Raw genomic sequence first — 72,089 nt, forward strand, 5'->3', positions numbered from 1 at the left:
ATATATTTAAACAGTGATGATGCAAAACAAAAAGAAGTTGATGAGAAAAGCGAGTCAAGCATCACATACTTCTATCTCGATAAGAAAGAATTACAATATTCTGAAGTGACAAGCTCTTCAACTCCACAGAAAACTGGCAATTAGTATTTATAAGAAAGAATTTTTTTTTTTGAATGAATATATATATGCAAATCAATAGAACCTTTAGAAATAAAATCTTCATCTCCACAGATGGAGAATTTATATTTTATTGTATATTTTAAGATACTATTATTAAAATAAAATCAATACAATATTCACATATCATTTTCATTGTGGAATAAAAATTTAGAAAAAGCATGAAAATTAGATTACAACTTTAGCAGCAGCATGTGATTATGATAAAAAATTTCGACATCCTGTAATTTGTCTACAGAAAAACTTTCATTTCCATACTCTCTTTCTTTATTACTTGGATTATATAATCTTAAGGCTCTTGGTATGAATAAGATATCAGTTATATTTTCCTTAAGATTTTCAGATGATGTCTGAGTTGTCATTCTGCTCACTGGAATAGTGGTAACGTCCGTAGTTGCAATGTTGGTAGGAATTGTGGAAATGTGTGTAGTTCTGATGGTGGATCTTTCTACAGAAAAACTTTCATTTCCATATTCTCTTTCTTCATTATTCGGATTATATAATCTTGAGGTTGTTGGTACAAATGGGATATTAGTTATATTTTCCTTAAGATTTTCAGATGATGGAAGAGTTGTGATTCCACTTGCTAGAATGATGGTATCGAGTGTAGTTGTGGTGGTAGTAGGAATTGTACTAGCGAGTGTAGTTGTGGTGGTGGATAGGAATTCTGGATGTGTGTGTAGTTCTGATGGTGGATCGAGTAGTGGAAGTATTAATTGGTGCTGTAAATCTACCATTATTTTCTTCGAAAAGTGGATGATGACAAACAAACTTAATAGGCAATGCTCTCCTTCCACAAAACCTTGAACGAGCTGAGTTGCCTACACAATATCTCGCTAACCGTGAAGATGGATTAGCCCATTGAACAAGTCGTTCAGTAATTCCCAACCTTTGAATAATTTCATAACTAGCTATACCATAAGTACAATCCGAGGGGTTATGTTCTAATTGAATTATATTTCGTAAAAATTCACCGTTAACCGAAAAAAATCCAAAACTAATAAATAGTATTGGAGAAATTTGAATTATATCATCTAGTTTTCTATAAAGACTTTTCATGTCTTCTCAAAAGAATTTTTTCATAATGAATAAATCATTCGACTTTCCCCTTTCTTATTACTCATCTTTAAAGAGTTTTATAACGAAGGGAGACTTAACCGATTCCACGAATAGACACGCCCGAACTCGTCCAACATCAGCGTTCATTCAACCGAAACGACATAACACCGTTCACCCCACCGGTCGCCAACCCAACCCCAACCATTCGACGATCGATCGCTCAACTCGTCGACACCCGAACCCCAAACCCATCGCATCGAAACCCGAAACCATCGCCCTCTTCACCTCATCCTTCCCACAATTCCTCTCGACCAGCACCGCATCCTTCCCACAATTCCTCTCAAACTTCATAACCTTAGCTCCCAACACTCACACACCTACCCCCCCCCCCAAACTTTCCATCAGACAACACCATTCTCCGAGGTTCTCGGGCTAAAATGTACCCAAAATCTCACTTTAAGTGCAAACGTGTGTAGATCTGCTCTCTACATACTACTGCTATTTTATTTTATGTCATGCCGTATTCTGAAAATAACATGTTTTTTTAGTTTAATGATTGGCCTGGATAACATACTTCATCTTAAATGAAGTTCATAGCAAGCGGACAACAAAGTCTACAAAATGCTCTCTACAAAACCTCGTCTCGAGCGGTGTCAACATTTCACAGGTGACCTGTCACAGCAATCTTCTAGATCTACAAAACTTTACAAAACTTTTGTATAAAACGATGTCAACTCTCACAGATTACAAGTCTCTCTACGATTACAGCAATCTTCTGCATCTACAAAACTTTGTAACAAGCGGTGCCAACATCTCACAGGTGTCCTGTCAGAGCAATTTACTAGATCTTCTCTTTTGATAATTCTGTTTTAATCAAGACCATAATATGTTCTCAATATCTTAACCGGCATTATATTTTGTAGTAGTTAAGTAGATCAACAGGCATTTAAAAAGTCCATCTGTCTCATTTCACTTTCAGTTAGAAAGCTGAAAGCTCATTTACGTGAGAAAACATCGCAAACAGCTGTTCAAAATATTTCTGATTATCCAAATATGCTCAACTAAATCAATAGATTAAACCTAACCTCTTGGTTATATCAATATGGTCAATTTATAAAGTTTAGGTAATATCAGTTGGTGGTTGACAAGTTGACTCTATGATAACTGCCCAAGGTTTATAGCTGTTCAAGGTTGTAGGAAGGTCATAAGAGTTAGTAACTAACAACTATATGATATTATTATGGGTGTAAACTAATGACAGTATAAGAATGTTTATATATATAAACTTTATCATCTCAATCAAAAGGAATAATGTTTAATACTTTAAAAAAATATTTTAAAGTAGATTTTCTTCAACCTTATATTTTATCATTTATTATTTTAACTTTTAATAACTGACAAATCACTTGATAGTTGGTTTTTTGCCTTTTTTATATTATTAATTCTATTAAAGTTGTATTTTATACTAGTGTAGTTATATGAAATAAATTACTCAAGAATTGTATTCTAATGTCGGTTGTCATGTTGTAATAAATGCTGTTTTTATATTTAGTTTTAATTGCTCCATCAATTCGAAATGTATCATTCTTGCGTGTTTCATGTCACCTTTTAAAAGAGATTAAAAGTAAAAATATTTTAATCGTAATCATGAGGAATTTTGCTATAGCATGAGTAATCATTTCCTTTCAAACAAGCTAAATAAAAGTAGTGAATTTGAAAGCATTGTTGTTCAGCAAAAAATAAGAACATTTTATTACCACAAACTTGTAGTTGCTTGTTTATACCTTATAGTTGTTCAACAGCTCTACTGTTTCGATGGTAGTTTGTTCACTTTCAAGTGGTTTCTCATGCGTAGTTTGAGGTGGTTAGTATTTTAATGGCTGCAGAATAGTTTTGCCTCATAAGTTGTTAAAATACATGTGGGTGCCAACATTTTTAAAGAAAGCATTTGCTGAGCTTGATCAGTAGTACCTGCCACTTAGACCTTCAGCCCTTAAAACCATGTGAGAGTTAGCAGTGTCTAATCAGCAAACATGTTCAACCAACAAATCTGTCATTTAGTTAGCGTAACAATTCACTCTTATTAAAGCTGGTAACTTGAGAGAAATACTATTATTATTGTTGGACTAATTACATGTACATGTATATATAGTATTCACAGACAAGGCTAGCTCAAACGTTGGTGGTAGTTGTGCTACCTCGGTTTGGTAAGGCAAGTCACGCAACATGTTGCTAGGCTCATCCAACTTCAGTTAGGTTTTTGCCGTAAGTTTTTATATTCAAGGCTACAAACAGCGAGTCGTGTAATACTTTGTTTTGGTAATTTCACAGACGAGGAAGCTCTGTTTGTAGAGAGAAGTTGCCCGTAAGGAATAAAAACTTTCACCGTTCAGCGATGTTGTCGCATTCAATTATGTGAGCTTTCGCAGTTATTGCGAAATCGTGGAGAGGTAAAGTTGCATGTTTTCATTGCGTATTTGCAAAACATCATAAAGCTCTCCTTGTGGGTCGGATCATGTAACGTCTACTGTTTAGAGTGACATTAATACAGCTGCGTGATGTTTTTTTTTGTGGCGGGAGAAAGTAATTGTATTTTATGGCGTTTAAAAAACTATCGTAGGTATAGTCAGTTGAGTTTTTAAACAATCTGCAATGTTTATAACAATAAATTTTAACGCCAATTTTCTCGAATAAATCGCTTCAAATTGTTGTTTTTTTTTGTTACTCTGCCTTGCACCTATTTCAATTGTCTCGTAGATATTAACTGTTTTAACAAGTAACAACAAAATGACACTTTTTAGTTCAATGTAATAGCTGTGATAGCAAACTGGTAAATCCTTTTTTGTTCAGCACTAGTGATTTTTGCAGTAATAAACGTACCTTAGATCTCTAAACAAATGTATATAATGTACAATCATTTAGGAGTTTGTGCATTGACCAGTTTTTTACAATTCTGGCTTGGTCTCAGTTGTTTTATACCCTATGATAAATATTTACTAGTTCTACCATTGTAGCTGGCTGCAGCTGGCTGTAGTAATCAAGCATCAGTAATTGTAGCTGTAGTAATCAAAGTTTCCTCAGTATTCCCGTATTACTAAGCGCAGGAAAGTTAGTGCAAACCTGTTATAACTTCTAATCCAATAGTTAATATATTTGTTTTTAATGGTTATAAACCTATTCAAATGGTATTTGGTGAGTTAAAATACATACAAGCAGTTCCTATGAAAACTTTATTTTATGTGATAACAATGATATTAACCTTGAGAAACTAGTGCTATTTCTCATTCTGGTCAAGATTGCTAAGAATTATTTCTAGCTAATTTTAAAGTTTTAACTATATATTATGGAAAATAAAATCTGTTCAATAGTCTTTAAATGTGAGAAATTGGTTCTTGGATTCGTGTGTTAATTATCTAGTTTTGTGTTTGTTGTATGCATATAGACAAAACAATTCAAATTTTGTATCATTTTTCCAAAATAATTTCTTTAAATCATATCAGCTGTGTTTACTCACTTCTTTTACGATTATTATAGCTGTTAAAGCAGCGTACATCTTATTTCATTGTAGCAATATTGTTTGCTTGCTTTTTTGCAGAATAAGTAAAGTATTACCAGTAAAATATAAAACACCTTTAAGAGCTAAAATTTCACAGAATTTTAATTAATTCTATCAGAAAGTATTTTACTGTTTTGCTTCCTCTTCCTGTCATGCATGTGATTTCTGTATCTGTGAGCTCAGTGATGTCAAACTCTGAGTCTCCAATCATCACACTCACCTGCAAGTCATGTCACTTTTACAAGAGTGACATACTGAACAAAGGCATTAAACATAAATCGTATGTTTTACAGATATAAAAGTAGGTTATAAACGAATACATATGACTTGAACTAAATAATAAAATAAAGCTGCTATTTAATAAACTCAGTGGTGCGGCTTTAATCAGTAATAAAAATGTATCCCAATTGTGGTTTTCATAACCAATTTACATAAATCAAAGTTATAAGATGCTGCTATCCTTAAAAATGAACTTACAAATTATTTCATAAAAAATATCGGTATTTTTCTATCATTTGCAATCATTTTTGATGTTAGAGGTGATCAGACTGCCAGGATGTTTCAAGACTAAAATCGACATAGCTCGATCGCAGTTCAACCACTCGGAAGAAAAACATGTGCAAAATGACATCACTAGTTGTTTTCATACCGATAGTTAATATCGGCTATTACGTTCAAGCTGCAGCGTTACGCGCCTCTATTCTTTCAACTGGTCTCTTTGCAACTACAGACGTCACAACCGTTCGCTTGATCTGAGCGCTTTAATCGCAATTAAGTTATATCGATTTTCTTCTTGAAACATCCTGCTAATCAGATCACCTCAAACATCAAAAACAATCACATAATAAAAAAATATCGATACTTTCTGATAAAATCTACCAAAAATGTTGTGTAAGTTCATCTTCAAGTGTAGCAATTCTCTGAGAGCAGCTCAATAGTTAAAAGTCCTTAATAAACATGTCATACATCTCTATGCTCATAGAGCAGTCAGTTACTGTTTTGAGCTGTGATTGGTTAAACAATCTATGAACTTCTAGTTTAGACTAAGTCCAGTATCAACTCTAGCGTAGGTTCTAAGTGATCAGTTTCTAATCCAAACTGTAATCGAACCAACTGAACTAAGTTGTGCACTCCTTATCTGTTCAGTTTTACTGAATTTGTCATAATCGGATGATAAAATAAACTGCTTATAAGTTGTTATAAAGGGCAATCTTTGGTGGATTGTTGAGTTCATGCTGTGTCAAAATATAATAAATATGCATATGTGCAAGTCTTCAGAGAATTCAGTTTTTATTGAAGTTAGTTTTATGTAGTGTTTGTTATAATATCCCCCAACTTACAATCGACTGGAGAGTAAGTAAAAGGAGCGAAATTGTTTCGGTTTCTATATTTCATAAGATCGTACCGAAACCTTATTATCTGAATTTAGATGCTGTTTGAAGTAGATTAACTTTTTATTAAAATTGTTTACGCTGACAAAATATTGTATGAGTGGTGCATAAACTTCTGAATATTTCATTGTTTATACTTAGTGTTTAATTATATTCTCCTTTTTACAAAAATTTAGCTGTTACCTATATTTATATGTAAATTCCTAAGTCTATCGTCGTTTGGTCTGTTCAGCTATAGCTATTAAAATCTAAGAATGAAAAATTCGCTTAGTTCTGGATTTAATCTTGAAACCTCATGTTCACCAAGTAATCACTTAACCAATTAAGCTACGCGAAATGCAATGGATTCCTTTTGGTGATATGAGTTGTTATCTCGGTTAAAATACGCATAGTGCTCTGCGTTACGCATTGTCACTAAAGCTTGCTTTCATGGCTTTTAATAGTAAGTGTGGCAATGCGGGTAGGAGCTTACTCAAATTAGTCATTCGCAATGTGCCAGGCTAATGGCAGCTGGTAGGCAACTGCATTACCCGTCACTGTTTATAAGCTGGTTTTTAATACCCAAACAACAGGCATTCAGCTAGTTAATTGATATGCCTATAATGGGGTCATCCACAAGTTTAGAATTTGAATAAATAGTTTATGAGCCCTTGGATCTTAGTTTCTAATATTTCATTCTGTTAATAAAGTATTAAATTGGTTCATTAAAATCCCATTTATCTTCACTTTTCTACTTCTCAATAAACAAATTATTTATAATTCTTTTAATTAAAGAGGTCTTTTGAAGCAAAGCTGCTACAAACAAGCAGCAACAATTTTAAGGAACCATGAGGCTACATGTATAATTATTGTTATAATAGTATACATGAACTGTTTTTAGAACAGCAATAACTTCTGCAAGTCATGTGATATGTATACTTTCATTGTTTAGTCAGATCATGCCCCTCTTAACAGGTAATCGCTGATGAACCGTCTATGGTCTATTGAACCAAAGTCATGGAGCTGTTACAGCGTTCTCCTGGATTCAATTGCATTCTTATCCTCTCAGCAATAGTTTACATAAATGGTTAGTTGATTTATTGTTTCACATAGGTTCGGTTTGAAGTATTTGTTTTGTTGATTTCTATATAACTTCTACCATGTAGACACAGATAAAGTGGCAAAGTTGGGGTCATTGATATATCTGTAAAATATTGATCAATTTATAGATAAATAATACAGAGTTCTGTTTCATGAAACCTCTCGAGAATTACAGCGCTTAGTCACTAAAATAAGGAACATGTATAACAATAGTTCTGTTAATGATGTCATCAACTGTCATTAAAGTTGAAGGCTGGTATATATGGTAATAAAGTGCTTAATATTCTAGCAGGAACTTTACAGCTAATTTAGATTCAGGTTTGTGAGACTGTATGATATGTTTATAAAAATGTTTGACAATTATTAACGCATGGTAAAGTTTAGCTGTTTTCACTTTGCATACTAACAGATGGTTAAGTTAAAATAGTTATTTTGCATTTATCAACTTTAATTATAATATAACACATCCAAACTGAAAGGAGCAAACTATCAAGTATTTAGTCAGTTATCAAATGATAGCAGATGAAGCGGTAGAAATTATCAAAGAGACCTGATGAAACATTAATTATCGTCAGTGTCAAATGTAAGGTTAAAGTGAGGTAATTTTTTTGAAATATTTTCGGTAACAAACAATTTCGTTGGAAATTTAGTAGCGATTTTGTCACTATTTCAGTGCCAGAAATTATATAGTTTCATAAGGCAGCCATTATGTGTTTGTAAAGTGCCGTCATGTTAAAGCAATCAGATAAAAGAGCTATGCTTATACCGAGTAATATCGATACAGTGATTGTGTTTTGATATAAATTAGAATATAGAGTTTACTCAGAGTAGTAGTATAGATACAGCGATTTTGTTTTGATATAAATTGTTGTGATTATACAGGCTTAACCTATTTTCTTTACATTTATTTGCATGACTTCGTTTAAGCAGGAATCTATCAATTTTGTTGTTTAAATAGTTCTTTTGCTTGAACAGCTTTGTTGTTTGAAAAGTTCTGTTCAAGTACATACTGTAGCATCAAGTTCAAAAGTACATCTTCAAAGTACACCTGTTCAAGTACATCTTCTAGCAGAGGACTGCAAGTCCTTTTATCAGCATCTGTTGCTGCTTATTAATATATTTTATAAAAATTAACAGAGCCAAGCATTCTATGTTTTATTGCAGCTGATACACCATATACAATGTTACCTGACGAGGACAAGAGAGTAGTCAGTGGGAGTATATCATGTAATCAAACATATAGAATCATCATCAGCTCTCTCAACTACTATACCCAGACTAGTACCCCTTGCAACATTAGTTGTCCTCCTGTTAGTGGTGGTTATCTTGATGGATCTAACACAGTCTGTCAGAATGAGAATGTTATAAGGTCATCATGTTATGCAAGGAATAGCTGTCAACTGAGTAACTTACCTCTGCCAGAGGACAGATGTGGATCGTCTGACACAGTTGGAAAAGTAAAGGTTTATTATCACTGCGTTCATAAAGGTTAGTAGACTTAAATCTTTCTATGTAGTAAAGTATGCCTTAAAAATCACCTTGAAATAGAATCACCTTGATTCAATCACAAATTCAATCAACTTGATTGAAATAACCTTGACGTAAGAAAATGACTTGTAAGCTCTTCTCTTTAATAAATGTATTATGTGGCATGTCATATATTAAAAATAAACTTGAATGTCAAGACAAATATTTGATCAACGTTTGTGTCTCATGTTGAGTAAGTTGTGGAATCCTTTGTTGTAACTCTGTACAGCTAATATAATTTGGCTGAGTCAAGGCAGCACCTAACTTTGAATCAGCAACTTGTTTTGATGATTGTCACTGATAGTCGCACAGAGCAGTACACTCACTCATTTAAATATGTATATATCATACATCACAGTTCTATCTGTATCCATGCAACACGGAAAGTTAATGGACCAATACAAAGAAAGTATTTTAGTGTCCCCACATCCACGCTTTTATAATACCAAACTATTGACTCAACAATTTCATTTTTGTACAATCCTTAACATAATTTGTTTCTATATGATTTAGATTTAGTATTCAACTTATGTGAAAGGAGGGCTCTTATAGTAGAGGAAGAAGCTCAAATCATATTCACCACTCCTCTATCATCTCAACAGACTATGTCAAAGTCACGATGTGAATGTAGCATTAGATCTAGGTACCCTAATTGGCTGATTGGCTCAGCAGTAAATATCACTCGTCAGAGAATGGCTCAGCTGCTAGATGAACACTCTCTCGTTTTTATGTACGCAACTACGAAGATAACGGTCGCTACTAGTTATTCTAGGCTGTATCTATCACCTAAGAGAGTATTTCCAGTTGGTGTTTATACTTCTCCAGAAGTAATTATAAAGTATGATAACAGAGAAAACCAAGATATATACTCCAAAGTATTCCTCACAATAGAACCAGGTGAGTCCATATCATAAGTTGATTTAAGTAAATATAGATGTATAGGCTTTATCAACTGTGTCAATGATCTGGATGATAATATTTATCTAATGTATATCTTTTATGGCTCTCACATCATTTCCTGTCAGTAGCTAGCGTTGTGGTTCATCCTTTTCATGGATTCCTTCATATTCTAATATGGACATGAGTATTTGCACTCACTTTGTGCCACATTGTTAGCTGTTTATAAAAATTCCTTTTGTTGTCCACATTTTTATGTCAAGTCTGAGCTCTTAGGTGCTACAATGCATGTTCAAATATTATTTGAAGAGGTTATTATAATCAATGTAAGGTTGCTCGAATGTCTCTTGTCTTTTTTATGTCTTCCTGTTTAATCTTATTTTCCTGCTATCTGTCTCTATTAGTCCATCCCATATGATGTCTATATTTGTGCCATACAAACTCTCTTAATCACAGTGACCTTATTAAAGATGCACTTACACAAAACTTTAGTAGATTTTATCTGAAAGTATCGGCTTTTTTTATCGTTTGTGATTGTTTCTCATGTTTGAAATGATCTGACTGTCAGGATGTTTCTAGAGTAAAATTGACAAAACTTGATCGCGACTAAAATGCTCGGAAGAGTAATAAGTTTTTATATCAAAAACAATCGCGAACAATAGAAAAATGTCTAGACTTTCCGATTAAACCTTTTAAAAAATTGTACAAGGTGATCTTTAAGTAATTCATTGATGTCCTGATAGATATATACATATAAACACATAAATTAAATGAGTTTTACGCATATAAAAATCTTACAAAGAAGTGGTAGTCAATAGTAAGGAGAAATGTGACTCGGAAAGCCCATAATTGCCAATTTATAAACAGTAATACAACATAAATATGGAAATTTATAAGTCGCTCAACAAATCTTTTGTTTCTTCCTTTATTTGGGGAAAAAATTATTGTATGCTGGCTCTCATGTTTTCGGCACCCATTAAAAGCGTAAAAAAATAGTAATGCCAGACAGATAAGTATATGTTTTGTAGCACCTCGAATGTTTGTTTCAAAGAGTTTTTCTGATTTATTTTGTTAAAATAGATGGATCTTAAAATCACTATAAAAAGAACAACTTAGTAAACAAGTTTTACAAATAAGCTAAATCAAGCTTTTGTTCACGATATATCGCGAATGATAGATAAGATATTGAATTAAGATATCATCAATTAGTCATTTCTACTCATTTCTAAGCGATACACTACCGCTACAATATAATGGTTACCAAAAATTAACTTGTATAATGAGATACATTTTCACGTAATTGGAATTAATTTTTAAAAAACTAGCAAATTAGAACTGTTGTTTAATCTTACTTAAATCAAGGTATACCACAACATGAAGAATAATTTCTAAACAGGTTTTTGGTCTGCAGGTGAATGGCCAAGCAGTTCTGCTGAGTGGTTTGAAAGGCTAAATAACAAAAGTGATAAATACATGCGCACCAAGGCGTATCGCTTTTTATGTAATGTTTGATTAATACAGAGCAGATCTCAGTGAGTGAGACATATGTAATTAGGATTAGTGTTTTAACTCTCAAACACTACAGCATCACAAAAAGAGTATATTTTAGTGATTAAAATGATATATGACTTTGTTATACATATGTTAATTATATTGGGCTTATTGATTCCTTCCGTACATAAGATACAAAAGTTATAAGGCGGCTCCATACTTTTGCACATGACTGTATATATAGACTAGCTGTGCTGCCCAGCGTTGCCCGGGTATTAAAAATCAGCTTATAAACAGTGAGAGGTAATGAGAGTTGCCTGCCAGTTGTTATTAGCCTGGCACATTGCCAATGGAAAATTTGAGTAAGTTTACTAATAACACATCACATCGTGACGAAGAGCGGTAGCATATTTGCTCCCATATAACGTCATATATCACCTAATGAATACATCAAGCTCACATTGGTGAATTGATAAGGCGTTGGAGTGGTGAACCGGAGGGTTCAAGATCAAATCTTCTGCGGTACGGATTCTTTATTCCAAGATTTTAATAGCTATAGCTGGAACTACACACATGCACACGACCAACTTCAAGAAATATATATATATATTGTTGTTCTCGGTCTAAACAAGTTTGCAAACGTGCGCATACAAATTGCTATAGTATTTTTGCAAGCTTTTCTTTGTGGTAGAAGGTTTGATGATGTTATAAAAATCAATAATTAAAAGAATAAATACTAGGAAGTACAAATGATCAGTGTGTTAAGTATTTATATCTGGGTATAAAATTTTCTGAACCAGTTAACGTGTGATGCTTTCTTGTTCATGTAAACATTTAGTATGTCCTTTTAGTTTATTCATTTTACATGTATTTTCTTATTGTTAAACTTTCAGTTTTTAATTATTCATTATAGTTACTATTTATATATGATGAATTTGTAAACTTTTTTAATTAAATGATACATTCATTTTTACAATTATATAAAAGGTTTTTTATAATGACGGTGAAAGGGGAGAAAAAGCACCAACTGCTGCTACGGCCACTCCACCCGATGCTAATTTTTACTTGTGCATTGTTACTGTTACCTCTGACATATTACCAATTATCTACTTGATATTAACAAAAAAAATAGTTTCTGTCACACTCTTTTGGTTTTATAATAAAAGAGGATACAATTTTGTTAATTGTTCTAAAATGTTCACAAAAATTCATTATGAATGATGTTATAAAAAAGGTAATAATTATAAGAACAAATACTAGGAAGTACAAATGATCAGTGTGTTACGTGTTTACATCTGGGTATAAAGTTCAGATTTTCTAAACCAATTAGCCTGTGATGCTTTCATGTTCAAGTAACATTTACTATTCATTTTTGTTTGTTCGCTCTGTTTTTATTGTTAAAGTTTTTGTTTATAATTCGGTACATTTGTTATTATTTATAAATCATGGCATTGTAAACTCACAGTAAATGATACATTTATTTTTATTACTCTGTAAAAGTTTTTTATAATTACTATGAAATCGGAAAAAAAGCACCAGCTGCCGCTACAGCTATTCTACCCGACGCCAATTATTTACATGTGTGTAGTTGATGCTGCTTCTGGCATATTACCAATTTTCTACTTGATATTATCAGAAAAATTGATTTCTATCATACTCTTTTGGTTTTAAAAGTAAAAAAGATACCATTTGTATAATTGTTTGAAAATATTCAAAAAAAGTGTATTAGTTTTATCTTTTTTCATTTTAGGTGGTACAGCAAACTTTAACATTAAATGAAAATGTGTATAATGTTAATAAATATTATTAATTGTTATGGCTGTATTTACATAATATGTTAGAACCTTTTTATTATTTTCGTTTTTATTCTAGCTAAAAACCTGATGATTAGCTGTAATGAAGCAGAAGTCAGCAAATCAGTAGCTAGTACCCCTCAGATGACAACGCAACAGACGAGTAAGAAAAGTCAGCATGGTGAGAGCTCCGCTGCATCTAGCATCATTTCCAGAACCACTGTTTCTCCAGCTACAACTAATATTGAGTGCCACCCAGGTTTGCTTCAACTTGACCTCTGTCTGATAATCCAACACAACTTATTATTAACAATATTGAGTGGTAGCGCAGGCCGGCTCACTCTTCTAATAATCTCAGAAATATTGGCTGGCTAGATGAATGCTCGGCATTGCACGGGTAATAACATAATTACCTAGCGAATTTGAGTAACTTAAGCTAGTCTAAATCTTTACTTTAATCAGAGCCATGTGTGAAGCCAGCTTAATAATCATTACATTACAAGCGATGATCTCTAAGGCCTCTAGTAGCTACTAAGCTAAGCTAGTAGTAACCGATAGTATTTTCCCAAGCGCTTGAAGCATGAGTATTTTAATCAATGTAATAAGTATGTGTACAATTATTCCATTGTGTAGCAAGTAGGCTGTGTGAGTTAGTGGGTTAGCTCGCCTGTCTGGAGAACTGGAGTTTCCGAGTTCAAATCCAGTACAAAGCAGATTTTTCATTTTCAAAGGTTTATCGTTAAAACTGGACATCCAGACGACAAACATTGAGATTTTTATACAGTGAGACATGGATAACTCGCCGACGGATAGCTCGAACACAAGGTTAACTCGAACGTTTTTTTTTGTCCGTTTCCACGCAATGATAAATTGCTTTAGATAACTCAACCTCAACTTTGTTAACTCGAACAGTTTTTTTGCCCAACCGCTACCGAGACGGTTGTTATCGCTTTAGAATATCACTTTCTGCCAAGCCATAGAGATAACCAACAACTTTTAGTAGTTCTTTGGCGTCATTATTACCACTATCGGCAAAATATTTTTGTTAACGACTTTTCTAAAGGTTTGCAAAAAATCAAATTTTACCAAACATCCACTTGGGGATAGCTCTCCGCAAGCAAGGAGAAGCAAAGTAACCTTCAGATAAACTTAAAGAAAAATCCGCAAAACTGGTTTTTGTTAAAACGCTCAAAAGAAAAATATGTCTTTTTTTTCTGAGTTTCAACTGCAATCAGGTTTTGCCTATTTTAATCTGAAAACGTCCTGGCAGTCACATCACCTAAAACAAACAAACCTCAAGTAACAAAAGGAAAATATTTATACTTTCTGATAAAAATTGTTAAAACATTACATGAGAGGTCCCTTAACTTGCAACAAGCAATCAATGCTTTTGATTAATATATGGTTTGTATATGTACTGATAAATACATTAATACATGCACTTGTGACAGTGTTCTCATAACTTGAACGCTCTGTTAACTCGAACACTTTCTCTCGGTCCCGTGAAGGTCGAGTTAGCCGAGTTTCACTGTATATTGATTACCGTTTGGTATTTAACAAGTTTTTCATAAATCAAAAAGGTATTGTTTGTTTGCTTTTAAATCAAGTTCACAAATGTTATGACTCACACTAGCGTGTGAGTCATAACATAACACATTAACACTAACACAACTTAGTGCCAATTTATTTTTCTTACAGTTTTGTAAATATTTACCAGATTACCATCTGGTATCACTGTCTTACTAGAGTACCTTAATTGACAAGGACGCGTTGTAATGTTTCGACTATTCTATTGAGGCAGCCAATATTAAAGGAAGTCTCACAACGGCAAAGATGAAGTTTACGGCTAAAACTGTAAGAAGAACAGATAACTCAGTTTTGATCAGGAGTAATTGTCTCACGGAAACAATATATAGCCACATCGCAAGTTTTCATTTATTTAAGATTTTCTAGAATGTGGTAATTTTTATCAGAAAAACAAATTGTGAGTTTGTATTAATCTAAATATTTCCAGACCATCTGCATTGTTTATCATTAGCAGTATCGTGTTATATCGAAGGTCAGCAAAGTTTATTACTGCTTTATTTTCATGTTCTTTCTATTAAAATTGTTGAAATGGTCTAAGAGCAGTAGGCCTACATTCGAAATCTTTCATTTTTTGCTGCTATACTAATATCAAATTGCCCACATTTTAATTTTTCACTATGAAGTATTGTATTGTCAGCGGTTGAAACACATGGTTCACAACATAGTAATAAACCATGTTGTGGGGAAGCCAAGACAGGCAAATCCAAAATTCAAAACTGGAAATTTAGAAATTGTGTGGGTAAATTCTAAAATCCTGATATCACACATTTTTACAGCGTGCATCATCCTAATAATTTATGTGTAACGTCAGTTTGTACCTCCTGTTAGTAAGAGTTCACGGTATTGTGATTCTATTCGCCGATTGGCCAGCACGATTCACCAGGTCTTCTCAGCACTTTAATGAATCTTATATCTGCTGCTGCATCAGCGTTTAATAACATATTGCTTTAAATGCTTTTGGCTAGCAACTAAAGGCTTGCTTTAGTGTAAAGAAGTTTTTTGACCTCGCAACATCTACTGACCCTGAACTTGAGACATCTAATGACCCTGAGCCTGAGACAATGCATGCAATTTTACTAGTTTGAAAAATTGGATAAGAAAGCTTTATACTTTGTCCCTGATTTTAGCCATTGCTTCATATATCAAGTGCTGTGTACATAGCTCGAAGATTGGAAAGTTATCAGTCATATTTAGTGAATGTCCATGTGTTGTCAATCTGTTTGTGAAAATGTTGTTAATATTCATAAGTGTCTTTTATTGAAATAACTTAACTTTACAATTTTGAGAAAGTATCGATATTTTCCTATCATTTGTAATTGTTTTTTTATGTTAGATGTTATCTGATTGCCAGAATGTTTTAAGAATCGATAAAACTTGAAAACTATTGAAACAATCAGAAAAAACCATGTGCGAAATGATGTCACTAGTTGTTATCGTAGTTATAGTTGATATCGACTATTACATTCAAGTTGCAGTGTTATACGTCTCTATTCTGTCAGTCTCTTTGCAACAATAGATGTCATAATCACACTTTCACTTGATCTGAGCCTTTTAATCGCGGTCAAGGTTTATCGATCCATTTATCGATCTGAAACACCCTGACACTCGGATCACCTCAAACATCCAGAACAATCACAAATGATAGAAAAATACTGAAACTTTCTGATAAAATCTACAAAGAATTGTGTGAGTACATCTTTCAGATGTGAAAGTTTTCAAGAACTACAAGCTAGTATCAAATATTACAAACTCTTCTCATAGTACTCTAAGAACAGAGGTAAACGTTATATGTTGGTCCCTTGATAAGGTTCAACTCTTAATTCATCATGTTTCAGACAGCTCACCAACAAAACCAGCTGGTAAAACATCTGATTCTGATTCCCCTGGTAAAGCATCTGAAGGTGACAAGAAGCCTTTAAATACTATAGTGGCAGTGGTAGTTTCTGTGGCTATCATCTTCATCCTCTGTATAATTGTGGTGGCAGTCATTTATATATTGAAAAGGTATGTATTGCTGTTTTAACAGCTCTTTGCTGGTATAAATTTCATTGCTTTAGGTAGAGTTTAATATACTTACAACCACTGCTCATGTACAGATCAGTCATCATTTTAATATGCCTTAGCTAACTGTTAAACATAACATGCTCGTATGTAGGTATATAGCAGCTAGATATAATTTTATAGATATAGCTATATCGTAGATATAGTTATATCTATAGATATAGATTAGATATAGCTTTATACATCTATATATACAGCTTATACATTTATACATCTATATCTACAGCTTTATAGATATATCGTAAAACCTCTATTTGAGCGCCATGGCTTTGTATTTTTCAACCCTTCCATCATAGTGGCATTCTATTAAAAGTGACATTCAAATAGAGGGTGGCGCTTTATTTTGTGCATAGTTGGTCAGATTTCTCGGAAGGTAAATTTATTGGGGATTTGTGCTAATGTCGCCTATGTTTTGCATTTTTCCTTGGGCAGACCGACCTACCTTAGTTCCATCGGTGACAGCATATTTGCTAAACAGTTTGACCGAGTTAAACAAGAAACTACTTTGAGTAAAAATAATATAGATTGATACAATTATTACTTATGTTGGTGTGATCAAGTTTTTGAGAAAAAAACGATTACCTTGGAGTTAACAAATGGACTTCAATACGCCGTAACAATCGCTGTTATTAAGTCGTACAGTGTTCTCATCGTTTATCTAAACAGCCGAGTCTTCTTATCAGGTGTAAACCACATCATGGATGAATCCTATGACAATGGGCTGGATCTATACCTTAGTGATTTCGAATCAGAGTAGTTATAATGATTCTGATGACCATTTTACTCAGGTAAACCGTCACTAAATCCATGGCAAACACTTCAAGAACAACGAAAGAGTTCATTGTTATTGCTGTAATCTACTCATTATTGGTACCATTTTGTGGATATTTTCTGGGCAGTTTTAAGAGTTATAGTTAGGCTGGTGTATGACCTCACTAGTACAAATGGAGCTCCTATCAGGGCTAACTTACTCCGAGCTGCCATTCTTATCGGCCTTTTTCTCTAATGGTAATATTTAATACGAGTTGCGCTTGTTCTAAGTTGAGCGATTAGGGTAGAAATCCAAGGCCATCTCTATAATTGCTTTAACAAAATAGTTATCAATAGAACTAGCCAGAAAGAGATGGTGATTTAAACTCTAACATAATTGGGTCTCTGCCATCAGACGAGTTTGCCAGGCCCATCAGTGGCTGTATCATTGGGAAACTTTTGCCGCTCCTCCAAAGTGATTATATAAAAGTTGATTTGCGCATCCGATATCGTTACTAATTTCACATCTTTGTTTCTGATTGGTTGAGTGAAGAGTTGACACAATTGCTCCTTTCATCTGCTAAAGATATCTTGTGTAACCTCTATTTGTAGCGTATGATAGTTGAAGAGAGAGAATGTTAGGATGGCGTTGTTATGTTCCGCGAAAGTGCAGTTTCTCGAATGGCCTTAGTCAATTTAAATACTGCATTTGGTTGTCTGTGTGGCTCTCTGAGACTGAGTAGATTTTTTGGTCCGATGTAAGTTAAAATTTGGGTGTTTTTTTTGATAGTTTAGTTTATGGATATGTGTTCTTTTTATTATTTTCATTTCCAGCATGTTTTTGATTGAAGAATGTCATGTTTTCTTTGAAAAAGGCTGGAAATACAATATTCAAACCAGATTGTGTAGTAAAGCTGTGTACATTTCGTCTATAGTTCATGCGCCGTGATGAAACTATAAGCCAGTGCAGTAAACACATAACCATTCATTCTTATCTTATGGGTGACTCATGCTCACCAAGAGGCTTGGGGTGATAGAAGAGTTTTTGTTATCATATTAAATATAATACAAGAGGCTGGACAAACAGTGAGTCATGGACAGAAGCTCAAGCGTAAATAAGTTATCATTGTTGGCTTTGTGACATCCTGTTGACTCTCCCTGACTCTTTTGAAAGCTTCGATAATGGCTAGTAGGCGGTTGGCTGGCGTTACAGCGTACTGACTGCGCAGGGGTACCTTTATGGTGTATACCGCAGGATAGCTGCCGCATGCTTATCTTTGATGGAGAGCAGCAAAAAAAATGTTTGCAGGAGTCTCTGACCAGCACACCAGATAGTTTTTGTTTCAAATGACGTGTTAATTAGGAAGTAATAGAAGATGTTGTACTCGGTTATGTTCTAAGACATAAGATAATGGTTCAAACTGCACAATTTAATGGTTAGATGTATATGCACTGTACACTCATTAGAGCTCTGTGCGCTTGCCAGTAGTTAAGGAATACAAGCTCTGTACACTTGTCAGTAGTTAGGAATACAAGCTCTGTACACCAATCAGTAGTTAGGAGTACAAGCTCTATACACTAGTCAGTAGTTAGGAGTACAAGCTCTGTACACTAGTCAGTAGTTAGGACTACAAGCTTTGTACACTTAGTCAGTAGTTAGGAATGCAAACTCTGTACACTAGTCAGTAGTTAGGAATGCAAACTCTGTACACTAGTCAGTACTTAGGACTACAAGCTCTGTACACTAGTCAGTAGTTAGGACTACAAGCTCTGTACACTAGTCAGTAGTTGGGAGTACAAACTCTGTACATTAGTCAGTAGTTAGGAGTACAAGCTCTGTACACTAGTCAATAGTTAGGAGTACGAGCTCTGTACACTAGTCAGTAGTTAGGAATACAAGCTTTGTACACTAGTCAGTAGTTAGGAGTACACGTTCTGTACACTAGTCAGTAGTTAGGAATACAAGCTCTGTACACTAATCAGTAGTTAGGAGTACAAGCTCTGTACACTAGTCAGTAGTTAGGAGTACAAACTCTGTACATTAGTCAGTAGTTAGGAGTACAAGCTCTGTACACTAGTCAATAGTTAGGAGTACAAGCTCTGTACACTAGTCAGTAGTTAGAAATACAAGCTTTGTACACTAGTCAGTAGTTAGGAGTACACGTTCTGTACACTAGTCAGTAGTTAGGAATACAAGCTCTGTACACTAGTCAGTAGTTACCTTTGCGTTTCTTCCTTGTTTGTTAGATATATGTTACCGCAGCAGTTACAAGCATCGATGATTGGCGCTGACGTGTACAGCAGGTGCTGTCAATTACGTCAGTAATACTAATGTGTTGGTTTGGAAAGCAGTTGCTTAACCATTTGTTTTGCAATAAGCAAACGTTTTGTGTTTTAAACGTTTCTGGAAAAATAAACTTACTGCGATGGTAATTTGTTGTTCTTAGCAACAAAGAAAAAGTTTTTATAAATTAGCTTTCAATGTGTGACACTTTTGACTAATATATTGTCAGTGTTTGTTATTGAAGGCTGGTGAAATCATACAACATATCATAAAGAATACAGCAGTATGGCATATGGCCAGCCTGTGTAGATAGTAAAACATGGGTATTATGGCTTTCCATCAGTACTAGACTATGCTGTCTCATTAGACTGACCTCCTTTGACTTCTATTCTCTAACGCCAGGTGGTTGAGTTGAAACTGGTTAAAAAGGAAGGCTTTTCTATTGCATTGGTACCAATTTGTGTAATTATCTTCCCTTGATAAGTCACTGGGCTGTTATGATATCGCTCAGTTGCTATATTTGTATTCTGGAAGGTGATCCAATATAACGGGGATGCATCTTAAAAATGGACTTACACAAATGTTTAGTAGATTGTATCAAAAAGCATTAATAATTTTGTATCTGTTAAGATTGTTTTTGATATTTGAGGTAATCTGCTTCAAAATGAGAATCGACAAAACTTCATCACAATTGAAACACTCAGAAGAAAAATATACCGGTGCGAAATGACATCACTAGTTGCTATCTCTGCTATAGTTGATATTAGTTACTGTATTGAAGTGGAAGCGCTACGCATCTCTATTCTGTCAATCTCTTTACAGCTATAGACATCTTAATCACACTTGTATTTGATTGAAATGCTCAGGAGAAAAATGACATCACCAGTTGCTATCATTGCTATAGTTGATATCGGCTATTTCATTTAAGTTGCAGCGTTATGTGTCTCTATTCTGTCGGTCTCGTTGCAACTATCGACGTCATAATCGAACTTTCGCTTTATCTGAGCATTTTAACCGTGGTCAAGTTTTGTCGATTTTAATCTATAAACATACCAGGCAGTCAGATCACCTCAAACACCAAACACAATCGCAAATGATAGAAAAATACTGATACTTTCTGATAAAATTTTATTAAAATTTTGTGCAAGTTTATTGTTAGGTGTATCCAGCTAAATACAAATAGTAGATATTGCTTGAAGACAATCAAATATTTGTCTACTACTTTTTCTTCTCTCTAACAGTCTATACAACTCTAAAGAACTTTCTTTTTTCCAGGAATCGTAGGCGGAGAGCTGAGAAACATGTAGCCAATGCTTCGGAGAACAACAATGTGGATTTGCCCCTTTTGCACCTATCTGCTCCAGAACCCATCGCAGAAAACGTGTACCATGAACTCGAGGAGCAAAATGACCGCAATGAGAATGGTAGGTTTACGATTGGCTAGGTTTTTTATTCTGTACGGGTAGTAAGTGTTAGCGCATTACTTTGCAGTTGGTCAGTGAGAGTGCCGCCTCCTGTTATGAGGTGACACTCTTTCGACTAAAGATACAAAGTGACACATTCTTCTTCACCAATGTCATTGCTCAAGGAGAGTGTTCTCACATTTCATTGGTCAAGGAGAGTGCCTCTCCTTATGTTATTTGTCAAGGAGAGTGTATTACCTCATTTATATTGGTCAAATACTGTGTCACTTCAAGTTATTGGTCAAGGAGCCTGGCGCCTCATGTTCCTGGTCAAGGAGAGTGTATCGCTTTGTGCTATTGGTCAATGATAGTGTCATCTCACGCTATTGGTCAAGTAAAGTGTGTCACATGTTAGTATTGGTCAAGTAGAGCATGTTCCTGAGGGTGATTAGTCAAGGAGATAATGCCACCTCATGTTATTTGTCAAGAAGAGTGTGTCAAATATTATTGGTTGAGGAGTATGTGTCACCTGTCAATTAGAATGTGTTCTTTGGTGTAATTAGCAAAGGAGAGTACGTCTCATCATTCTATCAATGTGTTAATTTTTTGCCTGTTGAATTGTCAGAAGATATAGTCTTCATTTCGTTAGTTGAGCTGTATTGTTATCATTCACTGTGCTCCTTGTGTCGATATACACATCTTCGTGTCACATGTCAGCGCATGATCGATATGCTAATCAAATGTAGATTCCTCCGATGCTGACCCTTATAAAGTAACTCCAATAAACACTCTCTCCCCGCCTCCTGGAGAGGTTATGCTGAGAGAAGGCCGTGCAGCTGCCAACAGGGTAAGAAAACCTTGACTGTCCTGTTTTTCTGGTGCTATTTCTATGCATTCATGCATGGACATGCTTTTATATATTGCCTTTGATTCTAGTTCAGGGTATAATTACGCTTTTGGAATTTACTTTACCGCTGCCATAAGATTTGCTACAGGATGCTTTGGTTTCTTACATATAAAAGGTATGATTGTGGGGTCAGTAAGAGGGTTTTGAATTACAATCGTGCACTCTTTATAATATTTGACAAGTTACTGTAGTTTACCATTGACTAGGGTACACAACAGTGCATGTTCACCAGATCAGTCCGACAGCAGTCAATACATGGTGATGCGTAGTTTAAGATCTTTATAAACAGCTTAATATTCTAATAAACCTTTTCGAGTTTGTTTTAAAGCAAGCTTTCAATTTTCAGCGTATTAAAACAGAATTTTGTTGGATTCGTTAATTTGCTAGCGATAAAGCCACATCGGTCACATAGGGCTAAAAGCTGATAACTCCAAGTTTATGGAGACGTGTCGGGCTGAACGGATGCTTATCACATCTCCGATTCCATGATTGATATACTTTAGCTATTTTTTATTCATACTTCTCAATGATACACGCCGAGAATCTGAGAGGGGTTCAATGTGTTAGCGGTGTAGCGTTTTTCCGTTATAACAACATGCTTGCATTAATAACATGGGACTTCAGCAGATCAACAGCCAGTTTACTTAAAACTTGTCATTAAAGGATATCAAACTCTGTTTGGTTCCAGAAAGAAATAAGTTCTTTAAAGATGGACCTGCACAAATCTTTAGTAAACCTTATCAGAAAGGATCGATATTTTCTATCATTTACAATTGTTTTTGATATTTAAGATGAACTGATTGTCAGAATGTTCCAAGATTAAAATCGATAAACTTGATTGCGGTTAAAACGTTTAGATCGAGTGACAGTCCTATTATGACGTCTATAGTTGCAAAGAGACCAACAGAAGAAAGACGCGTATCGCTACAACTTGAATGCAATAGCCGATAGCAACTAATGACTTCGTTTCTCACATATTTCTGTCCTGAGCATTTTAACCATGATCAAGTTTTGTTGATGTTAATCTTGAAACATCCTGGTAGTCAGATCACCTCAAACATTAAAAACAATCGCAAATGATGAAAAAACTGACTAGGAAATAGTAATGCTTTCTGATAACATTACAAAAATTTTGCGCAAATCCATCTCTTCAAATAGCAGTGCGGTTGTTATCAGCATTGTTGTTGATTCAAAGGAGGAAGTGTTACAACTGGCACCAGGCCAACTTGTTAAGTAATTGATAGAGCCTCGGATTGACCCTACATGAAATTTAGCTTAAGTGAGTCACATGGGCATTGTTACTGCCTTGACCTCCTTATATGAGTCTGTAGATGTTCATAGCAATGCACGGCTATTGTTCGTCTTTATCCATGAGTTTATTGCCTCAGCCTTCTTTTATTGATGGCTGTAGGTCAAGTTTATAGGCTCCTATAAAACATACACAATAGAAATTGTAAGTTTGAGCTGTACCGCCTTCCTGTAAAATGCCATGAGCTTTGTGCATATCTTTGTTAGATGTTACTATGCCTCAATTTATGCCTCTTCATAGGTTTCAATGTCATTATCCCGTTGAACCGCTGCCATCCTCGTCAATGTGTGTCAGTATCCCTGGGCGATTTGCCAAAAGATAGGACATTTTGACACTTTTGTAAAATATATCTAAACTAACCGAATACCCAGCCCGGTAATAGAATAATTACCTAATGAATTTGAGTAACTTCCTTGGAAAGTTAGATATTTACTGAAACAATATCTACGTTTTGGGCCAGCCTAACAATCATTACACAACAGTCAACAGTGCTAGTCATTAACTCCAAGCAAGCGTTTTAATCGTATCTTAACCAATGTAATGACTATTTGCTCAAGGAATCCATTTTATTCCATGTAGCTTAATGGTTAAGTTGGCCGTCTTTAGATCTGGAAGTCGTTAGATTAAATCCAGTGCCGTGCAGATTTTTCCTTGCTGGATTTTAATTGCCATAAGTGGACACAGGGTTTGACAAACACTTATCTATATATACGGTAGACGCTTTTATAACGTATATCTCTTATAACGTAGAGAATTCATGTGAAGTTTTTGCTTCGCGCTATGTAAAAAGTGCCATTAAACGTAAAGTGGCAAATCAGACAACTTCTCAAATTTGATTTGAATGGTAACATATCTCGCTGCACATGCGAGAGAAAAAAAACGACGTGCGTATAGTGTTATATCTATTATATATACATGTACATATAGGCTGTACAACTTCCATAACATTCTAATTCGTCGTGATTGATCGTCAGATGCGTCGACAAAACAGAGAATAGGTAGCTGCGCAATTGTTCATAGATACTTAAAGTGATCGATTGGTGCGGGTGTTACAACGTCAGTGTTACAACCAATCTAAATGTCACGAGTTGGAATATCGTCAAAGGTTAGCTTTTATCTTAGCCTCGACAACTGGATACAGATAGACGACGAACAGGTAGTACCGCATTTTTATATTAAAAATATTTTGTTGTTTTGCTTTATTGTAGACATATTTTACAGACAAGTTTTACTTTGTAGAATAGAGTTTTGCTGTTTAGAAAAAATAAACATATTTTTGTTAATGAAGATCGAAGATGTGCGCTTCACATTAACTTATTGTGAAACTATCGCAATAATAATCTATAAAACCTGTACGTTTGATCAACAAAACGGAGAGAAGTTGTCGATACAAATTAATAATACGGCCGTTACGGTACAGCCCACAGATTAAAATTTTAAGTCAAGTTTTTCCTTTTTGTATGGCCAAAGAGGTTAGTTTGGAAAGATCTTGGAACAGATCAGGCAATTTACATGTATTTTAGTGTTCGTATAACATACAATCCCTATAATGTAAGCATTCCTGGAACGGATTATGTACATTGTAGGAGCGCCTACTGTATAGATATGCCGTAACCGAACGATATTTGATGAAACTCTTAAAAACAAATCCTACTAAACATTAAAAAATTTTGCGCTTTCATCCCACTAAAATTGTTATAATAACGAAGGAAGCCTGTAAAGATATTCGAAATCAGTAAAAAATTGATGTAAAATTTGCGACCTAACACTATGTAGGAATTAATTTGATTAGTTTTTGCTATTACTCAGAAACAGCAATTATAAACATTAGCAAGTGAAGGCCGGTTTACCCGTCATCAGGGTTTCTGACACATGTTTCGCAATGTTGGAATACTGGCTGGCCACCAGGGTTGAATATAAACTCTGGGAAACTGTGCAAAAACTTATATGCAAGAACTCAGCGAGTGGCAATAAATGTGTGTATCTATTGTGTATATATGCAGTCAAGGAACAGCCGAGGCAGCATCGCCAATATCACTGAGAATAGTTATATATCAGAGGGTACATACGCTGAACCGTGTGATGTTTTACCAAATAATTTAGAAGAAGACTCGTCTCACTCTCGTCAGGTTGGTGAACTCAGATTATTTATATTCACACCTAGATAGTTTTAACAACTTTATATACTCTTTATAACTAGAAAGCCAGATATCTTAGGTTTGCAATCCAAGCTTAATTTGATGGCGTTGTAGTATTCTATAATCTATGAAGTTATCAATTTTTTCTATGTGCCCCATGCTTTGGTTTGACATCTTTATTTTGAAACCATTTTCATTTGATAGTGTATTCAGTTTCACTAAAAGGTTCAATTTCATTTATCATTTCATCAGGATTATTAAAACAGTCTCGATATAAAATGGTATTTTGTAATTGTAAAATTAAAGTGTATATTGTACTTTTGGGAGTTGTGTTTTCTTTGTTTTGATATGCGTAAAGTGTGGACAATTCTGCTAAATTCAAGCTATGTTTTTATAATTATTAGTAGCTGATGGGTCGTTGCAAAACAGTGCAGCAGAATACTTATTAATTTATCGTATTAATAAAATGAGAAATGATCTCTATATCTACAGAACATTTTAGATTATATTTAGAAGGAAAGAAAGATTGTGATATAGTGGAATTAAAATATGAACGCTTGATGCTGGATGTAACGCTGTTCATCTCTATAGGATGATACATACAAGCCAATGATGCTTATTGTAACATCTAACTGCATGAATTTGCTTATTTTTCTCGCTACAAACTACTTTTTGGTTGTAAGTAATCAACATTTTCCAAAAATTAAATTTTTTCAAGACATGCCGCAATAACAGCTTCAAATACAAACTTTTGTTATATTGTTATCATGTTGTAGATCCACAGATTTGGTATCATCTCATACGTGTATCAACTTGGATACCGCAATAAGTTTTTAATTTTTTAAGAAATATACAGCTTTTCCGAATAATAATTGCGCTTCACATGTTCATCTTCTATTCTAAAGAATTCTTGTTATTTTTCAAGATGTCCCTAAGCTCCATCAACTAAGATGCAAACCCTTCTCTATGTGTGAACTTAGGTTATAATATAGATCGTTTACCAGTCTTTGGTAATTGGTAAAAACCAGACATTGATTAGTTTGCTTCTTTTTTCTATGTTAGTGTAGTTGGTTTGCCGAGACACAAACTTAAACTATAACTGCCACGTACAGCTTTCATCGATTTTATCACGAGCTAGCGTTGTTATCACGCTTTTTTAGCTCATTTTTCTCGGCGTTCAGCCTATTAAACATCCTGCAACAACCCACGAGCAATGTTAAATAGCTTATCTACCTTTCATAAAAGACAGAGATTATTTTACAGGCTGGATTTAGTTAAAAACGGGTTTTGAGACACCCATCTCTATCATTCTAAATCGGACTGAACATCTCCAACTTCCGTTCCTAAAAAGCTAGCATACATCATCACATATTTATGGGCGGAGCTTGTTGTGTCGATTGTGTCATTTGCGAGACCGATATTGAATTGGTGTAAAAAAGCCTTCATAACTTTGAAAGTTAGTAAACCAATCTTTATTTTGAGTACAAAATCGAAATCAGCGTGTCTGATTTACCTAGAAAAAGACGATGAAAGCTGTTCGTGGCAGTTATGGTTTAACACTTCTACTAGGAGTAATGTTGGGATTGTTCACTTGGGCCAGGCAGCTATTTAGTTATTAGTCACTTGGCAGCAGTCAGTCACTTGGCAGCAGTTTAAATATGTTTGTAGTATGATACACCTGCCGAGGTGACCTACACTCCTATTATGAAGCGAGCAAAGAAGACAGATAGTGTAGAGCTCATTGAAAATGATCTCTACGGCTCATAGAAATCAGTATACGCAACTAATCCTTCCGACAGGGGTCCTGACAAATCAACATTAAATGGGACTGATTGCTTGATGATACTGTCACAAGTTAGCTTTATGCATTTAAGTATATAGATATGTTGTCTGCTTGCAGGTAGCCTAAGTTCTTTTTCCAGCATTGACAGGGGTGTCTAAATCATATGATAACCACTTCCTTTAAAATCTATTTGATAAATACCCATAAGTGGGCTCAAAATGAATTCCTTTTGATATTCAGAGCATTTGCTATTTTTACAATGATATGTATTTTTTTAACTGGCACATAATCTGGTTCTCAAAATTATTCAATCACAAATTGGTTTTGCAAATCTTTTCTTCAAAATTTAACTCTTCAAATTAGGGCAAGGTGGGAGGGGTTTAAACTTTACCGCTTTGCTAAGATTTCGTTCACAATGTGTTATCAAATGAACTTATTAACCTGCCTTCTGGTAAGGGGCTATCCATACAACCCTCCTTTTCAATTATAGCACTAAGGCCATCTATTTTCTTACTCCTTTTTGTATTACTTCCACCATTTTTTCTGGTTTTCTGAGATGCACACCTGTGATTGTGACGCAGGTTATTAACCTTTGCTTTACTTCATGTTAGTTTATGTGTAAGTGTGTCGGTAATCCATATGTTACTATAGCTATGTTTGTCTGGAGGAGAGATGTTAGACCTGTTTTATATGTTTATTTTTGGATAGCGGTAGATATTTCTGTACGTACAATGTTATGCAGGAAATCATATATCATTGTTTCATCTATGCAAGCAGTTATCTATGCACCTATTTTGATCAAAAATGTTTTTGATAGCTGTTTCATTTGAAAGCTATATTTGTGATTTCAAAAACAAGGAATTGTTTTTGCTTTTTTTAATGATAAGGTATATGTTGGTTTTTCTACATCACCCGTTTTTTCAGATTGCGTAAACTATGTTTTTAACCAAACTTCCGGTAGTTTTACATTCAGCCAAAACACTAGGATGCTTGCAGTCTGAAATTTAACATGGTGCTTTTCATATCAATCTACTAAATCGCAGAGACAATTGCTGACAATGATATTGCTGGTTATTTAAGCGTTGCGCTAACGAAAAGCTAATTTTAAACTTTATGACTGCACACCATGTATTTGAATGACTTCATACACTCATGTGATCTTCATAACAATCATTATCTATTTCCATTATTACACAATATTTTAACCATTTTGTGCAAAATATATATTAATAACACAATATTCTCAATATGTACACTCGTAAAAAAATTACTTCAACAGTTCACCTATTTACAGTGTGCTCTGAAGAACTTGCTAATATAGGGATGAGCATCTTAAATAATTTGTTATCCAATATTTACAACCCTGAGAAAGTTTTGAAAGAATTAGAAATTGCAATTGGAGGTCACTAAAAATAACTTAGACAAAATAACATGTTTCTTGCATAGTCTGAGCCGGTTGCTGTCTATATGCAGGAGGGCGTGGCAGTGTGCCTGTTCTTTGCTCAAATACTGTCAATAACGATGGTCTGCTGCGATTGGTCTGTTGTCTGTAGGTTGAGTAGCTATTGGTTGTATTTTTGCTACGGGATCTGCTGATTGGCTGATGCCTGTGAAAAGGCAGATTTTCATACAAAGGCGACGTCTGCGTGATATAGTTCTGCGGACGTGGCAAGTTTGGTGATGGGCCATAAAGCTCACTGTTTTCATAAATTGGTTCCACAGCATCCGTAACATTCAGAAGACGTGATTGTTCGGCGCGGGGACAGTCCGGCGAGTTTTGAGATTTTGGATTAATAGACCCAATCTGAATTCTAGTGACATGGTTCACAGGTGGCAGAGGTTCAGACTGGCATTTATCAATGACAATCATGGGAACTTCCGCCTGTTTCCATTCTGACTGGCCGCATGTGATTGATACTAGTTCTGCCCTGTGAGGGTTTGCCGATTGGCGTCTTTGGGCATAATAAGCACTGCTTAAAGTGTGCTGAGACTGTGGCCTCCGAAGGCTGTAGAATCTGTCTTCAGCTGTTTGAGCCTCTCGAGGTTTGGGTATATATCTGTAAGTGATTCTGTCGTACGAAACACTCTGCTGTCTCTTACACCTTGTTTCCGAGTTGTTTGGCGGTCGAAGGGTGCTACTCCTAGCCAGACCCGAAGACCTACAGCAACAAAGTAACCATCAGCAAACTTATCCTTAGCTCTTAGTAAAAGAAGACCATCTTACTGAACAAATATTTTATTAGAACAACAACCTCCGCTTGTACAAATGAGACCCGCGAGGTTAAAAACTAGTAAATGGACATATTAAACATTATAATCAAGTTGATGCTCCTCTAAAACTGTCATAATTTCAACATACTCAGCAAATGAACATATACGATGTTCTAGAAGAAGACGACTTCTTATGTTTAATGTCAGTCTTATATTCACATATAAACGGTTTACTAGTTTTTCTAGTTGGTTGATCAAACCAGGAACTGCCTCTTTCAACAGCGACTCAATTCAAATGGCTCGCATTTCGTAATGCCTTTTGACACTTTTTAAACCAGCCAGTACTGCATTGAAAATCGACTGCCTTGTAAATTTCATTAATTATTTTAAGGAATTTTTAGAGCTGGCAGTGAATCAGGATGCAAGGAAATAGCTGGAGACAAACACCTGGATGTAGATTATTCTAAAACAATACAGCAATGTGGGAATCCGTTAAAGGGTTCAATGGTGTTATGCTGATCAGCCGATTTGTTTTAGCCACTGGTCCTTTCTAGGAATTCTAGGTGCTACTCGGAATTTAAGCTTTGCATGATTTCTAGTAGCAAAATCACTAGCGTTGGGTAATGTTATAACTAAGCCTTTGTGTTCAAAATCGATTCATATAAAGCTCAAAAGTATTGGAATGTTGCCTCAAACCTACTAGTTGTGCCGTTATTAAAATGGCCAGTTATCCAGCCTGAGAGAGCCACAAATTCAAGCACTACCTGCTAGTTTTCCATCTCCCGGTGTAACCGCAAGACCACAAAAAATGCAGATTTATGCCTATAAACCCAGCCATCTACTCAACATAGTTAGAGACAGTTGTACAAACAACTGTAGGAATGGTGCTTAGAATACTGAGCTGGAAAAATGATATTACAAACCGGGAAAGATGCTATTTATATTTTTAATGCGCTGGTAAAGCTTCACAAGTACTGTATTGCGGGAGTTTAACGTCATTTTATAAGTAATGGGTAATCAACAAGTGAAAAACTAGCTGGTTTTTACGCAAAGATTAAGAATAGCAAATCGAAACGCTTGTCAGCTATTAAGTCGACTTTCCAAATTAATTTCAATTGTTAAATGAGCACCTCGCTAACTCAGATTGTCAACTTAATTTTAGATCGTCAGATAGTCAAAAGATTTTATCAGAAAGTATCAGTATTTCTCTATCATTGGAGAATGTTTTTGATGTTTGAGGTGATCTGACTGCCAGTATGTTTTAAGATTAAAATTGGCAACCTTGATTGCGATTTAAATGTCTGGAAGAAAAATACTGCCTAAATGATGTCACTCGCTGCTATTATTGCTATAGTTGATATCGTCTGTTGCGTTCAAGATGCAGCCTTGCATATCTCTATTCTTTCAGTTTTTTCGCAGCTGTAGACCTCATAATCACACTTTTGCTTGAATGTTAGCATTTGAACCGTGACCTAGTTTTATTGATTTTAATTTTGAAACATCGTTGCAATCGGATCAGGTCGAACATCAAATTTAATTACAAATGATAGAAAAATACCGATACTTTCTGATAAAATCTACTGAAATTTTGTGTGAGTTCTTCATTAAGAAAAAAGATATAAACTTCTATTAAGATAGTATTGCTCATTAATACAGGAAGACAGGCTACTAATAGTGTTTAAATATCACTTTAGTCTAACCATTTGGGGTTCAGGTCATCATGCTTTCAAACTATGGTCATGCTTCTTCCATTAATACCTGACACATATTTCTCAAATTCCTTTGTGACACTGGCCTTACCTTGTACACCAGTTCTCAGATGAGGCTTTGCATTGGTAATCATTTCTACATCCATTTGTGCTGCCTTGACATATCAGCTTTTTTCCTCCTTGCGAGAACGCTTTGGAACTTTGCGAAGGCATGTTAACGTAAACGGTGTTGTTGTTTTCTAGCTTTGCGATGTGTTCTACGTAAGTCATTTCCTCGTCTGAGGCATACGTGTCGCAGTCAAGACTGTCGTATGAAAGATTTAGGCGTTTTTGGATCGGCTCGGAGGCTTTTCCATCATTGGTTACTTCGCTATCATGTGACACGTCATCGAGTATGAGCCCCGAATCAAATGATAGTCTTGAGGGTGAGAGTTGTCTGCCTAGCTGATCTGTCAATGCATCCATAGAGTGAGAGTTTGTATAACATTTGGGCTTCTCCGTGAATATGGAGTCCAGCGACATGCTGGTTTTTCTGGCTAAGCTGTTGTCGCTGCTTCTCAAAACGGTAAGAATACTTCGACCAAAGATTTCCAGGCAGTTGTTGATGAGAAACTCTGTTACGGAGACAACGGCTTTGCTCGCTTTCTCTACCTCGCGACAACTGGTAGAGGTGGTCCAAAGAAGACAAGGCCCAAGGCAAACCGACAAGTTGTAACTGTTCATTTGGTTTTCAAGGCATCTTTGTTGAATTCTGTAGAGAACCGCGATGGTTTGTTTTAACAGTAGCTGGTTTCCTCCAGGAAGTTTACAAATCAATCTGCAGATAAATCGGAACATATAAACGTCGTTTTATTTTCTCAACTACAAAGTTAATTCAATCAAAAAAATCACAATAAATGGGATACAGGAGAGATAACCAACTAAGTTCTAAAAAAGCTGTGAGGTAGGGACCGATTACGCGAGGCAGTTTAATGTTGTGTTCGAGCATTTTTGCCCTGGAAGGCTCATAGCATTCCTTAGTTAAGTGGTGGAATGAGTGTCTTTGAATTAACAAAAGTTATACAGGAAATAGACCAAACCCAACATTCTTCCACTCCGCATTCTGAACAAACAATTTAGAGTAATATTCAGCCGAAGGAGGATTTAAATTTAAAGGAGCATTCAAATTGTATAAAATGTGTTTGATTTAGTCATACTAGTTGGTAAATCAAGAGAGAAGCTATGACATGTCAACTTTAAAAAGGTTGTCACAATACTGCATACCTGGCTGCTGCATTGAGGCAAGCTATTTGAAGCAAAACAACAAATGACTACTATTTTCGTCTATGAATTCTTATTTTCTGACCTTGTTGATGACAGACCGATATTAATACAACATCCCTATTTGGCAGCTTGTAATTTTTTGCTCAGTTTGCTAATTCAATAAACAAGCATTTGGCATGCTTGATGAAAAGCATGAATTGCTTGCGTGTCTTTATTCTCAACAATCGTACAAGAATAAATCAACCGTTTCCATGGCGACAAACAGGAAATTCTTGTATGTTACACAATAACCGATGAGTTGAATCAGTAAGGATGGGTGGACATATTCACAAGAGAGCTGCTTCAACATATTCAATCTTTCAGTACCCTATCGCTCTTTTTGTGAATCAGTTGTAAGATGCACAAGAAGCAACTACCATGTTTCTAACAAACTTCTATCTGTATCTCAATAGCAGCTGTATGGATTTGTCTTCTCAACATTACATGTGACAAAGTGCATGAATCAGTTTTTATTGGCCTCTATTCAGGTGCAACAATACTTTTCTTATCTTTTTGTGTTCTTTCTTTTTACCAACTCATTGTTGATCAATCTCCCCTAGAATGTATTATTTTGGCAGCTATCGGTCCAGCCCTAAGAAGTTCATCGCCAAGAAGTTTCGCTGCGCCAGCATTACATATTTATTCTCGTATTACCGCTTCAGATGAGGGAATATTTTCAAGCATTTTTCTTTGTATAAGTCATTCAGCTCTTCATATGATTTGAGATCAAAGCATACTAAACACAGAGCAGAGGCAATAGATAAAAAGCTATTGTCAGAACAACATTTACCATCTTGGCAAGGCTTCACATAGTTCGTAAGGAGGTAGAACGTGTAAAGGAAACTAGAGTAAGTAAAAAGAACAAAGTTTTTAATCACGTGAAAATACATATGTCTATGGAACAAGAACAGTTTGAACTGCTGTCCTAAAATAATTTTAAGCTGCTACAAATATGTAGCAGCACAAATTTGAATCAATGTATGCTTTCGATTCGGGAGCTGGTGGGCGACAGTTTTGCCACGACAATAGCTGGTAGATGTGTTCAGACTGAGATTTATGTGGACTAGTACCCTGGAAGTCAAGTGTTTCGTGAGAGATGGTCAGGTGTGCTACACGCTCAATCATTCTAAAGACCTTGATGGTGAATGGTCGGGGAAAGTGGTAGTGTACCAGGTTTCAAATCTGAAAGTCATGTGTTCGAATTCTGTTAAAAGCATTTTTTCTAACCTCTAAGAGTGGCTTCGGACAGGCGGATTGACACGGCTCTTATTATAGTAAAGATTTGACGAGTTATCAAAGATTTGCTGTAGTAGTTACACATGTCAGATGAAAATAGTACAGACTCCACTCACTGAAATATATTCTGTGCGCAATTTAAGGAAACAGCGTGGCTTTGCAAAAGCAAGTTTTTTTGGGCAGCTGAAAATATTTGATATTGTTATTAAGGCTACTATTGAAATTTCATTGTGCTGCCAGAGATCATCTGGTGCTGCCAGAGATCATCAGGTGCTGCCGATAAAGCACAGCGACTCACTATCCACATAATTATTTTAAAATGGTACACTCCAATTGGTAGGTGTTAAAATGGTGGCCCGCTAAGCTGAAAGTCAGAAGTTCAAACCTTGTACAAAACAATCCTTTTTTGGTTACTTCCGGTTTCGAACCAACACGGTAAATTTATAGTAAAAAGGATTTGAGTCAGCATGAGATGAGCTCAAAATGTTTTTGCGAAAAGAATAATCGCATATAGATTGAAGCCAAGCTGGAGTGAGTTGAAGACATGTAGATTCATTTTCTCTTGTGGTGCAAAAATAATTGAGATTTATTCAGTAGGTTTAATTAGTGGACAATGGTAAAAGATAAATTGCATTTCTGGCCTTTTCTTTCTCACCTCATCTATCGGCGTGTTGAACAATATGCATGAATTAATTTAAGAATTCCTCATTTTAATTAACATTTCTCACCTTGAAGCGTATTTTAGGCCGTTGAGGAGTTTTGTAATCCATATATAAGTGACTGATTAAGCTGTGAATTCAGAGTTGAAAAAGTCAACAAGAGAGCTGTGACACAGCTTGAGCAATTTGACAAATTTAGCAACGGCGTCTTTCGTGTTCTGTGGCACATTCATGTGGCTATTGCCTTAAGTTAGCAACGACTGTGGAATAATTAATAATTCAAATATCGCTACTCATTTTAATAAAGCTTTAATATGTGGAAGAATGATCCTGTCAAGGTTTATTGAAATTTCAGTATCTGACAATTTTTGATTATAATCAATGACATTTTAATATGTCAGTTCCTAGTAAAGTTTATACTTACTGTTTGATTTGAGAGACTTTCTGTTCATCACTGGTGTTTCTACTTTCTTGGAAGATGGCCGTCCACTGATTGTATAATCGGTCGTCACAGACTTTATGAGGTATCTCTCGGAGGAATGTCTAAAATCACATGTTTGTCGCGTTGATTCGCTATACAGTGAAAAGATTTTATTGTCATCACTTGAATATATCCCTTACTTCATACAAACAGAGAATCAAGAATGAATTCATAACTACTGTTGCCAATACGATGTGCCACAATCACTATGTTTCCAATGCGCGTATTATGCGGATTTGGAATTGTGTGCTCATCGTGTGTGGCGGATTAAGGCAGGCACTTGGTTTAACAAAAGATAGAGAACTCTCCATCAGAGTTCATAGCGGGGCACTCCCAAATAACTGAAGTATGAAAAACGTTTAGAATGGAATAGCTTGTACCGCATATTCTTGCGCAACATGTGCAAGCCGCACTTCCATCTTTCGCAAGCATGAAGCATTCGATGAAAATTTGCTAATAACAAAACTCGTTGACTTGCGGGTTTTTTCCATATCCATCCAGTAGATCAACCATGTCATTCAAACAGTGAATATATTTTAAAGCCGTGCAATGAATTGTACAACCGTTTCATACTGTTACACGATTACATAAGAACAAAAATGAGTATTATATTATTATTGGTAGATAAAAGCATTTTCACAAAAAAGTTTGGTTCCTTCGTTAATTTCAACTAGTAACCAAAGCACAATTTTGTGAAAAAAACTGAAATTTGAAAAGATTTGATGATTAGGCATTTTAACATTAGAAAGCAAGCTCTCTTAAAATACCAAACACTTGTTGAAGCAAGTTTTTTGTCTGTATTATTTAAAAACTATCATCATTTATCCCAGCTATAACAACAGCTTATAAGGGAACCCAAAACCATATCCATTACTGAAGCTGTAGTCAAAAGACCTGGCGCAAAATGCTACTATCCAGAGCCAAGCCCAGAGATAATATAATCCTTGACAACAGCTTCGCAGGTGGCAGCCGATGAGCAGCAGCCGTATCTAGGTGTATGAAGTTTGCACTTCCTCAAAAGACCTTCAGGGCTTCCTGAACCATGACTTACAGAATTTTTAACAGAGTCGACTTGAAACAGCTGCATAGATTTTTACTATGAAAGCTATTTATAGCAATCAGCTAATGAAATGCTAATTTTCAATTGTTTAAACATGGCTGGGATTAGTATAAAACATGGCTTATATTTCGTACTTAGTTTTAGTGGTATACTCATCTTTTAAATAAATTGGCACCCTGACAGTTTGGTGCATGTGAGAGATATAACAACTAACTCCACAAATATTACTAAATGTAGTAGTGCAGTCAACTGGTGCAGATGGTAGTAGTCTTGGCCTAACTATAAGTCATGAGATTGAATCTTGGTGGAAGTAGTCTTTTTTCGATTCTTCAACTTCTGACAAACAACTCTTACTATACTAAAAAGTCCTTCAATTGAATATCTATCAATGGACAGGTGTGATGCTTTTAAGATTAGCTCACACAAAATTTTAGTAGATTTTATTACAAAAGCATAGGTATTACCATATTATTTGTGATTGTTTTTGATTTTTGATGTGATCTAACTTTTTAAACTAATTTTTTTAAATTGAAATCGACAAAATCTGATCGCTGTTAAAACGCTCAGAAGAGAAATAGGTGTGACACGACCTTACTGGTTGCAATAGTTGATATCGGTGAATTCATTCAAGTTGCAGCGATACGTGTCTGTATTCTATAACTTTCTTGACCACTATTATAGGTGTCATAATTACGCTTGATCTGAGCGCTTTTAACCACAATCAGGTTTTGTTGATTTTTGTTTTGAAACATCCTAACAGTCAGATCAACTCAAACATCAAAAACAAACGATTAAAAAATGCTGATATTTGTGATAAAATTTAATAAAGCTTTGCGCAATTTCATCTTTAAAAGCAAAGAATTTACTATAATAAGTTGATTTGCCGTTTTAAGATTCGCAGTAAAAGATTAAGGCTTGGTTCATTAGCAGTCTACAGAATCCCTTAGCTAAGCACTCTACTAGCTAACCAATAAAACCATCTTTTGTGATAAATGTCATGGACCAGATATAATCATTCTGTCAAGGTTGGTCCGTGCAGAGCACTCCAAAATGACGTCTTCCTATCATATGTTAACTCTATTGGCTCTTAATCAAACCTTTTCCATATTTGGAAAGGGACGCGAACAAGCTGAAGCAATCGACGCACAGAGTAGAATGTACGATCTATAGATGTGCCGTTCATTAATTGAAAATAGTAAAACAATAGAAAGATGTCAGATATGACGCTAATTTATTCCCACAAACAAACAGGATTGATTGGAATTCATTTACAAAACTGACTTTTTGGGAGACTCCCTAGTCATGGGCCTTTCCCTCATGGTACATGGTGTAGATTACAGGCGGTATTTGCATCTCATGCTGTATATCTGAGTGAATGACATTTTTTCTTATTGGGTGTTTTTCAAAACTGAATGGTATGTAGGTAAGTTGTGATATCGACTGACAAGAGGCTCTATGTAAATATTTGGTATTTCAAATTTGTATCCTCTCACACTTCTAACAAAGCAATCAAAAAAAAAATAACATTCAAACTCTCCTTCATAATTTAGTACGCTGTTTTCTTTTAAAAACTGATTTCGAGTTTAGATAAAATGACTCAAATCCTTGAAATATAGGAATATCTAATATACCAAAATAAATTTTGGATGAATTTACAACAAAAGCTTTTTGCAATGACTACAAATGTGTAGAGTTCTATATTTCATCACCAAAAAGCAAAGATGTCGAGCTTGTTGGCATGCACTCAATTATTACGTTTCAATTTTGCTGATTTGGAGTTGTGCGCACTTTGAGTCATAGCACTATCGGTGTTTCAATGAACACTCACATGTTGTGGATTATCGTGAGTGCTTTGTTAAAAAAGATAAAAAATGCTGCGCTAAAGGTCATAGTAATGCACTCCTGTCTCGTTTAAATCAAAATAGGAATCACTGAAGAATAGAAAATGTTTTAATTGGAATAGCTTGCGCAGCATTTTATTGCACAGCATTCACAAGTGCCGTTTTCATCTTTCGAAAGTATAAAACATTCCATAAAAATTTGTGAATAACAAAACTCATTTTACTTGTGGATTTTCGCATTTCCATCTTGCGAATGATAAGAACTTGCGGATTACCTCATCGTAGAAATACAGTGTATAGAACGGTTATAGTTTACCTTGAAGACGGCAGCTAATAGGAGTCCATTGCAACTCTCATCGACATCCCACTGAACAGAACCAGAGATAGTGTTTAGTTTTTCAACCAATAATCCACACTTTTTGGCATTGGGTGGTTTTCTAAAAATCTCTCTCGTAAAGGGTCCAACGTCTTGGAGATACAGCATGAGGTCCTATAAAATCATAGATTCAGTTTAAAAAAGTATTTTTTTCTATCTAATACAAATAAAAAAGGAGTCAATTCATAACATTCTCTGATACTTTATATCTATGTTAGTCAGCTTGTTGTCTTCTCTATGATTAAGGCTAATTTTTAGAGTTGATAGATTAGCTAGTAATGAATATGCTTGTTTATGATAGCAGACGTTAATAAAAATGCTCTACCCAATAAACTTGAGAGCACTTAATACATATAGCTATGCCAAGTAAACAAGTTTCAATACGATCATCTGTATTTAGCCTTGACCCTAAATAGGGCTTGTCATCGTTGTTGAAATTGCTTTCGTTTCCCTTTCATTACATTGATAAATTCTATTGGTGAAAAATTTTTGTCAGTTCAGTTAAAAAAGTTTCCAAAACAAAATGTTTGGCTGTGTAATGGTCTGGTAACAGTTTTAGACGAAGTTTAGAGTTTTTTTGAACACGTTTTGTCTCATTCTCTTGGTGGTGAGCTCATTGTCTGCCTTTTGAGCTCTTACTTGAAACTAAAAGCCTAACATTGTAGTAACTTTGTTGTAATTGCCGAGAACAGGAATGGATCAATGCAATAACCGTAGCTTTTCATGTACGCATCATTGACAAAATATAACCAAAGAAAAGATTATTGCCAAGTACTATTTCGTATGAAGCATTTTCGAGAAGACATTCACAGTGCAATATCAGGCCTTGCATCTACAGTTTAATGAAAATAAAATGAATATAAAAAAAAAATATGTCTATACTAAATCATAAAAAGTTCTATTGCTATATTTGTACACAGGATTATGGTACGTGAAAAAGATTTTTTAATTTCGAAGGATCAGAATTTGAAGAATAAAATAATTCACCAAAAGCAAACCCAACAGATTTGAAACAAAATATTTTTTAGCAAAACCATCATCTGACAGGCAAAAATATCTTATGGCTATATTTGCCGGAGTTACTCGAGTGAAAACCAGGATTTCAGTCTTGGACAATGTTTCAGTTGTCAAAACTCATGCATAAGTAATCCTCAACTCTCATTATTTTGATAGCTTCAGCTCCAGTTTAGGCGTAGGTTGTCACGAGACATGACACGCTCAAGCAGGTTCTCAACAGTTGACATTTACCCTATTGAACAGTTATGACCTTTAACGGAATGGTCAGATATATAGGAGACAGTAAATAGTGTGAGTGGTTAATCTGCCTTCACTGGATTATAGGAGATGAAGCTGATAAGTGTAGCGTCTTCTGTTAATTCCGGTCGAGAGTGAGATCGCTTTCACCTAAACTTGAGGGCATTAATCACCGCTAATGTTCATGTTTTTCCAAGTTTCACCTAGCGCCAGTAAAGCTACACGGTGTAAGATAATTTTCATTAACGCTTGCACTTCCTTATGTGATTCGCAACGTCATGATAAGATCTTGTTCAAGCCGTTCATGACCAGTGTAAATATATACTTCACTACGTAACCAACCCTTCAGAGGAGGCCATAATTATGCTTCCAGGTTTATAACCAATCGCGGCTGCGTAACGTCTGTGATAGATGTTTTTTTCCGGTTGACGAATAACAATATTTGACGTAGCTTGTCTAAAAGATGATTAAGCCGCATTCTTGTGTAGACTTCAAGCTTTAAAAGGGTGAAAGCCCACATATTTTCAAATCAGTAAATTCAGGTAGGTGTTTCCCTGCTTATTCTAGTAAAGCTCATTGGCCATAGCACACCAGGACAGCATGCCTCAATTGTGATTCACACTATATTACCGTATTTTCTTAACAATTACTTGTCTACCATTTGCACTGTAAACCTATGGCATCATTGATGCAACACATATTTGTAGAAAATATTGCAGCTGTCAATCTTTCCTGGTAGTTCAAAGAGCATCCACAGGCAGCGTTCACCACTTCGGCCATGGTTGTTAGCCGTGGCGCGTGGCTCAATGTATATTTTCTTTCATGACGTTGCTGCGGGACTGGTATTTTATTGTTTCCACGACCGCGTGAGAGCACTTTGTCGCGGACAATTCACTGATGCAAAATGCAGATGGGTTTGTGATCGTGTGAAAAATGTTATCACAGACGATCACTGATGTATTGTGTGATTATTTACCTACAGGTAACATCATTTTCAATGGCTAAACACTTTCATTAAAAATCTTTCTGAGAAATATTTGTTTAAAACCGCGTGTGCAATGGCAGTCATTTCAACTTTATTGGTTAGTTCTACAGTCTGCAAGCTATTCAGAAAATAGAAATCATGTTTTAGTACCACCAACACAGTTTCCAGACCACTAGCTTTTTGGCTTGCATCAGCAGACTTTAAAATGGAGTAAATTAGCTTTTGCTCAAAAGATCATATATAGCTTTCATAGCGTGCCTCGGGAAACTGATTTTAAAAAGCAGGCAAAGGTTTGCATTATATCTGTATTCATCTTCAACACAGCAAGGTAGCTCACAGAACTTACCGATATAGATTTAGGCAATTCCGGAGTGCAAATATCCAGTAGACGTCTGCCAAAGATATGATCCTTATCGGCAGACTTGCTGCCAGAGTGTGCGAATGGTACAGGTTCACTACTGTGTCTCCTGAAGAACTGACTTATCTTTTTAAATGGTGTTAGAGGAGACGTTCTTTCAGCTGAGAGATATTGATCTGGAGTCGAGTTCAACCTTCCAGCTGAAACCATGATGATTAAATGCTCACTTAATTGTTTGCGCTCATCTCAGCGGCGGAGCTATAATCTACTGTGTTGCAATATTTTGCCTACCGAAGTGTTATTTCTCAAGAACCCAGATCCTATATATTGTTTTGACCTCATAGCATTAGTATGTCATTAATAAAATCACGTCACTCATTCCTCTTAGTTTTGCAACCTCGACAAATGAAACACATCGTAGATTTCTCAATGTTTATCGATAGACATCACACTAAAAACAAGTAATGTTTAAGGACATTTCAACTCAGCCTGTTGTCACAAGCTCATTCATGATTTCATCATAGGTCTTATCTGAACTAAGAGTTTTTCAACACACTCTATTTTGACTTCTGGGATAAACTGCTTAAAAGTGAATCAAATTATTTTTCTAAGATGTAGTTGTCTGCTCCTTTTTATTGCATTTTCTGTTTGCTATCGTCGTTTTTCCACGTTAATCTTTTTCATTACTTAATTGACCAGGGTTTCATTTTAGGCGAAAGAATTTTCAAAATTATGCTATACACAAATCTAAGAAAAGAGCAGCAGTTACTCAATTTAATCAAATATATAGCTTTTCATATAGCGCCTAAAATACATTTCTTTGTTAAGAGAATGGACATTAGGTGAAAGATTGTTTAACAACCCAGCGATCATATTTTCAAAATTATTGTTAGATGTTTTATGCATTTGTTCATATCATGTAAGCTGAGATGAGTTGAAAACCTGTAATTGGTATTTACAAAACATAATTTAATAATTACCCGTAACCCTTTGTTTTTATATCTATTTATTGTTTTATAAAATTGTAAAAGCATCAAACTCATTTTTTAAATTTTTTAACAGTTTTTTTCCAAACTTCTTTCGAATTTTTTTTGTTTCCAGTTAATCTTTTTACCACTGTTTGTCAAACTCTCCAAGCAACACTCTCTCCTCTCCGATGCTATTCTCTAACATTCACCTAGTTTGAATTCATTATCGTTCTCATAGCTGTATAAACATCTTTTAGCTTTTGAGTAATCCACCTCTCAAGGTGCTGTTTCCCGTCTCTTTGGAAACAAACCTCACTTTTCACCTACATTTCTAGTATACACAAATGTTCCAAATGTCTACAGATTATGTGAGCCATAATCTGCCACAAATAGAGAAACTAACGCATTTCCCAGGAACGTGTTTGACATCCTTGTGTAATGCAAACATTTGCAATATATTAAACCAAACAGTTTAGTCTCGCTAATGCAAGAGCATATTTGAAGAACAAAGAACATTTAATGAAGAAATTTTCCACTTACGGAATGTGTCTAATTCTCACAAGACCTCACGTATGTAATAAAGCTGAAACTAGAAAGCCTCATAATCTAATCAATAGCATCAAGCTTTGACCAAGAATGTACGTTTTAGTTTAGGAACTTTCTGTTACTACAACCTTCTATTCTTGGCTCTTTGGCAATACTATTAGATTACCAACTTTTAAAACACTTCTGTTCAATTCTCTCAATAATTCCTGATTTCTGTTTTTGCATTCTTTTCTTATGAAATTTAACGAGAAATATAATTTTGTTGTTTACCAATGCCAATAAAAGGTTATACATGCATACAAGAATTGCTGTTGAACTCGTTTAAGAGAATTGATTTGCATTTTCACATTGTTGAGCTTGTAATCTTTTAGCCTACACACTCCGATTTCAGATTAATTTAGCATTTTTCGTCAACTTTTACATACCTGCTGCTAGTTCGGCGACATCAAAGGACGATTGCTTGATATGGCTTGTTTTTCCTTTCCGAGTCAAAGTCGGAAACGACATTCTTTATGTATCCAATAGATAGTTTTCTTGTATATCCAAATAATCAAGCTTCGCGTGATATTTTAGACCTGCATCTAGCGAATAAACCTTCCTTCGCAGGATAGTTGCACCATGCCAGATCTTGTTACAAAAGGCAATTGTTTCACTGAAGCAGTCACTATCAAATCCGCTGATGAATGAATGAATACATGGGGAGTAGGCTGGCCACATGCATAAACATTAAAACAAATGTCAAATACTCCTATGCAAAATAGTTTTAAGCGGTGGATACAGCAGAGCATTGCTAACATTGCCAAACAACTTTAAAAATTAACTTTGTTAAATTTTAGCAAAAGTTTTCAACAAATCTTTCTATTTTAAAAATAGGTAAATATTTTTAAATTAAACCAAAGAATGAATACAAAATTGGTCAAATAATAAATTTACAATGATGGCATTTTTGGTACAGATCGTTGATCCACCCCTGAAGAAAGTGTTCAGATGCAATGTCATACTATGGAGATAATGATTGATGGTTGGTGTGAAGGGGCTAACGAAGCAGAACCTTACAAGAGCTGAACAGAATACCTACTGTAGACATTAAACTAACGGTCTCTGAAAGCTGCTCGACCATTGTCAAATCTTACGTGTTGACAAGAAGGACACTTGGCAATCGTTTCACTACATAAACCAGTTGATTGATCAAGAGATGCAGATATAAAGGCAATATCTTCCTCCAGATGACTTTCATCTTAAAGAAATCAGCTAGAATCGAAAATGCTGAGTTGTTATAGGTTTACTGGCAGCTGTTTCTTTTTCTGCTCCTTTTCATTGCATAATATCTGATTGCCAAAATGTTTATGAGCTCAATACGCTACAGCGGTGCTGACTCCAGCACACTGTCAGCGATGCAACAACAGATATGCTGTCCAATTATTGTTACAAGTCTACTGGCAGCTGTTTCTGTTTCTGCTCCTTTTCTTTGCATAACATCTGGCTACCAAAATATTTTATGAGCTCAATACGCTACAGCGGTGCTGACTCCAGCACACTGTCAGCGATGCAACTTCAGATATGCTGGTTAATTAGATGTGTAATAATAAATGCTATTCTAACAGTTCTTGTGAATTGTTGCATTGCTGTCATGGCCACTTGGTCTTCTTTGTTGTCTTGAGTCATTTAGTATAACAGACACATAGTTGTGAATGCGTATACAGCTTAACAAGTCGAACACAGCTTCACACAGCTTCAAATATTCTGGTTCACTTTGGTCATCTTTTAGTTCAGTTAAGAATGAACTTGCGCAAATTTTTCGTAGGATTTATCGAAAGTATTGGAATTTTTTTAATTATTTGCGATTGTTTTTTATGGTTAAGGTGATCTGACTGCCAGAATGTTTCAAGATTAAAATCAGCTAAACTTATTTGTGGTTAAAACACTCAGATCAAGCAAAAGTGTTATTGTGATTTCTATAGTCTATATAAAGATCTGGTGAGGTTTGGTAAAGTTATACGACCTTGCCGAAAGAAAAGCTGGCTGTACCCTGTGAAAATTGGGCTGCTCCGTAATTACTATCAGAAACAAATCTTGGTTACCATTGTTACGATGCTGCTAGGGTGGCTTAAATTGCAGTTAATCTTTTAGCAATCTCCTTGATGCTTAATGGATTAGCATCTTAAAAAAACGGTCTCAAATAGGCAGCCCACATTGCCTAGCAACCAATTTTGTTTGTGAAAAGGTGCCACACCTATAGAGAACAAGCGAAGTCAGAAAACTGCATATGTGTAGAAACCCGCTCAATAAATGCTTGTAAAAGTGCTAAAAATGATAATGAAAATGTGAAAAAAAAAATTTAAGAATCTTTGCTAAAATCAAAGACATGTCTGTCTGTTTGTCCATCTGTTTGTCTGTTTTCCTGTCTGTTCAAGGTCAAGGGTTGAATGGGAATTGTACTCAGGTACCTAAGCTTTGCAGCTAAGTGCACTACTAACTGCACTACCAGATTAGATACCTTGCAATATCCCAGAATAATTGTGTGCATAATGACTCCACACGATGAGGACTTCGTCGGTGCATTGGACCCCCTGGGTAGTAGATCATTGTAATAATCTTTGACCAGATTTCTAAAACTTGCTAAAATTCTCAGAGCGTTCTTTTTTCAATGTTTGACTGACAAAATGCGTTAACAAAACTTGCGCATGCAGCCTACACAAAATTATCACTTGCAAAATCCTAAAGTCAAAATCTTGTCAACTTAACTAAGACGCAGTGAAAACTTTAACTAGATTCTATTGCAAGTTGAAGAGGTAAAAACTAAAATTATAATATACCGTCAACCAAAACTGATCTATATTCTAAACTAAAATTGGTTATTCCATTTTTTATTAACAAAGATATTGCAAACTAGTTAATTAAGGTATATAGTCAGACAAAAAATATACCGATATCTTACAAATGTTTTGAATGTAGAAAAAGGAATGCAACAGCAAATACCAGCAACGGCTTTTGGCTCTGGTGTCAGCAAAGCATTTTTGGCTGCCAAAAAGCTTTTCAGTGCAAATCACTTTCAGTCAATCATGTCTGGCTATGGTTTAGGGTTGATCTTCAAGGACCACAGCTAAATTAAACAACCACCAACTGCACCAAATTAGAATTCCATTATAGAATACTCGGTGTAATCTAAGATCATTTCTTTCTTAAGAAAGTCAAATATAAGAAACCTGGAATGACCAGGTTAAACATTTTTGTGGTTCTAGCATTTCTCAGTGCTCCAAATTCTATGTCAATACTTGGTACCTAGCCAAGGTAGTCATTCCCATGCCAAGTGTCAATATTTTCTGCCTTTACTTAAAGGTCAGTATTCAACATCATATACCTCTATGATGTTGAGGGGCAGTACTGCACACCCTCCACATAAAGCTGAAAAAAAGCAAGAAAAATGCAGTTATTTTGCATGTGAAAGATTTTTGATCAAAAACACTGCTCAAGTTGGATTTTGAAAAGGAATAAAACTCGGATTTTATATGCCAAATTAAATATCTTTTGCTAAATTTGACAAGAATTTTAAACGCTTTTTCAAAAAAATTTATAACTAGTTTTTCAAACTTTTGCACTGTTTTAGAATAAGAAGTAGTACACACTTTTTGATGCTGAAAAAATAATTTGAAACCAGTTATGGTTCTTCAAAGACCTGTAGGCAATAAACGGATTTACAATTTTTAAACTCTGTGTAATGCAATGTGCACATGAGCTTATAAATTATTTTAAATATTTCAGTTAAATTTTATGCCAACTAATTTTCAACATAAGCAGTCACATTGGTCAATAACCTAAATGGCTCACATGCATTACATTTTATACTTTGTTTTTTATTGGTGATAAGAGCACACTGCTTGAGATAATAAGTTTGTCCAATTAAGAAGTAAAATACACAGTGCTAATTAAATGCTGCCTCACTGTTGTCTAAAATCACAATCGTTAAGTGTTGAAGTCTTCTTTGATTGGTTATTATAAATTGAACTCGAGTGATTAGAATTTTTATAGATTTTTTGGCTGCCTTCTCATTGGCTAATAATCGAAAATGTTTACAATTGATTGGTTGCTAAATTTAGTTTTTAGCAAGATTTCTCTGATCAGATCGTATGCATAAACCTTCACTTATATTTTTTTCAAACTATCATACTTACGATGAGTTTTTAATATATTGATTATTTTATAATTTATTTAGCGTATATAGGCTGAACAAAACACAACTTGTTTTATTAATTTTCATTTTTAAGTTAAGGAAAGAGAAGTTTATTTGTTCTGAGAAATCAAAAAAAAGTTCTGTGAGAGCTTCCATGAATCAGAGGTTTCTAATAGTAAAAACCTCAAAAGATAAACATCCATCAGACATGCTGGATTATTTTCAAATAAAAGTCCCGAGGAACTCACAAAGAGTTGTTTAATTTACATAAACACATCAACTGAAGTTAGTTTGTTACAAGCATCATAATATAATGATTGTCTGTTTATATATATAAATCTCTGTGCTTGTCGTCTGTGCGTTTAGTTATAGCGATAAGTTTAAAGTATGAAAAACCCGCTTCGTATCGAATTGGAACGTCGAACCTCCAGATCTGCCACCAGACATTCTATCCATTAAGCCACACAGCCTATTTGCTATACAATAGAATCATTGTGCACATAGTTATTACACCTGCCAATCTTTAATAGTTATTGGTTGAAATACGATTCCATATATACCTATGCCTCATGCTTGAACTATTTTACGAAAAGAAAATTTTACGAGAGGAAAAACATCTGCCCAGACCTTCTCAAAATGCTACAAGTATTATGTATATATGGCATAGACTTGAACTTGTATCACACAGAAATAAGCAAACATCTTCATTTAAAAGTTAGATGGTAAATATATGTTGATTTTTTGTGCACAACAACTTTTTTATCATCCGTGTAACGCCGGGCATTCTCCTAGTATAAATGTAAAATGGCAGCAAGGACTTAACCTAAATATTCTAAATAGACAGCTTTACAAGGAGTATAATTATAGTGAAATTTCATCGGGACATTTGCATCGCTTTCAGAGATTTCGACTTGATACAAACACTTTACCTAGTAGAAAAACAACTCTGGGCATATAAACGTGTTGAAACTACGCTTTTTATGAAAACAAAAACCGCTATAAGCTTGTTAAAAAAGGAATTTAGTGTGTGTTCAGAGCAGCATTGCATCATCACAGTTGATATTTTATTTTCACATTGAATTAACTAATACTAGCTCAGTGTATCTGTTTTTGGTAATATGAATAGTATTTATAGTATATTGTAAATATAGATTTAGTTTGTATGTTATACAATTGATCTCCACACAGTCAGCTGTTTTGTTTTAATCAAGGTGTATGAATGGAGCTTAAAGAGCATATGCTATGTAGTATACACATGAATGCTTGATCCTATATAGTATAATTTAAATAATACATACTGGGCGCTATACACAATATAATATTTACTGCATACTGTATACCGTATACCATATACTATATACTATGTATCATGTAGTCTATACTATAAATTATGCATTATGCACTATATACTACATACTAAACACAATATAGTTAGCACTACGTACCATCTACCATGTATTATATATATATATATATCAAATTTATATATATATAAATATATATATAAATATAAATATATATATATAAATATATATATAAATATATATATATATAAATATAAATATAACTAACTAGAGTGTGGAATAGGTTAATTTTACTTATCTTTATTCCAGATTGATGTTTTATTCTGGGTCACGACAGGTCTGTTTCGTGCATATACTCATTGGATATACCATTTTTTTATACATTTATATATATGTATAAAAAAAATTGTTTCCTCACCCCGGATACCCCGTATGGGTGGTAAATTCTGCTCTAACTCGGGTCTCCTACCAGAGACCTGGGAGTTTGAGCACTCGCCTCAAGATCTTAGCTGTTCCCAATAGCGCACTTTTCTGCAACTCACTTGAGTTGATTGTTGTTGGTATTTGGGCAAGCCACATTTTATGCGCCGGTGTTATTGCGCCCAATAACATATATATATTGCGCCCAATAACATATATATGGGATTTAACAATAATAATAGTAACAATAATAACATATATGTGGGATTTGTGTCCCTTGCCTAAGCTCTGAGCTGCACTGATGAGGCTTCAATAGCCGAAACAGTACTGTCTGTAGCATGAGTATATGCTCCCTTACTTCGGTTTGGTTGAGCACTCTGTGAGAGGTGCGGCACTATTAGCCTTTGTGCAAAGCTCATCACTTTTGTGATTTGAGCACTCTGGTGCCAGCACATTGACTTTCTTAGAGTCTGCGAGGCAACTTAGTTGTTTTGTGGCAGGAAGTCAACTCTCATTGGTAATGGGATTTGTGTCCCTTGCCTAAGCTCTGAGCTGCACTGATGAGGCTTCAATAGCCGAAACAGTACTGTCTGTAGCATGAGTATATATATATATATATATATATATATATATATATATATATATATATATATATATATATATATATATACTATAGCTGTGCCACCCGGCGTTGCTCGTGTAATAGAAGAGCCTTTGGACAGAAAATTGATTTGTATTTAACATGTAACAACCTTTGCCATTATAACTTTCAAACTACATATCATGAGAGAAGTGTGTCATGTAGTTGAACTAAATTAAGAGAAAAATAAAAACAACTGTAAAGGTTTTAAAACTTTGTCAAACAACTGTACCTTTCAAGATAGTAGCCTGGCATATTGCCAATGGAAAACTCCGCTAAGCTAGTTAATAAGGTTAGGCTTCCAATGACGGTAAGCCAGGACTTTGAGTCTGTATTGTTATCCAGCTCAGCTGTTCTAATAATAGCTATAGCCGGATTTCCAACAGACGGAATTCCAACAGACGGACTTTGAGAAATATATATATAGATATAGATATATATCTCAAACACCATTTACTATTACTATACACTATATATTATTGCTATCTTCTATACCTTAATACATATTGTACCACATGTATTTACTATCTACTATATATAGCAGTTTAATAAACAAAAATAATAAATAAAAATCCTATCACATGAATATAGAAGGTAGCTGAAAGATCAAACATATTGCATTTAAGCCTCTGGCATTAAAAACTCTAACATTAAAACAGCAGCATACCATGAAAAATATGTATCATATGCAGTCTCATATGACTTACTATATACCCTATGGCATATTGCATTATATGGCATATGATACATGTCATAGAGCACATAACATCTGTCGTAAGAACTATACTTTAATATAGTCATCTGTCATAAGATCCTGGTATATAAGGTTTGGCTTGTAAGTACATAATATATGGTACACTTCATATAACATATTTTCTTTGCTGTGTATCATGTGTTCAATATAATGTTATAGTATATTTATATACCCTATGTCAGAAAACAAGTAACATATTACTTTAAAAAGTTATGTTGCTTTAAGCACATTATATGCGGTATATATCATACAATATGAAAGATATTTTATTTGCTGTCATAACTCAAATATAATGTTATAAATAGCATACTCTGCATATTTTGTGACATATTTTATATGACATGTCAGTAGATACTTACCAAAGAAGTATCAAAGAAGTATGATATGATATGTCATATGACATATGTCCTATATCATACGTCATATCATATGTCATATGACATATGTCATATGACATATCACTAGATATTTGTCAAATCAGTAATTTAATATATTTCATATCACATATATCAAATTACTTCTCTGATAAACAATAGATATTTTATATAATATCTATTAATATAATATATAGAAGTAATATAATACATGTCATATGGTATATATTATATTACTTCTTATTCAGTTATTACTTTTGCAATTCAGAAAGCTACATTCTCTTAAGTTATGGAAGGAAGTTGGATGGGCATGATTAAAATGCATCACAAGGGCTTCTTAATGCAAGCCCAATTAGACGAACATTGACTAAGCCTACATTCCAGACGAGACAGCAGGAATGACAAGAGTGATTTGTGACAATGAGGTTATGTCGTACATGAACAGAAGGGTAACTGTGATTCATCTTCACATCGTTGACAGTCATGGTTGTTTAGAATTTCTGTGGTGATTGGTTTGCCACATATCGATAGAAACTCTTTCAACACTGAAACCTATTAATGACAAATGATAATGAAATCAAACTTTCATGATTATCAGGCATTCTTTTGTCGGAACAGGTCTTTGGCCCCAAACTAGTCTAAGTTTATGGTTACAGGACGATAGCCTCTAGGAGTTGCAAAGAGTGTCTAAGTAGAGATAAGAAAGAAAGTTTACGGAAGAGAAAATAGCAGCTAGTAAAAAGGGTTGAAGAAAGAGGGTGCAAAAGAGAAAAGATAAAGATGGAGATGGTTTTGAGATGAGACTTTAGAACAAAAGAAATATGCATAACAGTTAGAGATCGTGGCATATCGAAAGACTTTTATAAAACCCACTATTGATACTAGACTGAAGATACGTGTGTATACTTCAGTTTTATTTTTATCAATTTTTTATATATTTCACATATAATTTAATACATTGTTAGCTTTTGCAATGCGGTAAGTGATTGAATTGAATTTGAACTTTAATTTTGAAAACCATTGTTACCGCCGGTAACAATGGTTTTCAAAATTAAAGTTGCTACAGTGGAACTATGACTTTGTGAAGAGTCTCGGCTCATATAAGATAAAAGCAGTTCAAAGTGCTAGGGTATAGCAAGAATTCTAATGATCATTCCAATCAATATAATTATAGATTAGTCTATAGAAAAGCAATAAATAATTTTCACTTTTTTCACAATTTCAACAAAAAGAATGCTAAGTAAGTTTAAAAGTTGCATACATGTATGTTGGTAGTCCTCACTTGATAACAGGGGGTTCCGTTCAGAAGAGCTCGTCGTTTGACCCTTCTCTTCTGAGCCTCTGTTGCATAGGCTTAAGTTATTTACATTGTACTGTACTTCTTTAACTTTTCTCTTTATTTAATTTTTATTGTTTTTTAAATAATAAATGTAAACTTTTAAAAAATGAATTAAATTTTAAATTTTGTTTTTTCATTTAGCTTTTGCATGTGCGCTTACAAATGTTAAGCTACTTTAAAGTACACTGCAGTAGCTGCTACATATTTTTACTAAACTTTCATGGCTACTTTCTTGAAACTTTTTTTCATTCAACATTTGTACATACTATGGGTCTTTTTATGATGTTTCAACTGCCATACCAGATATACCATACCGGGCATGCATAAAAACAGTGTCAAGGCTAGCATTCATGGCTAGCGTTCATGGTTACTTTGAGAAATTTTTTTCTAAAAATTTTTTATTCTTTTTGTTTCAACTACTGGAGGCAAACTGTTAAACACTTTCAACAGTCTTCGTATGCTGTCGTAAGCCCAAGTTGTCGTTAAGCGAGCCTGCCATTAAATGGGGACTACTTTTACATTAGGCAGGATTAAAACACTGCCTCTACTGTACTTGAAGCAGTCACATTACACACTTTGCCATGAAAAAAGTTGTGTATGGCTGATCATCTGTTTTTCTACTACATTATAAGAAGTTTGTATTAAAATATATACACTATACTGAATAGAGAGGGAAGCAGGTTGCTTTTCCCCCATCGAAAACGAGGTAAAATATTCATGGATGCACACACGCCTAAGTAACAAAACTAAATCATTTTCAAGTGCAACGAATTCCCTGAAATCAAAACTACAATCAAGGCAATGTACCTGACTGTTTTGATAAATCATAACCAAAAATACAAATTTTTCTCCAATTTTTATGTTTTTTCATTAGAGATTTATCATTAAACACCCTGTAAGGACAATCAGAAAAGCATATTAAGTACAATGTTAACCACATTTGCTTTAGTGTATGGAAATCATGGTGAAACAGTAATTAATTAACAACTGGTAACCATCATTGCATAATAAATAATGAATCAAATGAAGGGCAAGGAAAGGCTGAAAATTTCTGGAATTTAAACCAATCTGCCTACGTGATGTTTTTGTATAACTTAAAAGACAAATATAACAAATCACGCCTAATTTTAGTAACAGAATGCTTGCAAAGTCTAAGTGCATTGTGATAATTATACAATGAAAAACTTGATCACGAAATGCTGAACACCCTCTAAAATTGCCAATTAAAATAATAGTTTTATGTAGGCGCAACAATTCCACATTGGAATTCAGCTGTATTTACTTTTAATATCCCACATTTTACGAACTGCATACAATAGAAAGTAATAGAATAGTGGCATAGTTTAAATGCCTGTAAATAAAAGTCCAGTTTCTATGTTCCTGCCGATTTAGCTAACATCAGCATTACAACACAGTCATTTTTAAAAAATACAAGATACATCTGACAACATATACTAGGAATATTTTGACAACAAATACTAGATACATCTAACAACAGACACTAGGTACATCTGACAACAGATACTAGGTATATCTGACAGCAGATATTAGGTGTATCTGACAACAGATACTAGGAGCATCTGACAACAGATACTAGGTGCATCTGACAACAGATATTAGGTACATCCGACAACAGATATCAAGTGCATCTGACAACAGATATTAGGTACATCTGACAACAGATACTAGGTGTATCTGATAAAAGATACCAAGTGCATCAGACAAAAGATATTAGGTACATCTGACAACAGATACTAAGTGTATCTGATAACAGATACCAAGTGCATCTGACAACAGATATTAGGTACAACTGACAACAGATACTAGGTGTATCTGATAACAGATACCAAGTGCATCTGACAACAGATACTAGATACATCTAACAACAGACACTAGGTACATCTGACAACAGATACCAAGTGCATCTGACAAAAGATATTAGGTACATCTGACAACAGATATTAGGTACATCTGACAACAGATACTAGGTGTATCTGATAACAGATACCAAGTGCATCAGACAACAGATATTATGTACATCCGACAACAGATACCAAGTGCATCTGACAAAAGATATTAGGTGCATCAGACAAAAGATATTAGGTGCACCAGACAAAAGATATTAGGTACATCTGACAACAGATATCAAGTGCATCTGACAACAGATATTAGGTACATCTGACAACAGATACTAGGTGTATCTGATAACAGATACCAAGTGCATCAGACAACAGATATTAGGTACATCTGACAACAGATACTAGGTGCATCTGACAACAGATACTAGGTACATCTGACAACAGATACTAGGTGCATCTGATAACAGATACCAAGTGCATCAGACAACAGATATTAGGTACATCTGACAACAGATATTAGGTACATCAGACAACAGACACTAGGTAAATCTGACTACAGATACTGAACCTTGAAAATATGTTCCCATTTAATTTTTTAACATTAGTAAATTATCAATTGATATTTGATCATTTCAAGGAGGTTTTATGAATATTATTAATGTTTCTTCCTACAAAGTACAATTTTATTTAATCCTCATTTCAAGAGCTTCTCTGATCTATTGACTTTTGATGACTTAGTAGATAGCGCCGGTTTTAGATGTCTATTAACACAGAGCTAACGGAAGATAGTTAAGAAATGCAAATGTACAGCTGTATCCAACGGCTGAGAACCCATCATGATTGTATCTAAAGTGAAATAATTATGGCACCTTTTCCTCAGCTAGTAGGTTTTATTGACATCTTGTGATTTTTCAATTACATAAGATTTTGTGGGTCAGATCATTGGTACGATCAGAAGAGGCATAAAAATGAACTTATACATATATCGTGTAAATTTTATCAGAAAGTATCAGTATTTTTCGATCATTTGCAATTGTTTTTGATGTTTAAGATGATCTGACTGCCAGAGTGTTTTAAGATTAAAATCAAGAAACTTGATCTCATTTACAACCGTCAGAAGAAAATACGTGCGAAATGATGTCACTAGTTGTTATCATTGCTATAGTTGATATCAGTTATTGTGTTCAAGTTGCAGTGTTACACGTCTCTATTCTGTCGACCTTTTAGTAATTATAGATGTCATAATCACACTTTTGATTGATGTATCCGTTTCTATTGTGATTAGGTTTTATTGATTTTAATCTTGAAACATCCTGAGCAATCAGGTCAAATCAAACATCAAAAACAATTAAAAATGATAGAAAAATATCGATACCATCTGGTAAATTCTACAAATATTTTGGCTAATTTTCTTTTTAAACGATTTCTGAGCAAGTAGCTGCAAATTCATAATCCTCAGAGTCCTGACATTAGTTGACGATCAATAACTATAAATTTTCCACAAGAGATCCGACTGAAAATGGAACCACAAAACCACACCGTGACAATAGTTGTAGTTAAGGTATGCTGAAGGACAGCATTTTCACTTGATCATGTGAATAAATTGATAAAATATTTTTTGTCACGTGTTATAAGGATTTACCACAGCTACAGTAGACAATAATTAAGCTTTATTTTAAAACATGGAAATAATTGCTGACTGATCTTTACCTCTTCAGACACGTCTTGGTAATTAATTGCTGACTGAGTAACTGCTGACTTGGTAACTGCTGCCTTGGTAACTGCTGCCTTGGTAAATGCTGACTTGGTAAATGCTGACTTGGTAACTGCTGACTTGGTAACTGCTGATTTGGTAACTGCTGCCTTGGTAAATGCTGACTTGGTAAATGCTGCCTTGGTAACTGCTGACTTGGTAACTGCTGACTTGATAACTGCTGACTTGGTAACTGCTGACTTGGTAACTGCTGACTTGGTAACTGCTGACTTGGTAACTGCTGACTTGGTAACTGCTGACTTGGTAACTGCTGACTCGGTAACTGCTGACTTAGTAACTGCAGTTTTGGTATGAATCTATAACTGTTTATTCGCATTAACAATCATCAACAAAATGATGATTTTCATTACATGCCAAAACAAAAATGAGATGCCAGAAATCCTGAATTATTGTGTGAGTTGAACAAAAGTGTTTTGAAAGTTGGTAATTTAACAGTATTGCGGAGAAGCCAAGAATTGAAGGAGGTAGTAACAGAAAGTTCATAAACTGAAACATGATGGTGGATGTAGTATGTTGGTGTCATGGAATAGAACACAATGTTTGTCATATGCGTGGAGGGATAAATACAAATATTCTGGGCATAGATTAATCAGGACTGTGAAGCTTGCAACTCAAATGCAGAAATGGGCAAGCTTGGGATAAGATAATATGTTGAAAGATTTTGTGATGTAACGGGTAGAATTTTGTCGAGCTGAAACCTTTGATCGCACAAATTCCCTAAAATCACTAAAATATAATTAATATAACTTTACTGTTTTTAATCTTGTCGTTAATAGTTCGCAAATAAAAGAAGTGTAGGTTCTAATGCTATTGGTATCTACCAAATTTCCAAAGAAAGGCAAAATCTGCCTTCCAAATCTTCTTTGATCAATTCATATCAGATTATTGCAACACGTGTATACAAAAGTCCATTTCTATAGTTTTATAACCAATGAGACAAACTAACGTACGCTTTGATTAAAGTTTTCACTTGAACATCTTTGACTGTTTATGTTCGTTTGTAATAAAATTAGCAAACAGTTTTTTTACAACAATTCTACTAAAATTTGAGTTTTTAATCTTTTATTGTAATTTATCAAAGCTAAAAGCTAAAAAAGATTCGTTTCAAACAAAAAATTTAAAAATCATCACACTGGGATTTACTCAGTTGATATAAGAAAATGAAAATCATAATTGGCTTGCAGGTGGCTTTCATATAATGTAGATGATTTATCAGTTTTAATAAACCTAATCAAGGTGCAGGTATGAATAGTAAAGCAAGATGAAGCCATAAAAACGCAAACAGACTGCAGGTAAAACTGCACTAAAGTGATGACAACGCTTTAAGTGCCCGTTAAGCTTTTAGTATTCCAAATATTAAGAAATGTCATTGTTGACAGAAACTCAGTATGATGCCGACCAGATATTAGCTAAATTAACAGTAATATTATGGTATTATAGCAATATTGATTTACCTTTCTATTTAATTGTTTATTATTTAGGAGCTGTGGTTCCCATAGCTTTAGCCTCCAGCTATTAGAAAAAGGGTAACAAGGCCTCCTTTAAAACATAATTACCTCTTCGGAAAGCTTTCACTCTCCAACTCAGCTATAAAAGTAAGTTACGTGTTAAAGTTGTGGATTCGTCAGAATCAGATAGAGTTTTGAAACCAAATATTTTTAACAACCTGGTGAAAGGTATGGATCATATGCATGTAAAAATTGGTTAAAATTGGTTAAAAAATGTGGAACCGCTTAGCGTTTATGCAAACTACCAGACACAGAAACAATGACAAACTGGAATTATTAATATAGGTTTTTATTTCCTATTAAAACTATTCAAGAAATTGCTATCTAGTCATAGGTGAACTTTATTACTATAAAAACTACTACTAGCATCTCTGGCAGTCCGGTCTACTGTGAGAGATCATCATGTGTGACATTACAGCGCAGGGAATAACAATCTGTACAATTATTCTGTAATGCCCAAAGGTAGCTGAGTGGGCCAGGTGTTAGAGTGTTGACCTACCAAGCCAAATGTTGGAAGTTTGAACGCTGTGTAAAACCTTCTATTGGCCCAATTTTCAGTCATAGCTTTGGATAGCAGGACATCATAGTAAAGATTTTTGGAAAGCCACTGCTATCTGCGACCGGACAATAACAAGAGGTGAACCACTTTAACTTGAAGGTTGACTCGCAACAAAATTCACATTACAGTTATTTGGTATCAAAAGATTCACCATGTCTTACTCTGCTGTGTTGTAGGTGCAAGATATGTGGAAATGTGATTACAAGCTCTTAAAAGCTCAAAAACGAACAGTTAATCGCCGCCATCACAAAACCGTAGTAGATTAAAATCTCTTTCCAAAACTTTGTTGCAAGTCAACTTTCAATGGTCACACTGATTTACAAATTTATTTAATCCATGAGCAATTCAGATTGCAAAATATGTCAAAGGACTAATTATTGTAAAAACACTTGTAGGTATGTTTCGTGAAACACTCAAAGAATGAGTGAATTTACAAACTTTTGCATTCTTTGGCACTGAATTGCGTGTAAACTATAAGCGTGGCTATTCCACTATTATTCATAGGTTTAGCATTCTAGCTTATTTACATGTTTCCATAATATTGTTTACAACTCAGATAAAGAACACCTGGAGGCCAACATTGTTCAACAGATGGCCAGTGGTTTAGGTGCAAGTCTTTTGTACTCCCAGCATCTAGATAAACAGTAGTAGAGTAACACTTTAAAAGTTTTATTCTATAATAACTCATTCGCATTTTGATTTTTGTGATGGTGTCTTCAAAATCTGCCAACTATATATACATAGTACTTTATTGTTATTAGCTTCATTACAAACAATTTTTTTTCAAATTTTACCAAGCAAGAACCATAAAGTAAATAAAAAACAAAAAACCAATAGTTAGCCAGTAAAATCAAATAAATGGTTTGACGTATATTGTTTAAACTCCCTTTCTCTGTTAAGAGAATGGATATTAGGTAAAAATAATACTATTAGGTTGAAATACTGTAACGAAACGGTTGAAACGAGTAACCATTGACCTTGAGAGCCCACCATTACAAACAGTATCTGCACAATTAACCATAAGATGGAGAAAGGTAGTTGAGTAGTGCAGATGGTAGTGTTCTTGAGTGCCTGGGATCAATTCCAGGGTGGTGTAATTTCTTTCCTAACGCTCTTCAGACGGACACCGCTCTTACTATATTAAAAAATTGTGTGTAAGAAAACTCCCGTAGCTATTTTGGTGATGAGCTTTGGACTATCTTAAACAGTTTTGCAAACACCTCAGGCAATACAAGCTAAATAAAGCTTTTTGTTAGCTCAGTACATAGTTGGCTGTGAAACTATAAAAACAGTATTTCAGATTTGACACTAAGCTAGGTTACTGATTATGTAGAAGAATGCAGTATTCATAAATCACTGTGTGGAAAAAGTAATGACGATTAACAGGACGCTGTTTGCCTGAAAATAATTTTTGAAAAATACCCTGTCAGACCTCCTTAAGCGCATGCAGAAAACGTGTGCACCAATAAACTTTGATGATTTCAAATAACAGTGGCTATAAATGTAGAGCAAAAATTTAGCAGCTAAAAAACCCAGTTTAAGGCAAAAAACGTTTACAAAATATTTAAAAGCGCAAATTATTAGGATACTGTGGATGCATTACTCATGTTTTGGCATGTTAGTCGTGCCTGTTTACATCTTTAATATTCTTTGGTAGCTCATCTGCTTTGGTAACTTAAGGGTTGAAGCAGTGGAGTAAACATACATGTAACTATATACGCTTAGTATCGGTTTTTGGCAAGTCAAAGTTTATTAGTAAAAGATTTAAAGCTTAGCCAGAGAAGAGAGTTTCGAAAGTGTAATAAGCTCTGCTCCGAATATCATGGGTATAATCACTAACGATAAGCAAAAAATGTTGTACTCAAGTTATATGGTAGTAGCTTTTCAACAAAATTTGATTTGTTTTGATTTAATAAAAATTAGGTCAATTAAATAATACTATTTTGAGGTTTTTTGAAACTTATTTTCAAAAATGCACAGAATCATAAAAGAATAATCTACATTAGCTGCCATTTCAAATTCTTACAAATTTGCTCCGTGACAGAATGAAAAGGCAAATTGTGTTGCTTAGAGTGCTCAAATATTTGTTATGTTTAACTTACTTACTTTTAAATTTATCAACTAAATTTTTGTTCCCTTTTACTTTGATGCTGTAACTGCCAGTTTGACCACTTTTGACGCAATAGCAAAGTTCTGTGTTTTGTGATTCATAACACATTTATATTTGTGTCATTTTTTTAATTTGCAATGAGAACTTTTGTTCATTCTTTGCTGCTGCTCTTGATTACCACTTTTTATATTTATGTGTTTTATCACTTCTGATTATATTTTATACATCTACAAAACTACAAATAAACATAAGTACAGCAATTTGGCTGAATACATATAGAGTATAGTTGACCTGGTGGCCTAGAGCAACTGACCTGTCAAACAAGGCTTGGAGTTCAATTTCTAAATAACCACTGATGGTTACGTGAACAGCATCCAGCCTACAATTGCTCTCACCGCTAGACATATTTCTAGTTGTCAAAGTTTCCTTTCCATTGGGCTCAACCATATTCAACCAAGATCACAGAACTATTGTTTGTGCAAAATTGCTCTTAAAAACAGACAGCAAAAGTGACACCAATTCATACATCAGCTTTGAGCGATGGTTCACGCACCTGCACAGCACACACTCATGCACACACACGCACGCGCACACACATGCGCATGCACAGCACGCACGCACGCACACACACATTACATCATGTGACATAGAATGATAAGCAAGCACTTACAAAAAGAATAAAACTTCTAAAAAGCGTAGAGAAAACATAGAGAGAACGTAGAGAAAACATAGAGAGAACATAAAGAAAACATAGAGAACTGTAAAGATTTGTATTTTTTCAAGACAACTGTAGATGTATGCTGTATACATAGACTCTCTCACTCATAGAATCATTTAGCTGACAAAGAAATAATTTCATCTGTTTGTATGGTCATTTCAGCAATAAAACACGCATATGTGCTGGTCAAACCAGTTTCTTGTTGTTTACATTAAAGCTGTTTTGTTGACCTCAGCGGGTGTGTTGTTGCTGACCTTGTTATTGTCGGGGTGTCTTTTGAGAAGCCCGTACTGTCATTGAGCCAGAGTATGGTTCAAAGTCTGATGGGACCATTAGAAGAGTAACAACTAAATAAAATATTTTTTCCTTATATATATTTCATCTGCACTCACCCTAGTCAGTCCGGCTTTGCTGGCTATTAAAGAAACTGATATGTTCTTACAAACTTTATTTAACATTTCTACATATTATTGTATTTATCAAGTATTTTTAACAAAATGCTAGAAGGAAGGCAAACGATATGTGTCCTTTATGCTTTCTACCTTTTGTTTACAAACTAGCGATCATGGAACTGTGCTTAGCCGTTAATGTTTTCAAAAGTATCGACTGCTTGATTGATGTAATTTATCAAAAAAATGCCTGTGTTATGCTTTGGCTTGATCATTTATTATAACCAATTACTCGTTACATGCAATTGCATTTTTATATTTAGCACTTAGCATAGGTATTTAATGTTTTTAGACTTCACGGTGTTGGTGTTTTTCATTGTAATAAAGTAATGTCCAGTAATTGCATCATCATCAGTAAAGCTCTACGCCGAAAGTTCTAGCAATTTTTAAAGTTCAAAACAAAACTGCTAAAAGAACACAGAAAGAGCATAAAGAGAACGTTGAGAGAATGTGGAAAGAACGTGGAAAAAATATAGAGAGAACGTGGAAAGAATGTAGAGAGAACATGGAGAAAATGTAAAGAGAATGTAGAGAGAACGTGGAGAGAACATAGAGAGAACGTAGAGAGAACGTGGAGAGATTGTGGAGAGATCGTGGAGAGAACGTAGGGAGAACCTAGAGAGAACGTGGAGAGAACGTGGAGAGAAGGTGAAGAGAATGTAGAGAGAACATAAAGATAATGTAGGGAAAACATCGAGAAAATGTAGAGATAACGTAGAGAGAACATAGACAGAATATAGAGAGAACATAAAGAGAACATAGAGAGAACATAGAAAGAACATAGAGAGAACATAAAGAGAAAATAAAGAGAACACAGAGAAAAGACAGAGAAAACAGAGAAAGAACATAGAGAGAACGTGCAGAGAATGTCGAGAGAACGTCAAGAGAATGTAGAGAGAACATAGAGAGAATGTAGAGAGAACATAGAGAGAACGTGGAGAGAATGTAGAGCGAACATAGAGGAAACGTAGAGAGAATGTGGAGAAAACAAGGAGAGAACGTGGAGAGAACGTAGAGGGAATGTAGAGAGAACATAGAGAATAGTAACTGCGATTAGAATTAGTCGCTTATTGTTAGCATCTTACAAACTCTTGTTCTTTTGGGCGTTGAGGGAGACACTCTTAGAACTATAGATTCAAGAATTTTTCTAAAGTTACATCATATACCGTAAAACCTCTATTCGAGCGTTACCTTTATTTGAATGCCACCTCTAATAGAGCGCTACTGTAGAAAAAGGGTTAAAAAATACAACGCCATCCTTTAATTGAACGCCACCTCTAATTGATCGCCACTTTGAGATTCTTTGATCTTTACTAACGTATAATCAAAAGTAATCAGTAAGAAAGTGTCCACAAAATCGAACTATGAATGGCTCAGTTACATGAATAACAGTTAATTCTTTTGTTGTTGCTGTAGTGGTTACCATAGTTTTAGTGACGCTGTACCTGAGAAGATTTATCATCACAGTCATTAGAACTATACTCTGATTGAAAGCTGCTAAGGTGTAAATCCGATCTATCATTTTGAGATTCCGTCATAAAGCTGTTTACAACCTGATCTGAAGACGTTAAAATCTTTTGATGAACGATGAGAATACTCTTAGGGAATACCATACTATGTAATAGCAGCCATTGTTATGGTGTATCGAAGTCAATTTTCTAACTCCCAAGCTTCACAGTTTTCTTTTTACTTTTAAAGCAACACCATCGAAATAGGTAGTAACTGTATTCGTCTAACATGTTTTACTTAAAGCTGCTCTTTGTTTAACTCAGTTTGATAATTTAATTTAAATGAAAAACAGTTTAGCGAAAATGCTGAGGCAGATGGCATTTACGTGGCTTTGCTCGAAGGAGGGAGCAAAATATATCACATCGCATCGCTTCACTGAGACAAGGATAAAAGTTATCTTGCCAAAATTCTGACCAGCTATTCAAAAAGTATAGGGCCTTCCTCTATTAGAATGTCACCTCTAATAGAACGATATTGAATAATTGGAAAATGGATTGAAAAATACAGCACCATGGCTTTCAAATATAGGTTTTACAGTAGGCTTTATTCAGAGACGTCAAGGGACAAAGCGAATAAATGCTCAAAGCTACAAAAATCCAAAGCTGTGAAAATGTTTTAAAAGCTATTTCCCTTCGTGCTATACTGTTTTTAGAAATTAATGCTAGATTAGCCTGAGTCCTCTACCAGTCTATCTGATAGAGTAGACACTTTGTACGCCACTAGCCCACAGTTAAGAGTGTTGTTTCTTTGTAAGAGTAAGGAGACACTACGTAATCAATATTGGTCTTGCGGTCAGTCTTTATCACTTGGTTTGTGGTTCTTATAGTAACTGATACACAGATAATCTCCTTAGATATTCCTAGTTGTTAGATACGTATTTGACAGAGTTTTCTTAAAGGTTGACTTGCAATATCAAATATAGATGCTCGCTACTCTACAGTTTTGTTTCGGCATTATTCAATCGTCAAGTCGTAATCTGATCATGTGACCCAATACTTCGCAAATACTTTCTGCAGCACTTTTCGATTATCACAGGTGACCAACAGGCTCGTCATGATTATCAGACAATGATATGTACTCATTCGAGCTAAGGTTAAAAAATTAAACGAATTTTTACGGTAAGTTATAAGATATCAGTGCTAAAAGTGACAGCATTACAATGACGATAAAACAGTCGCGTAAAAACAATAGACATGGTTTTATTGAATGCGTGAAGTATATTTGTGCAAATATTTCGACCAGTGAGGTTGCATGAAAATGTAAACAGAAACCATCTTGTAACAACTACGTCCCATTTGAGCTGTTTTGGAAAGAGAATCCAAACTACTGCGGTCTCGTGTGGCTGCGATTAACTGTTCGTTTTTTAGCTTTTAAGAGCCTGTAATCACATTTCCACATATTCGCACCTGCAACACAGCAGAATAAGACATGGTGAATCTTTTGATACCAAATAACTGTAATGTGAATTTTGTTGCAAGTCAACCTTTAAGGTTCTTTTGGAGAAAATGTACGTCCTGTTATCAGCTATCAACTTGCACTACTGTTACTCAAAGGTTTCTAGCGGTTTTAGAATCAAAATGCATGAACCCACGTATGCAGAGACAAATATGTATGTTGGAACTTCTCAAAGAGTTATTCATAGCATTTTATCGCCAATACTGCACCACTAGCTGGCATGTGCCAAAACCATCTTTCAAAAAACTCACCTCAACAGCAACCATAGAAACCCTTCTATAGCATTCTGCATGTGGCGTTGGCTAAACTTTGGTTTAATGGAATTCTACAATGAATAACAAACACACCGATCTCTGATACTGTGGCATTTGGCCAAACATTTTACACCTAAATTTCATTGGCATTTGTTACGTAAATTTTTAAAAGATTGGCAAAACATTTGTTTTGTAAATGCTACATTTAGCGAGCCGCGTGTGCAGCTATAACTAGGGCAATGTAAAAGTTTTCCAAATATGACAAGTGATGATTGATTTTATAAAAGCAAATTGAAATTTGCCAAAATAGCCTTCCAAGCGACCATTCTACATCAGATTTTATCAATTTAGTGTATGTTCGATATTAAGTTACCATATCGAATATTTCTCTCTCTAAGTACCATGTCTTGTAACAACGTAGGCGGTCATGGTTCTCCTCCTCTTATTATAACCATGACTTTTCTTGGCAGGTTTCAACAGTGGTAATTGCCTTCTGTTAGATGTTTTTATTGAGACACCATCTAGCTAGCTAGTCGTTGATTCGCAGAGAAGCTCCTCCAACCTTTGTCAGATTTTGTTTTTAGTCCTGCAGAGTTGCTAGCTACTCTCCTCATCCATGCTGGAACGCCGATGGGAAAGCCGGTTTGGTCGCCGATGACCCGACTTGGCAGAGGAGTAATTGTGGTTAGATGTCCTTCCTAATGCTATCAATGGTCAATCCTAAAAAATCAAACACCCTAGTAGTGACTATCAGAAATTAGCTTCTTTAACTGAGCATACACAATCTTTAGAAACTGTATAAAAAAACTGAAAAGTTTTCGAGTTGCAAAAGTGTCTAAACACGCGAGCTAGGCTCATAAGGGTTGTTATCTGATATGCCTGTAATGTTTTTGATGTTTTAACCATCTTGAAAGTTTGAACATAAAGCAGGCAAGACATCACAGACACTATTTTAAAAGTTTGCATCTCTACTTGTACAGCTTCAAGTTGCTCAACACGAGTTCAACAAAGGACACACTATTTAAAAATTAACTTGCACAAAATTATGGTAGTTTTGTCAGGAATTATTAGTATTTTTCTGTTATTTAGAATTGTTTTTTTTTATGTTTGAGCTGAATTGACTGCCAAGATGTTCTAAAATTAAAAACAACAAAACTTTGTCGTGATTTAAATGCTCAGAAGAAAAATACATCACTAGTTTCTATCATTGCTATAATTGCTACCGGCAATCTCATTCAAGTTGCAGCGTTACGGGTCTCTATTCTGTCAGTCTCTTTGCAACTATAAACATCATAATCGCACTTTCACTTGATCTGAGCATTTTAACTGCAATCAAGTTTTGTCGATTTTAATCTTAAAACATTCTGGCAGTCAGATCACCTCAAACATCAAAAACAATTGCAAATGATAGAAAAATACCACTCTGACAAAATCTATTAAAAGTTTGTCCATGTTCAACTTTAATGACTGTACTCGATAAGTATTTAACTATGCATACATGCGAGATGCTACAGTAACTTGTCACTCGTGGATCACAAAGGTATTTGCTTTTAATTCCAGCAATTTTGTGAGTCACCAAACTATCAGAAACACTAAGCTGATAAAGCATGTATTTTTAATATAGTTTTATGCTGTGACACCTCCAACAAAAACTTTACAGACATATTTCAAGTTGTACCTGCGAGGTTGAAGCTGATTCATATGTTTCCGGAATTTATGACAGTTTTTTCAGTTTCTGTGGGCTGCACCAAGAAAAGCTGACACTTCCAAGCAGTACCAATATTTCCTGTAGTTAAGCTTTCCGTTTGGTATTTATGCATGCATCTAGCTCGGACTTTAAATACGTGGAAAGCAAATAGAAAAAGTCAGTCAGGTTAGGCTTGTGCCAATACGTTTCTTCCTGATAATTACAAAATTTGTTAATATTTACTTACATGTGCGTAGCATCTGCATTGGATGGCCACACAACAAATGATGCAAAACTTTGTAGGTTGAAGGATATCATTTTAGAGTTGAATCAGTGCAGACAACTCCAAAATTCTTAAAACCAAGAATAGGTTATCGTCAATAGGGACAACCCAACATAGAGTTTATTTACTGCTGAATTATTTTTTTATTATATTCTCAAGTAAAATAAAGCAAAAAGAGCTGAAATTAGTCCAAAAAAGTTGGACCTCGCTAAGATATTAATGCTTTTTGGTAAAAACAGTTTTAATTTTATTTTTTACCATCCTGGCAAATGATCTTGGTCTCGGTCATGTGTCATAACTCATTACAAAGTTTGGTTGCCTTGATTAAAGAATGTTTTTTGGAACATAGATTTAACTAGTCGAGTGATCCATCAGTTTCTCACTTTTTGTCTATGGTAACACTTACATGTATATCTTTTAGAGGCACCGATAAATTATGTTTGCTCAGCCGGTCTTTCTCTAACATTGGTTTTTACATACGCCATTCTTTTAATTTTTAATTAAATAAAAATATGTCAAGGTCAAAGCAAGTCAAAAAGCTACTTATATATTCTTGTTTGATTGAATCTATTGTTGTTGTTTGTAGTCGCCATGCGAAATAGTTTTACTCGGTTTCAAATTGCCATGTTGATAAAGGTAATTAGATTTTCGCTAAATAATTAGATTTTCGCTAAATACAGTCAAACATGGATAACTCGTCCATGGATAGCTCAAGCACATGGTTAATTCGAACATTTCCTTTGGTCCGTTCCCACGTAATGATAAATTGCTATAGATAACTCGAACTCAACACTGTTAATTCGAACTGTTTTTTTACCCAACGGCTACCGAAACGGTTGTTATCGCTTTAGAAAATCACTTTATTCAAAGCCATAGAGGTAAACTTCATCTTTTCGTAATTCATAAGCGTCGCTATTACCAACATCGGCAAAATATTTTTGTCAACGACTTTTCTAAAAGTTTGGTGAAATTTGATTTATATTGCGATTCGATGAATAGCACGGGCTAGCCGGGGCACGCGTGCAAGTATTTTCACCACGCACATACAAAACAAAAATCGCATGTTGTTTTTGTTTTGTATGTGCGTGGCGAAAATCCTTGAGTGCGTGGCGTAACCCAGCTAACCCGTGATGAATAGTTTTCCGACGTTGATTCTGTGTTGAATCAACGTCGGAATGTTGAATGTTTAAATCGTCTTAAAAATTCTTGTAATTAAACGTATACGTTGTCTGAGCTACAAAAAAAACTATTCATCGTTTGACCTAAACACAGAATACGTGTGTACATTCAATAAGTATCTATTAAAAAAGCGTGAGTGATATAAAATGTACCGTAAAACCTCGTAAAACTTCTAATTGAACTGCCTCGGAGTGTTGCTCTTAACGAATCCCAGGTAAAGTAAGGTAATCTGCATAAACTTCAAGAAAAAACGGCAAAATTGATCGTGGGTAAAACCCCAAAAGAAAAAAATGTCTTTTCTTTTGAGCATTTCAACATCGATCAAGTTTTGCCAATGTCAATCTGAAAAACGTCCTGGCAATAACATCACCTCAAACAACAAACCAATCTCAAGTGATAGAAAAATATCTATACTTTTTCATGAAAACGTTTTAAACTTTACATTAGAAGCATTTAATTTGAAACAAGCCATTTGTGCTTTTGATTTCTATTATAGTTTGTATATGTACATGTATCTACTAATAAATAAGTAAATATATGGACTTGTGACAGTGCTCTGATAACTTGAACGCTCTGATAATTCGAACACTTTTGCTCGGTCCCTTGAAGTTCGAGTTATCCATGTTTGACTGTAGTAGTATTTTTTATAAAAGCCTTGTACTTGTGTGAGATGTTTTTTGTAGCTATAAAATTTCCACTTGACTAGCAACTGCACTAATTAACTCAGAAATCTTTTAAGATGAAAAGAGTAACTAAAACAAGGCTGAAATAGACTATGCCTTCAACCATATAAAAGCATTTTAACTATTTTCAATCATTCCTCAAGGCTGTAGGTTAATTCATGCATAAAATAAAAAACAATAATTAAATATAGTCATTAAAGCTTTTTACACTACGTTGATTCTCCATTTTTTTTAAGAAACACCCACTTTTTTAACATTAAAAACTTAGAGTGAAAATGATGATGAAACACTGAAAAACAACTGGCATTGTCAAGAACCTGCAAAAACAAAAAAGTGACAGAATCGCTAATAACAGCTAGTCACTGCCACAGCACAAATAAGAGCGAGTTTATTTTGTTATTATTTTATACATAAAAGTTCATATTGAAAGTTACATAACCTCATTCAACTCGCTTCTAGCAAACAAGTTGTGGAATTTATTGTCAGTCTATTATAAAGTATCATCACCTGAGAGCTAACTATGCTTACCAATGAGTTGGAGTTCGAGCATGAGGTTTGTCATTATATTCAAGGTGAGGAAACAAAGGAAAACTATAATTATAGAAATTAAGGTTCGTCTCTATTAACATCATTTTCATCATGTCTGTCTGTTAGTCTGCATTTTGACATTTGTTGGCTGATTTCATCCAACTTCACACTCTTATGCTCTGTGCCTTCTGCCAGATCACCAAAAGTATTTGGTTTGCAAAACTCCATCTGGCTCCTGAGAGCCAGCTTCTGAAACAACCATTTGATTAAAATCTAAAATTGGGTGTTCACCTGCATAAAAGGCAATTGCCGTCATGAGTTGTTCTCATAAAATCAGTCTAGATATTTGCGTTGAAAATCTACACAATGGCTATCTGATTAAAAAGAAAAAGGAACCCAGGCAACTGTGGGTTTAATGCTAGTCAGAGCCATAGGAACCCAGGCAACTGTGGATTTAATGCTAGACAGAGCCATAGGAACCCAGGCAATTGTGGGTTTAATGCTAGTCAGAGCCATAGGAACCCAGGCAACTCTGGGTTTAATGCTAGTCAGAGACATAGGAACCCAGGCAACTGTGGGTTTAATGCTAGTCAGAGCCATAGGAACCCATTCATCTGTGGGTTTAATGCTAGTCAGAGCCATATGAACCCAGGCAACTCTAGGTTTATTGCTAGTCAGAGCCATAGGAACTCAGGCAACTGTGGGTTTAATGCTAGTCAGAGCCATAGGAACCCAAATAACTGTGGGTTTAATGCTAGTCAGAGCCATAGGAAAAGAATGGTTTGATATCCTAAACAGCACAAATAGTTTATCCAAGGAAACTTTAAAATGATGTAGAAGACATACACATGTATATTTTAAACAAAGTATTGGCATCAGTTCTGTTGCACATCTGCTTCAAAAGAATGGCTGCCAGCGGAGTCCTTCGTATGAGAAACTGCTATAATAGCGAAATGGCTATTTGTTGATTAATATTTCAGTTCCAACATGCAGGAGTTATTTGCTGGAGTGAACTAAATTCAATTTTGTGAAATGCACAATATATCTCATAGCAATATGATGCACAAATAAACTATTGTTGCTGATATAGCAAGCTCTTTATAAAACATACATAATGCACATTGCTTCTTTATACGATTAAACATAATACAGAGCATTAACACACAAACTACATAACTTGGTGAGAACAATTTTGTATACCTAAAGAGGCAAGGGCATAGTTAAGCAGCGATACAGTACCTGATCTCACAGGCACTGTGCGAGTAGGTAGCATGAAGCTAGTATAACTCAATGCTAGCAAAATCTAAAAAAATCATGTCGGAGACAGGAAGGCTGGTAGAGCAACGACAAGTAGGACGTTTCTAAATCACTTGTAATTCAGCGGGCGACTCTCAGCTGGATAGTTTTCTAACCACATTGTTTGGATCAAAAGAAACAAGTCTAACGGCAAAATCTATTTGAAAATCGAAGACAACACATAATTTATCATTAGATTTTTGCATATTTTCAGAATGACTGTATAAACCAGGAGTAGGAAAAGTGTCGAAAGCGACCAGTATGATGGATGAACATTCCAGACTTTACTTGCCGAGTTTCAACCGATTATACATGATATCTTGGTTGACTGCACTTGGTAGCAGATTGTCTGCGCAGTTGACACTGAGAGAGTCTTTCTTCTTTGTTAGCTTCCCTCAAGCTCATTTCTACTAGATACTGCCCATGATAACAATTTAATTGATAAAAGATCAATTTATTAGGAGATCAATAAAAATGCTCCCATGAACTGACATCGGATGAATGATATCAGATCAATCCAATTCGATCGATACTATTTGAAAGATAGATTTTGTTGAGCTCAGAAAGTGTAAATTGAATGCGTTAAAAAGTAACCGTAACACTGCGAAGCAATAATTCCCAGAGAAGGGATGATTCATCTATTGTTGCCACTGACCTTGACACAGCGGTGGTACCTTGCATGACCATCAATTTTTTATCTTATTCAACGCACATAATCATTCTTAGTGAATCCGATTGAAAATTATCGATCTTGTGAAGGTTCATGGACCGACTGACAAATGTCACAGCATAATGATTTATTTTACCAAAACGACTCTTTTAAAAGATGACCAGTTTTTGTCATGGATTTCGGCTAAACAAAATTCACTACTGGCAGCTCATACAGTTAGTATTGCTTAGTATAAGATATATTAAAAGACCGAATAGAAGATTGCTTATGTTCAGTTCTAGAAAAAGTACAAATTCAATTGTTGTCAAACCACAGCTGCAACATATGTGCAGAAGTTCTATGTGCAAAAAAGCAACTATAACAGGATTTTCCTCTTATTACTGCCCTAGTAAAAGGATTAGTTCAGGATCTCCAAGGTCAACTCTGGCAGGTTTACAAAGATGAGCGTAAACTGTTTGAAGATTAGACAGACAGGAGTATAAGTAAAATTCCTTGAATACGGCTTCTCTGCAAGTTTTTTGTTTTTGTACTTGAGGAATTTATACCGTATTTCCTATCATTTCATGCTGCATTGACCTGTGTATTTGTCGGTAACTAAATTTTCAACTGACTTTTAAGTTCATGCGCTCACCGAAAAACCAAGAGTGTCAGGGCTGCACAGTTAGACAATGTATTCTAGCAAACTTTTATTTCTCCATTTTGTAGTTGCTCAAAATTGAATAAAAAATTCTAGCGACCAAAGGAGACCCATGTCCTTGCCTGTCACAGAGAATGACAGACTGATCACGCTAAACAAGTAAATACCAGCTCAGGGGTGTAAAAGGGTAACTTCGTAGAACAGTGATCGATATAGTTGCCAATGTCATTTTCTAAATGGCATAAGTTAGTGATAAGTGGCACGTTTTTATGTTAGGAAAAGTGTCTAAAAGTATAAATGAGTCATTACAACAATTCTTCTGAATAAAAAACACCATCAGAAAACAGCTTTGAATACAGAGTATTATTGGGCAATAAAATCAATTTTATTGTTAGTAAATAAAACAGAATGACAAAAACAATGTTATGCCTAGCTACCTACTAACACCTTGGTATAATGCCCATGATAACGATTGTTTCTTCAAACATGCGTGTATGCAGGCACGATTCTAATATGAGCTTGCACACCTCGATGCAACGTAATGCTCTGCCTAACGCTCAACATAACGCTCCACCCAGTAGTCAACATAATGTATAATATTCAACATAACGTTATACATAATGTTCAACATAACATTCAACATAATGCTCAGCATAACGCTCAACATAACGCTCCACCCAGTAGTCAACATAATAAATAATATTCAACATAACATTATACATAACGTTCAACATAATGCTCTGCATAACGCTCAACATAACGCTCAACATAATGCTCAACATAACGCTCAACACAATGCTCAACATAACACTCCATCTAGCAGTCAGCATAATGTATAACATTCAGCATAACGTTATACATAACATTCAACATAACGTTCAACATAATGCTCAGCATAACGCTCAACATAATGCTCAACATAATGCTCAGCAGCATAACGTTCAACATAACGTTCAACATAACTCTCAGCATAAAGCTCAGCATAACGCTCAACATAACGCTCAACATAACGCTCAACATAACGTTCAACATAACTCTCAACATAATGCTCAGCATAACGCTCAACATAACGTTCAACATAACTCTCAACATAATGCTCAGCGTAACGCTCAACATAACGCTCAACATAATGCTCAGCAGCATAACGTTCAACATAACGCTCAGCATAACGCTCAACATAATGCTCAGCATAACGCTCAACATAACGCTCAACATAACGCTCAACATAACGCTCAACATAACGCTCAACATAACGCTCAACATAACGATCAGCATAACGCTTAACATAATGCTCAACATAACGCTCAACATAACGCTCAACATAATGCTCAGCATAACGCTCAACATAACGCTCAACATAACACTCAACATAACGCTCAACATAACGCTCAACACTGGTTGAGTGGATTATTACTGTCTCTCAATAAATCAAATGTTTGAAACTCTTTGAATTCTTCGAAGTCAGTCAGCCGAATCAAAAGAATTATTGTTACTTTTGTATCAGTAGATTATTGATATTAAAAGGCCTCGGTGCACACTACTTACCATGAATAAGGGTCACTTTTTGTAAGTTCTTTCAGTAGTGGATCACATGAAAAAATGATTGACAGCTCTGAGGTTTGTTCATAGCAGTCTCCAGTTTGAATAATTGTTTCATTTTGAGTTATTTATAAAAAAGATTGATTGCTAAAATGTATGTCAGCATCACAAGAGTCTAGATTGTCGATAACAAATGATTATCATTCTTTGT

The 72,089-nt window shown here is 34.8% G+C and overlaps 2 protein-coding genes across 2 annotated transcripts; one reads left to right on the forward strand and one right to left on the reverse strand.

The window, feature by feature from the left end:
- Positions 1–3,559: 3,559 nt before the first annotated feature.
- LOC137408034 (uncharacterized) lies at positions 3,560–27,219 on the forward strand. The gene is made up of 10 exons (XM_068094424.1): positions 3,560–3,686; positions 7,138–7,249; positions 8,428–8,751; positions 9,304–9,687; positions 13,051–13,230; positions 16,394–16,562; positions 20,929–21,077; positions 21,803–21,903; positions 25,276–25,401; positions 27,079–27,219. Exons 2-10 carry the CDS (start codon positions 7,180–7,182, stop codon positions 27,175–27,177), a joined length of 1,602 nt encoding a protein of 533 aa, XP_067950525.1. The 5' UTR covers positions 3,560–3,686; positions 7,138–7,179; the 3' UTR covers positions 27,178–27,219.
- A 1,375-nt stretch (positions 27,220–28,594) lies between these two features.
- On the reverse strand, positions 28,595–42,790 carry LOC137408275 (rho GTPase-activating protein 20-like). Its single transcript, XM_068094730.1, has 6 exons — positions 42,605–42,790; positions 40,654–40,865; positions 38,009–38,182; positions 34,735–34,853; positions 31,205–31,930; positions 28,595–29,352 (listed from the first exon to the last, which is right to left on the reverse strand). Exons 1-6 carry the CDS (start codon positions 42,684–42,686, stop codon positions 28,611–28,613), a joined length of 2,055 nt encoding a protein of 684 aa, XP_067950831.1. The 5' UTR covers positions 42,687–42,790; the 3' UTR covers positions 28,595–28,610.
- Between the last annotated feature and the right edge of the window lie 29,299 nt (positions 42,791–72,089).

Source organism: Watersipora subatra, chromosome 11, assembly GCF_963576615.1.
Source record: "Watersipora subatra chromosome 11, tzWatSuba1.1, whole genome shotgun sequence".
Lineage (NCBI taxonomy): Eukaryota > Metazoa > Bryozoa > Gymnolaemata > Cheilostomatida > Watersiporidae > Watersipora > Watersipora subatra.

Coding starts and splice junctions, on each gene's coding strand:
- LOC137408034 (XM_068094424.1), top strand. CDS start 7,180: ATGGAGCTGTTACAGCGTTCTCCTGGATTCAATTGCATTCTTATCCTC. Junction 9,688..13,050: donor ATTCCTCACAATAGAACCAG/GTGAGTCCATAT, acceptor TTTTTATTCTAG/CTAAAAACCTGATGATTAGC. Junction 21,078..21,802: donor AAATGACCGCAATGAGAATG/GTAGGTTTACGA, acceptor AATCAAATGTAG/ATTCCTCCGATGCTGACCCT.
- LOC137408275 (XM_068094730.1), bottom strand. CDS start 42,686: ATGTCGTTTCCGACTTTGACTCGGAAAGGAAAAACAAGCCATATCAAG. Junction 40,866..42,604: donor TGTCGCCGAACTAGCAGCAG/GTATGTAAAAGT, acceptor TCATGGTTTCAG/CTGGAAGGTTGAACTCGACT. Junction 34,854..38,008: donor TATTAGCTGCCGTCTTCAAG/GTAAACTATAAC, acceptor ATGTGATTTTAG/ACATTCCTCCGAGAGATACC.